This window comes from Momordica charantia (assembly GCF_013281855.1).
Source record: "Momordica charantia cultivar OHB3-1 chromosome 9 unlocalized genomic scaffold, Mcharantia_2.0 BLBB01000009.1, whole genome shotgun sequence".
NCBI lineage: Eukaryota > Viridiplantae > Streptophyta > Magnoliopsida > Cucurbitales > Cucurbitaceae > Momordica > Momordica charantia.
The window spans coordinates 23,786,464-23,857,995 of record NW_028275167.1 but is presented as its reverse complement, the minus strand read 5'-3'; the positions used below and the strand labels follow the sequence as shown (position 1 = coordinate 23,857,995).

At 31.7% G+C, this 71,532-nt stretch overlaps 6 protein-coding genes across 13 annotated transcripts in view; 2 read left to right on the top strand and 4 right to left on the bottom strand.

Moving 5' to 3' along the window:
• The window catches only part of LOC111015924 (Nucleotidylyl transferase superfamily protein), a 10,617-nt gene extending 1,750 nt beyond the window's left edge, over window positions 1–8,867 (top strand). The window contains exons 6-12 of the mRNA XM_022291117.2: window positions 766–852; window positions 988–1,080; window positions 1,544–1,624; window positions 5,357–5,428; window positions 7,186–7,254; window positions 7,372–7,482; window positions 8,531–8,867. Of these exons, the coding sequence (XP_022146809.1) occupies window positions 766–852; window positions 988–1,080; window positions 1,544–1,624; window positions 5,357–5,428; window positions 7,186–7,254; window positions 7,372–7,482; window positions 8,531–8,581 (564 nt within the window). The 3' untranslated portion in view covers window positions 8,582–8,867. The remainder of the gene's footprint in view (window positions 1–765; window positions 853–987; window positions 1,081–1,543; window positions 1,625–5,356; window positions 5,429–7,185; window positions 7,255–7,371; window positions 7,483–8,530) is intronic.
• Window positions 8,868–17,011: 8,144 nt separating this feature from the next.
• On the bottom strand, window positions 17,012–18,781 carry LOC111015879 (U-box domain-containing protein 21). The gene is made up of 2 exons (XM_022291055.2): window positions 18,102–18,781; window positions 17,012–17,988 (listed from the first exon to the last, which is right to left on the bottom strand). Exons 1-2 carry the CDS (start codon window positions 18,583–18,585, stop codon window positions 17,156–17,158), a joined length of 1,317 nt encoding a protein of 438 aa, XP_022146747.1. The 5' UTR covers window positions 18,586–18,781; the 3' UTR covers window positions 17,012–17,155.
• A 7,352-nt stretch (window positions 18,782–26,133) lies between these two features.
• On the bottom strand, window positions 26,134–30,617 carry LOC111015950 (semialdehyde dehydrogenase family protein). 2 transcript variants are annotated; one of them, XM_022291158.2, is made up of 8 exons: window positions 29,777–30,617; window positions 29,282–29,368; window positions 29,106–29,150; window positions 28,916–29,011; window positions 28,685–28,786; window positions 26,575–26,729; window positions 26,373–26,480; window positions 26,134–26,258 (listed from the first exon to the last, which is right to left on the bottom strand). In XM_022291158.2, the coding sequence occupies exons 1-7, from the start codon at window positions 30,332–30,334 to the stop codon at window positions 26,399–26,401; spliced, it is 1,125 nt and encodes a 374-aa protein (XP_022146850.1). In that variant the 5' UTR covers window positions 30,335–30,617; the 3' UTR covers window positions 26,134–26,258; window positions 26,373–26,398. The 2 variants fall into 2 exon arrangements, with proteins under 2 accessions (XP_022146850.1, XP_022146849.1); XM_022291157.2 differs by having other exon boundaries at window positions 26,134–26,480; window positions 29,777–30,605.
• Window positions 30,618–31,545: 928 nt separating this feature from the next.
• On the bottom strand, window positions 31,546–36,113 carry LOC111015932 (SEC14 cytosolic factor). 4 transcript variants are annotated; one of them, XM_088117307.1, is made up of 7 exons: window positions 35,937–36,113; window positions 35,657–35,769; window positions 35,335–35,587; window positions 34,102–34,138; window positions 33,749–33,866; window positions 32,905–33,015; window positions 31,546–31,956 (listed from the first exon to the last, which is right to left on the bottom strand). In XM_088117307.1, exons 2-7 carry the CDS (start codon window positions 35,726–35,728, stop codon window positions 31,819–31,821), a joined length of 729 nt encoding a protein of 242 aa, XP_087973433.1. In that variant the 5' UTR covers window positions 35,729–35,769; window positions 35,937–36,113; the 3' UTR covers window positions 31,546–31,818. The 4 variants fall into 4 exon arrangements, with proteins under 4 accessions (XP_087973433.1, XP_022146819.1, XP_022146820.1 ...); XM_022291127.2 differs by having other exon boundaries at window positions 35,335–35,590; window positions 35,657–35,834; window positions 35,937–36,111; XM_022291128.2 differs by having other exon boundaries at window positions 35,335–35,590; window positions 35,937–36,111.
• A 5,112-nt stretch (window positions 36,114–41,225) lies between these two features.
• Window positions 41,226–46,033, bottom strand: LOC111015872 (SEC14 cytosolic factor). Of its 4 annotated transcripts, none has more exons than XM_088118146.1 (6): window positions 45,819–46,033; window positions 45,487–45,699; window positions 44,512–44,548; window positions 43,589–43,706; window positions 42,383–42,493; window positions 41,226–41,568 (listed from the first exon to the last, which is right to left on the bottom strand). In XM_088118146.1, exons 1-6 carry the CDS (start codon window positions 45,874–45,876, stop codon window positions 41,431–41,433), a joined length of 675 nt encoding a protein of 224 aa, XP_087974272.1. In that variant the 5' UTR covers window positions 45,877–46,033; the 3' UTR covers window positions 41,226–41,430. The 4 variants fall into 4 exon arrangements, with proteins under 4 accessions (XP_087974272.1, XP_087974269.1, XP_087974271.1 ...); XM_088118143.1 differs by having other exon boundaries at window positions 45,441–45,699; window positions 45,805–46,032; XM_088118145.1 differs by having other exon boundaries at window positions 45,483–45,699; window positions 45,805–46,032.
• Window positions 46,034–58,000: 11,967 nt separating this feature from the next.
• LOC111015943 (uncharacterized) lies at window positions 58,001–59,745 on the top strand. The gene is made up of 2 exons (XM_022291143.2): window positions 58,001–58,387; window positions 59,435–59,745. The coding sequence occupies exons 1-2, from the start codon at window positions 58,058–58,060 to the stop codon at window positions 59,603–59,605; spliced, it is 501 nt and encodes a 166-aa protein (XP_022146835.1). The 5' UTR covers window positions 58,001–58,057; the 3' UTR covers window positions 59,606–59,745.
• The last annotated feature ends 11,787 nt before the right edge of the window (window positions 59,746–71,532 follow it).

The following is a 71,532-nucleotide window of genomic DNA, read 5'->3' as shown; positions in this document are numbered from 1 at the left end:
GTATATCATTAACTTCTAAAAATGAAACTTTTCTGTCTTGTTCCCGCAAACCACATTCTATGCAAATCGACTTCAAGCTAACTAGTCTCTCTTCTTAGGAAGAAACAACCTGTTATTAAAAACAAAGAAGTATTAAAATGGAGAGTCGAGAGGCAAAGAAGATTATGTAAAGTACTCCATTTAGCTAGATCATAAGTATATTACAAAGTGTTCCAATGATGGTATGCCAAGTTGAAGTTATGAATCCCACAAAGTCAAACAACTCGCCAAAGCTCTCTATAGAGATCCTTAAAAATTCTTTTATACCTCTCCTTATATACTCCTATAAAACTATCGTGTTTACATTTTTCAAAAGGATCTTAGCTTTCCTTTTTGACATACCATCAAGGATTTCAATAAGAAAATCTTTCATCAAGTTACATTACATTCAAGCTGAATGGACTTGAACCTTACTCCAACAGGCAAAAGTGCATTGAATTAAAAGATTTATTCTAGTCTTCCCTTTCTTTTTACACATGGCATACAATTTTGGGACAGAAGCATATTGAGAGAATATCCTTCTCACCAGTTTCAGATTTCATGCATTTGTTGATTATTCTCTCTAATATTGCTGTCATAGATGAATATTTCCCCTTTAATATAGTTTCATGATTTTTCTCTTACTCTGTATGTCTATGACAGCATTACTACTTCATTGTCTAAATTATTCGCAGGAATAATAAACTTTTTTTTTTGTTTTTTCATCATCATCCCCCTCTAATGCAGGCAGTTCCTTCATTTCCGAGTTCATTCCCACATCTTTTCTCTGGCAAGGATGATCTTCGATGCTTAATACCTTGTGCAATTGATCAAGTACTTTTTATGATTTCTCCTAGCAATGGTTTTTGTTCACCTTATTGAGAAGCATATACCAGTTTTGGTATAATCATATAGTCTGGGTTTGATATTTCTTTCTGATTATGTGAATTTTGTTTATTGATTCTCCAGGATCCTTATTTTCGGATGACAAGAGATGTAGCTCCTCGTTTAGGATATCATAAACCTGCATTGATCGAATCTTCTTTCTTTCCTGCTCTGCAGGTAACATCACAATTATTATGTTCTGTGATTTTTTTATCATGTTAAAGTTACCACTTAAGACTGATAAATTTATAAAATCCTTTAAGAACATAAAGATTGTTATAAACATAGTGCTTACTTGCTAGCTCGAACACTCACAGATATCAAAAAAAAAAAAATAGTGCTTACTTTACTTGCCGGAATGCATGGGCTTGGTTTTAGACTTGTGAATGATGTTTATGATTGGATGACTTTTATGTTTGAGTTATCATGTCTATAGTTCTTAAAAAATATTGTTTTATCTTTTTCATTTTCTACCTATTGATTTCTCCTTGATTTTGTTCCGTACTAAACATTTTTCTCTTTAGTTTATATAATTATGGTTCCAGCGATTTTGTGTGATTAAAAGATCCCTGATGGTTCTTGTTTTCATTAATTTGTGTGTCACAATTGCGTTCTTATTATCTCAATGTCTTATCTGCAGGGGGAGAATGGAAAGATGTCTGCTAGTGATCCAAATTCTGCCATATATGTGACTGATTCTGCAAAAGACATAAAAAATAAGGTTTCAGTTCTTTCTCTAATAATTTGTTTTCTATGAAGACTTTATTGTGCTGAAATATATGTGTTCTTGTTGAGTGAGTATTAAAAATTTAAATCCCTTGTCCATTCTCCTGCCGACTTGAAGTTTTCCTAGATGCATAGGAGTTCTCACTCATTTTCCTGGTTAGAGAAATGCAGCATTAAAGTCTCTCTGGAAGCGTCTAGGTTCTGTAACAATGTTCAGAGGGAGAAAGAACTGCATGGTTCATGCAAGCCAGGAATTAGGCTATTGGTGGAAGGGTTTTGTTCATTAGTTGGATAACTCTTGTGTAAAGGTTCTATTTGATGACTGAGGAAAAGGTAGTGAATTGGTTGTATCCTTGAGGTCATTTGTGAACGTTGTTGTGAGAGAAATATTTTGAAAAAGAAACCATACTATGTTTCACACAAAGTGAATTGGATCAAGTTAGGAAATCTCATATTTGGGTGGAATAGACTTCAAAATTGCATGGAACAGGCATCAGGCAAGTCTGTTATAGTGGTGACCAAGTTAAAAACTAGTGAGAGGGGAGTGAGTAGGTGTGAGAGTTGATCAAATATAACTTGCGTGTGTTTGAGATGAGAAGAGTAGTTCAAGGAACTGAAAATGTAAAACATGGAGGCAAACGCCATTGGTAATAGGAACTTATGCTAAATGGATTAGGCAAGGTGGCACATACAACTAGGTAAGAAGCATCAATATTGATGGTGTAGTTTTTGCAAGAGGGGTAAAAGTAGGGCTAAAGCTTGGGCTTCCATCTATGATCGAATGAGGGAGCAAGCAAGGAGATTGGGCTTCCATCTCATGGGCATTATGCAGGTGGGCTGAAACTTCATGAAGAAGTTGGGGGTGGACATTCAAGATTCCTCTCTATCAAGCCATTAATTTCTTGGGAGCGACAGCCCATTCAAGGGCTAAAATATTTGGAAGGGTAGTAAGGCTCACTCTTGTAGATTACATCTTGATCTTGGTGGTGTAAAGAGCTCAACCCAAATGGAAAATGACCTAACACCTAGGAAGCGCGGACACTCCATTTTAAGTGGAGTGTCCGTATCGGACGCGTATTGGACACCGATACGGCCGGACACGTCCCGAACACTTGTCCGACACGCCACGTGGCGTGTCCAATTTTTTATTTTTATTTTTTTTTATTTCAGACACTCCTCGGACACGCGGGGACACGGGGGGACACGCTGGGAGGGACACAGGACACGGCCCAAATGGCTTGGGCCCAACTATTTTGAATTAAAAAAAAAGAGAAAACTTAATAAAACAGAAACCCTCGTGTTCTATTTTGTGTTCTCCTTCTCCCTTCCACAGTCAACAAAACCCTAAACCCTACACTAAAGTCCAAAACAACAAAACCCTACCCACCATCGACCATCGTCGCCACCATTACCAGCGATTTCTGCCGCCGTCATCTCCGGCCACTTCTGCTGCCGTCTCCGACCACTTCTTTTTAAATTTAATGTAGGTTGGATAATGGATTTTGTGATGTTAAGTATATTTTGATTTGTTTTTGTTCAATTTGTGTGGTTAATTTATGCAAAAGTATTATATAATCAATTCATATGTATATAGTATCTTAAAAAAATAATAATAACGTATTCCCAACGTGTCTGTGTCCGTGTCTTATATTTTTAGAAATTGGCGTATCGCCGTGTCGTGTCCGTGTCCGGTGTCTGTGTCTGTGTCCGTGCTTCTTAGCCTAACACATTACTCTCTCTTCAGACTCGTATGATCTTTGTCTCCTTAGTTTGGAGCCAACCTTGATACCATAGGTAGGGTAGTAGTCTGTCCACACTAGCAGACATCACTAATGGTAAGTGCTGATCATCGGGAAATTAGTTGTAGGAATTTGAGATCAAAGCTCGGTGGCCTTAATGGTGGGATTCATGAATCAGACTTACCAACACTTGATCAGGATGTCTGGCACTGGATATGATGATGCCATGAAGGACAGGTGCATTTCAATTTAGGGGAGGGGAGTGGGCTACTCTATGTTTCCAGATGGTTGCTGCATGTGTTATAATAAGGAAGCTAGATGGACTACTTACAGTTGAGGATTTTTTTTCAAAAAAGGTTTCCAACTCATAGCACAAGGCAAATAAAATGGTTCGAAGATGAATATCAGTTGTTTTATGAAGTTGAAGGTATTAAGGCCTTTTACACTTTAGTATCCGGGTGGGTATTGAAGGTGGGATTTGGTTCTTGGATGATTGTCCCATAACCATGGCCTTTGTACGTTCTCAAAACAGGCATCTATAGCTCAAGGGCACACTACTATACTTGGAAATTTCAAATTACTAGCCGTGAATTAGGAAGGCAATTGTGTCATTCTAGCTCAATTGCCTGATCAGGGTCTTGAGGATAAGGTGTTAGAGATATTGTTATGAGTGTATTATTAGTACTATTTGCTGGGAAATGGTGGTTATAAATTGTGAGGGTCAGGGGAGCTAGAGGCTAGGGCATGGTATGGTGGGCTTGAGCTTCCTCGAGGAGGAAACTGGGTTCCTCAAATTACTTGAGATTATCTCATTGTATTTTCTTGTTCTTTGAAGTTCTCAATAAAACCTAGGAAGCGCGGACACTCCATTTTAGGTGGAGTGTCCGTATCGGACGCGTATCGGACACCGATACGGCCGGACATGTCCCGGATACGTGTCCGACACGCCACATGGTGTGTCCAATTTTTTATTTTTATTTTTTTTATTTCAGACACTCCTCGGACACGCGAGGACACAGGGGGACACGACCCAAATGGCTTGGGCCCAACCTATTTTGAATTAAAAAAAAAAAGAGAAAACTTAATAAAACAGAAACCCTCGTGTTCTATTTTGTGTTCTCCTTCTCCCGTCCACAGTCAACAAAACCCTAAACCCTACACCAAAGTCCAAAACAACAAAACCCTACCCACCATCCACCACCATCGACCATCGTCGCCACCATTACCGGCGACTTTTGCTGCCGTCATCTCTGGCCACTTTTGCTGCCGTCTCCGACCACTTCTTTTTAAATTTAATGTAGGTTGGATAATGGATTTTGTGATGTTAAGTATATTTTGATTTGTTTTTGTTCAATTTGTGTGGTTAATTTATGCAAAAGTATTATATAATCAATTCATATGTATATATTATCTTAAAAAAAAAAATAATAATAACGTATCCCCAACGTGTCTGTGTCCTATATTTTTAGAAATTGGCGTATCGCCGTGTCCGTGTCGTGTCGTGTCCGTGCTTCTTAGAATAAAACATCCAAGTCACTAGGTTAGGTGCTCCCCCTTCCCCCGGTTTTATGCCTACAATGACTAATTCCTCTTTCTACTACTATTCCCCCGAGGAAGTAGAAATGTTAAATTATCTCACCCTCTCTAACAAGATCACATAATATGGAGCTTACATGACAGTTTTGCCTTTCAGATTTTCATGAAGTTGCTAATTTACTTTTAACCATGGAGGAGCTTTATTGTTTGTGATGACTGATAACAGTGACATGTATGTCAGTATGATTACTTGTCTAGTTACGAGTAGTAGTGTATGTCAGTGTGATTACTTGTCTAGTTACGAGTAGTAGTGATTCGTAGATTAGATGTTCTGCTTGCTAATCGATTAATTGTTTCTTAACTGGAAAAGTATGTACATTTCATCCAATACTCTTACAATGGCATTAATTTGTCTTTTCCTTTTGAATTGGGATTATGTTTATTTTCTACAGATAAACAAATATGCATTCTCTGGTGGCCAAGATTCCATAGAGAAGCACAGATTATATGGTGCAAATCTCGAGGTATAAGTTATTTTCATTTATTGCTTTGCTATAAAGTTGAAACTTTTCTAAAATGTCAAGCTATTTTAGACTTTACTTATAATATATGACTTAAAAGTAATACAAAAAGGGAAATAGAAAGGTTTAGTTCTGTCTTTAGTCTTTTTATCCATTCTAAGCTTAATAATATGAGTCCTAAATTAAGAAGCATTGTTGACATCTAGACCCAGATACAACATGCTATAGACAGATAGACTTCACAACACATTTTACTATTATCATAAGAAAAAGCAAACACATTTTAGTATCTGTTTTCAAGTGTATTTGTATACTGCTCTATATTTTAAAATCATAAGTTCATTTCCAGAAAGTGTGGTATGAAGAGTAAGAAATCAGCTAGTACTATAGCCTGCGGGTTGAAAGTGAGATTCTGGAATGATGTGGTCAGCAGATGGCCCTTTGGGAATGATGTGGTGAGATTCTAAAGCAACAAGCGAGAAAGTTGCCCCTTTTTCAATAACAAAAAAGGAAAGAGGGGCCCACTATTAGATAGTAAAGGCGCCTTAGCCTATCTCTCGATATAGGAAGGGGCCTTTTCTTGCTCGTTAGCGCCCCCTTACCCCTAAACTCAAAGGTTTTTCATAAAGGTAGCTTGTCTACGCCTTTTGAAAACCTTACTCTTACTACTAATAATAATGAAGGGGCTTCTTTCTTCAAATATCCCATAAAAAAAGTTGGGGCTTCAAAGCTTTTAGTTTAGGGGTGCGCAGGTTTGGAACCCTATACAAACAAGAGGCTAGCGCGCAATGGCTTTCTCTGATAGGGGCTCGCTTCTTCAAGCTCCGCTTGCTGCTTTTCATTTACATGTTAGCTAATAGCAAAGACCTTACAACGAAGTATTGTTGGAGCTGTATGAAAACAGTCGGAGTCTTCAGTATTTATAGAAATATAATGATTGGTGTGGTGGTGGACCAGATGAAACTGGTTGATGCCTGTGAAATCTTTTTTAACTTTTTGTTTGTTAGCTTGTACTCCCTAAGTCGACACAAGATTTGATGTTCTCTCTCTTTGATGGTATCCTGAAAAAGGAAACTGAAGTCCTTTGGCTTCATTTTTCAGAGATGTTTTTTAACATTTACTTGCAATTAGATCCTAAGGAGCAGCTCAGTTGGCAAGGGCTTGTGGTCTCTTGGTCATACTGACTTTTAGATGTCTCAGCTTCGAACCCTCTAGCAAGCTCAATACAAAAAACCCTTGATGTCTCTTGGGTCCGGGTCTTTAGGCTGGCGCGGGTGCCCTTGGGTCTAGGGGAGCCAGAGCAAAGCTCAACTCCCCGTTAAAAAAAAAAGGAAAACATTTTCTTGCAATTTTTTAAAAGCTTTGTTGAGAGGTAGAGTTTTATGGGATACTATCCTGTGGTGTGGGTAGCTTCTTTATGGAGCTATCGCTGAAAGGAGTTCTATAATTATTTATCCTCTTTTGTCTATTCAAATTGGAATGCCTTTTTTAGCTCTTGAAATTTTAGATATATTTAATTTTTTTTCTAATGAAATCTTAGTTTCTTATTATTGAAAGTACTTAAAAAGGTGTAATGTTGTTAAAAATTCAAAATTCATTATCATTATTATTTTTGTTTGTGCGCACTATGCATTGCCACATTCACATTATTTCCCCCTGCCTCCAAGAATCCAGTCAATATTCTAGTCAGGTGTCTGACAAGAAAATTTAGAAATTTCTAATGTGTAATTGCTGTCAACTTTTTTTTATAAACTATACAGGTAGATATACCCATTAAATACCTGAACTTCTTCCTGGACGACGATGTCGAACTTGAACACATAACAAAGGTGAGATTGCTTGTTCTGTGGAGTTGATATTCTGATGGCCCGTTTTTTCATCTTTACAATGTTTTGGCATGACTAGAGCCTATAAGAAACATAACTTTAATCCATTATTTGTTTTAGGAGTATGGTGCTGGACGCATGCTGACAGGTGAGGTGAAGCAGCGGCTTATACAAGTATTAACTGAAATGGTAGAAAGACATCGTAGAGCTCGGGCTGCTGTGACAGACGAGGTAAGTTTGTTGCATTCTTTATGTGAGGCATATTTATCCTCAAGTAGTTCGTCTAAATCTGGTATCATAGCATTTCATCTTCTGATCATGACGATACTATTTGTTATTATCTCTTTCATGTCTGGTGTGGCTATAATAATTAATGGTACCATAGTTCTATTTCTTGTTAAATAAACGTTAATTTTTTACTTTGGTTAAAGTTTAATTTCATTAACTTGAATCTTAGTGGTGAAATTAATAACCTTTTGTTGAGTTCTCATTTTTGTCTTTAAGATTTGTGACTTGTTGGAGTGTTTCTAATATATAGTTGAACAAGGCCATTTACTACAAGGCTATTTTTGTGGGTTATTGGTTTTTGGCTATGATGGATGTCCCGTTGCTGGATTTTGATATTTTGGTTTTAAGTTAAGTTCTTTTTTTTTTTTTTTTAATAAAAAAGTCAGATTTTAGTTCTTTTATGTGGGGAAAAATGAAAATTTCCCTTATTTTGAATAGCAAGCGTTCCTTCTAAGACTTGAAGAATACAAATACTTGGACAATTTTATTGTAGACAAGCACTAAAAAGTGAGGCTTGGGTTAAAGCAATATTAGTAGGCCCAACTCTTCTATTAAAACTACTTTGCTGCTATTGAGAATCAAAACTGTAAGAACGACCAAAAATAGTGCTGCTGTCCTTTGTTTCATATGAAGAATTTTACTGATAATAGAAATGTTAGACAGCCATAGCCTCGCTACAATGCATGAGAAAAGTTCTGTAATTTTTTCTTTTAATTCAACCGTGCGGGGTGAGGATTTGAACATATATGACCTTTTAAGACAAATGTATTATGTCTTAGTCAGTGGAACCATGGTGGCCATCTACCTTAGATTTAATATCTTACGAGTACTTTGACAACTAAATATAGTAGGGTTAGATAGCTATCTTGTGAAATTTGTCGAGGTATGTGAAAGCTGGCTTGAACAATCACGGATGTTTAGAAAAAATTGAATTTTTTTGGTTATTTTAAGTGCAAGATTTGGCTGACATGACCTACTTTGTTCTTCTCAGATGGTGGATGCGTTTATGGCAGTGAGGCCTCTCCCTAATATGTTCGCTTGAAAGAAGTCATTTTTCAAACCACTATTTATGATTTAATTCAAGGGCGACCTGCAATCGATGCGACGGGTTGGGGGCTCGTGTTTCGACCCTCGTCAAATTTATCATTTAATCCAACGAAATGTGTCTTTAATCATTTATAAACTTGAGGACTTTTTATTTTCTAACTTCAAGTTACTATAACTTGTACTATCCAAATTTTGTATTATTAGGGAAGCTATTGTTACACACTGCTGTTTGCATTTTCCATTGTTAGACTTGTAGAAAATGAAATTTGATTTTGTTGGTAGATTTACATGTTTGATCGAACTTTATCCAATAAAATTATAATTTTGTTTTGCATTTCTGAAGTTTAGGTGTTTTTTTAATATATTATTTTAATTTTTCTAATGTTTTAAATAAAGAGATTCATTTGTGAAAAATTTCTCGGTTGCTCTACCATTTGAGGGTGGTCTAAATGAAATGATTTGTAGTATTTGGTGATATTTGATTCTTTTATGTTTTTATTTGATTTATTTTTGGTTCGTTTTCAACTTTTTTAATTAAAATATAAGATGCTTGAAATAGAGCTAACGTTTTGAGTTAACTTTTTACGTCTTACAATAATTTTATATCATTTTCAATGAGTAAGAAGTCATCTATATAAAAAGACGAGGAAAGTCACTAGGCTTGTTATCATTCGTGGTTACATTTAAAATTATTGTTTATTAGAATTCAAACCTAATATTTCAATATCAATATCTAGTCTACTTCAATTTATAAAAGATAAGTTGCAATTTTTTTTTTCTTTTGATCTTGGACAATGAATCGTTCCAAATTCATTCTTCTATTTGATTAAATTATGTAGATGTTTTCTTAAATTACCATTTAGAAAGATGATTTATAGCATTAATTTAACATATCTCATACACAACAATACATTAGAAAATAATTATATATTTTAATCAGCAAGTGATGTAACCATTTTTCATCTACATTTTTTTGTTGAGTCGACCTATGTTTCAACTAGATTTAGTATACATAGACTTCACTTTTAAATTATTGACTTTGACTGATTAGTATTGCGTTTCGTATTGCTTCTTTGAACGTCCATTGAGGCTCCAATGTTGTCATCTATCATGACAATCTACGCTACGCTTCAATTAAACTCATACAACGATCAATTTGTCTCACAACACTCTCGTTATGACGAAGGTTACTTATTTACCTCGACAGGGATCTATTTGACTACTAAAAAATTATTGTTAACATATCAACAAATTCACTACAACCAACCCTAAATTACGATTGAATAATTTAAAGAAACAAATACGGTTGTACACGCATTAAAATAACTATCTACAACTTTCTAAAACCAACATTGAAACGGTTCTACACAATCCTACCAAAAAATCCCCTCCCAAAAATGATTATAAAGTAAAAAAAAAAGAAAAAAAAAGAAAAAAGAAAAGAAAAAAGAAGAACAATGAGAGAGAGTTGAGTACTTGGGTAAAAGATTTTGTAAACAGAAAAGTCTAAAAGTAATCGGTGCCGTTAAAAAGCAAAACAAAGACTTGATTGGTGAGATGGTAGCCGTTGTTGATTTTTTTTTTTTTTTTTAATGGTCAAAATTATGCCTCCAACTGCCTCAATGTGACCCATTAGCCCATAATTATTGACCATAACCTCTCTCTCTCGTGAATAATGTGTTTCTTTTTCTTTCTTTAAAATTTATTATTTCTCACTCTTTTTAATTAAGGTTTCATTTTATTTTTATTTATCAAATTTTACACTTATCAACTTTAGTTGTAATTTATTTAATCGTTTATTTTTGTTGCTATACTTTCAACTTTTGTCTTTTGGTCCCTATCCCTTTTAAAAATAACTATTTTGGTCATTTATTTTCATTTTTATCTCATTTATTTCAATTAAAATTCTAGCATGACATTTTAGTGACTAATTTTTCTTCTTGAAATATAGCCAATATAGAGACTAGAAAATGAACCAAAATTACCAAAAATATTATTTAAACATTTTATTATTAGGGTAAATTTTTGTTTGACTAAAATTTAACTCGATATAATAGTATGATATATATTGTTTATTACACAAGTTTGCCTAACATATATCACATAATCTTATGCATTATAAAGGTTTAAATAACAAGGACTGAACTGTGATCATAACCTTTTAAAATTGTTTTAAGTTGTTTTTTTCTTTTTAATTTGAAAACAAAACATTATTTAAAAATCTCATTTTCAATCCAATCCAACCCAACGAATACGTCGCTCGATTTATCATATCATATTTTTGTCCACGCCATTTTCGACAAACTAATTTAAATAATCATTTGAAACCATTTTAAAATCTAGGGATGTATATTTTAAAAGTTATTTTTAAAAACCGTCTTATTGAAAATTTCTTATATTTTAAAATAGTTGATTGTGTAACAATCACATTTTAAACTACATACATGAATCATTGATCTACCTATAAAGAACTAAAAGAAAAAAAAAAAGGTGTTATTCTCGAATGGAAAAGTTTTGATAGCCTAATATGAAAAACACCCCTTTTCTTTTCATATTCTATATAATATAAGGGCAAGGCTATGGGCCTAATATTGAAAAAAAAAAAAAAAACTAAAAGAATTTTTCTTCTGAACTTTTTTTTTTCTAACTTTTCAATAAAGGATTAAAATTCAATAAATATGAATGTGGAATTGGACTAGGCATAGTTGTTATATATACAGTAAGCTGTTGTTTTTAATTAAAATTTTGGTTTAAATTTCATTTTTTTCCTAAACTTTTAAGTTTATTTAGTCATGGTCCTTAAATTTTTTAATATATATTTTACTTTCGTCGAGATTACTGCCTTAGCCCTGTCCTATCATCTGTATAATGGGGTTCGTCATTTATTGACGGATTTTTCTTTCGACATCAGATATCCAGCAATCGAAGAATGAGTCAAAGAGCCTTCTTCTAACTAGTTGATGGAGTCTTCTTCAAAGAGTTTTTTTTTTGCATTTGGGCAGCGACAGCCCTCCACCTGCCTACGTAGGCACTGAAACTTTCATCACCTTTCTGACTTAGAGTTATATTGCCGCGAACGGTGCGCTAATCCTTTGAATCCGGTACCAACGGGTATCATCCCTCCTAGAACAACGTTCTCATAGTCTCTAAATTTTACAAAATTTTGATCACGGACTTTCAAATGTCTATTTTAGTTCATGATCGGCGGCCAACTTGAGCATGACTCAACTAATTAAACTATATATCTCCCTGATTGAAAGTCGTACACATATTCAAAGCCACATTATTCATTTGATAAACAACAAAAATGGTTATTTCTTAAAAAAGTTATAGAATTAATATAGACAATTTTAAAGTTAAAAAACCAAAATTGAATAGTTTCGAACTAAAATGGATAGTTTGAGAGTGAAGCGAGTTAGGTGAAATAATCTAAAAAATTAAAGTACCAAAATAAAATTTAAACTTAAATCGGTGGTAGAAAAGGGAAAGAATTTGAAAGTTGGAGAGAGAGAGAGAGGTTATAAATTAATTTAAGAAGTAAAAAGAAAGGCAAGCTGAATAAATATTGCATTCAAACTAAAAGACTTGGACTGAGGAGTTTGAATTAAAAACAATAGAAAAAGACCTTCTACATATTTTAGTCATAACTATTAAAACTATAATTGAACAATAAAATAAAACCATGGAATTTTGTATGCTAGCCCCTAATATATATTTGAAATCTCAAGTGGGTCCATCTGATGTTTCCATAGAAAAAAAAATTATATATATATATATATATATATTAGTAATTCAAATGATTATTTATATGGTCTACTCATTTGAAATTAATTTTCATAATTGGTTGTTGTTATTTTTCTTTTCTAACTATGATATATATACGTTGTATGTTTGTCTGCTTTAGCTATGTTGTTGTCTTTATTATTCGGACGTGTTCCTGTAATATTTTTAGTAGGTCTCTTTGTTTCTTTTGTGTCCCTTGATCTCACGTTTTGAAATCCATATTTTTTCTTGCGATATACTCGGAGGAAATTTAACTTTATGTTTTTAGAGTCTGAAAACCCATTAAATTAGGGTTCGTTTGGTAACGTTCCCCGTTTCTTGTTTATGTTTCTTTATTTTTAATAAAAAAAAATAGAAGTGTATAGCTCTAACACCCATGAATTCAAGAATGATCGAATAATTTTATATTTATGTATTGTAACAAATTGGAAACACAAACAAGAAACCAGAAACTTGTTTTGATTGTTTCTAAAATTTCTATACAATTTTGAGAATGTTCCAAAAAAAAAAAAACAAATGAAAACAAGAAATATATTTGTTTGCAAAATGCTTAAGTTTCTTAATAAAATTTGAAAACGAAAACAAGAAACAAGAACGTTACCAAACGGACCCTTAGTCCCTCAAATTTCTAATTTTATTTTCGAAAGAATTACAAGTTTGTGTGATAATTAATGGGAACTAATTAGGGATGATTATTTATTCCTCAAGTTGAAAGTGAATGGTGTAGAGATCAATCTTCGTTTTAATATAAATTGACAACAAATGCCTATTTTTAAAAAGGTAATGTGGACTTTATGTGGTTAGGTTTTCTAAAACACAACACAATATTTTCTATGTGGTTAGGTTTTCTAACCACACCGGATTCGAAAACTCGAGAAGACAATCATTCTATCTAAAGGTTAATATAGCTACAATCAATATTGACTTATGCACAAATATAAACGAACTCTATCTTTTCAAATTATGATGTAATAGTTGATTATTTAACTCTTACGTCGAATTTTTATACGCAACCTCCCCTCTTTGATATTTTTTCACTGCTTTTTTAACTCTGTTCAAGTTTGAATGGTATAATATTAAAGAAATCTCTCGTAAAGAAATTATTTTTAAAATAACGCTGAATGAGATGCTTAGAGAGTAATTATACAAAACTTGTCTAAAACTAGAGAGTTCGAGGGTTGGACATAAATTTAATTAGTTATCATTAAAAGGAGAAGAAAACGAAAATTAGAATTTTGTAGTCTTTATATACGAGATTTTTTTTAGTACACCGTATAAAAGTAAAGTGGAGATGTCTGAGTTGAGTTATGCTTCAGTTATCGTTTTTACCTACGAGATTGTTGACTATTGCAAACTCTTGCAAAAATAGTTTTTGTTTGAACTATCTCCTTCATATGTCATTGTGCCTTTTTTCTATGCTCAAAGGTATTGGGATTCACAAGTTTAACTTTTTTTTTTAGGTCGTTCTACTTATTTTTAATTATTTTATATTTTTTTCTTAGACCATAACTTTATTTTTGGAAAACAAAACAAGATTCAAGAAATATAAACGTTGCTAATGACCTGTTTGATAACGTTTCCAATTTTTCTTTTTTGAGAAACATAAGCGTTTGGTAACGGTTCATGTTTTTCATTTGTCATTTTTAAGAAACGTACACAAAATTTTGGAAACAACAAAATGAAATTTTTTTTATTCTCGTTCCCCGTTTTCAGCTTTTTTTTCTTCCAAAACATTATTTTATCATTCTTAACTTATAAAATATAGAATAAATATCATATAAAAATTTAAATATTTAATTAAAAATATCATCATATGCCACACTTTTGTTTTTCAACAATTGTTTATGTTTGTCCTTCGGGATCGCGTAATAGCAAATATATGAGGTCTTGTGGTATCACTTATCTTGAAGTCTTGTGTTCGAGCTTTGGTCACAGTATTGTTTAGTCCAAACAACGAACCTCCTTATTAAAGATCCACTCGTGTAAGCCACCACGACATTTCAATTCCGAGAAATAAAAAAAAATCATTGTTTTCTTTCTTTTTCAATAAAAAAGAAAATTCAAGAATCAGTTACCAAACACAATTACGTTTTCATTTATTAAATAAGAAAAGAAAACGAAAAACAAGAAACAAACCAAAGTTTTACTGGGCCCGACATTTTCCAATTCCATCCCAGCTATACACAAAAATCACATGGGTAAATTTGGACTTGGGGAGAAGGTGTGGTCATTTTCCATCAAGATATGAAGATAAACAAAACCTACCTTTGTTGAAAAAATAAAAAATGGTGACCTTCCCACCTTGTTTTCAGTTCAAATTTCACATCCAATCACACTTTTCCATTATTCAACACTCTCAATATGCCCATTAATTGTCCATGTTCACAAATAGTTGCAATAATGAGACACTTTTTGTTTTTGTTGGCTCTCACATAAATAATGCTACAACTTATTTATTTATTTTGTTGGGTACAATATTCTGGGGCTGGGGTTTGAACTTATGACTAGAAAATCGGAGATAGATGTCTTAACCATTTGAGCTATGCTCGGTTTGATAATGTTAGAACTTATAAATTCATATATTTCTTCCATTTCAATTCATCAACTAAATGATTAGCTCATCAACCCATGTTTCTTCAAGAAGCTTATAATTATTATTACCTCTCACGAAGTTTTAATCGTCTAAAATGTTATCAATATATAGTATGGTATTTGTCAAACAACTTCGTGACAATCAAATTGAGTATTTTAAATTAATTGGTATCAAAACAATCATAAATTATGAGTATATACAGCATCACACACTTCTACTATATATGCATGTATTATGTTAATTGAATATATCAAATATAATTTTACGGGTTGATGCTTGTTGAGAACATATAAATGACTCGTTTGAGTTTTTTTAGAACATAAATTACTTCCACGATTGTAACAATCATTACATATTAAGTTAACCAGAAGTACTCTATTTTAATATGCTATTGTATGCATCTAATTTTACATTTACGATACAATCTATCATTTCATCTAATCATAAATCAAGTTCCTCGAGTTAATGAGAGCGTAGGGTGCTCGATTATTCAAGTCTTTGCTTAAACAGTTAAAAAATTACTCATCTACTTTCCTAAATGTAAAAAAGAAGTGAACTTTATCTATTTAGTCATATTTTCAAAAGAGCAGACTTATGGAACAAACTATTTAAGTCACTCTTACTCATATAAGTCAAAAGATATGACCTCATAGGTAGAAAGAAGGTTCATAATTTACTAGTACTATTTAGATAAAGATTGAGTTGTGGGCATATATCTCATCCAATGATATCTCTCTCTTTTTTATAATGAATTTATAAATAAAAGACAAATGTGTCATCCTAGAGCTAGGTAAAATTTACCTTCATACTCTCGCTTGCCTTCACATGAATAATCAAAATCGAACCATCTATAATTTGTACTTTCGGAACGCAACATACAACACTCTTCATTATACTGCGCTCTCCAAGTCATGTGTTTGTTCCTCCCTTCTTCCCTTCCTACGACAAAGTCTTTATAGGTCGTATCAACACACTATTATAAAAGATGACATTATCATTTTTCATATATAATGAGGCCTCTTTAGGGTTACTTAGAGCTTAATTGTTTGATAACGTTTCTATTTATTGTTTCTGTTTCAGCTTCATTTTTAATAAAGAAAAATGAATTGCATGGCTCCAACATCCATGAATTCAAGTGTGACAAAACAATCTTTTTATTTATATTTTGGAACAAATTAAAAATGTGAACAATAAAGAAGAAACTTGTTTTGGTTGTTTTCAAAATTTCTATAGAATTTTGAGAATGTTCCAAAAGAAAAGGAGAAACAACCAACGTAGTCAAAATACTTAGATTTCTTAAGAAATTTAGGAACGAGAAATGAGAAACGACAACGTTACTAAACGAGCCCTTAATCCTAGGTTTAATAGTCTTTTTTTTTTTGGTTAGTTTCTTCACTAAAACAAGTAATCTTATCACTTGTCTCATTAAAATTCCAACTATGTTCCAATTTTCCTTGGATATTTCTCACTTGATGATCATGATAAAGAAGACTCAAGTGAGAAAAGCATACAAAATGGAAACAAATATATCTTTGGTATACATATTTTATGTTCATCATGAAAAAATCATATATATATATATATATATATATATATATATATATATATATATATGCAAGTTGGCACAGCGCTTTCGCTTTAAATCAATCTCGCTCATCTGGTCTGCCCGGTCAAATCAGCTCTCCTGCCTTTGTATCCCATGCCCGGTGCCGTTGTCCCATTGAACTTGCCCGCTCCTAATTCGGCTTCAGAGAGTGGGGAACCCAGTCCTATCCCAATGTTACTCAACTATATCCTATGAATTTCATTTCGCACCGGAAACTATTCTAGGAGAAGTTCGAATCCGTTTCGTTCGGATATTGATCGGTCTTGGTTTGACATGGTTTACGCGTTACTGGTTCCCGGAAGAGTTAATATCTCCATTAGCTAAACCCTTTCTTACCCTGCCTTTGGACTCGTATTTTGTTTGTACACAATCAACGGAGGCCTTCCCGACATATGTTGCAATGTCTTCAATAGCATGCTCTTACTTCTATATAAAATTAAATAGAAACAAAACATCATCATACCTATAATATTTATTCTTACTTTTCTTTGTACAACAATAGAATTTTGTAAACACAAAGAAGAAAGAGAGGAAAAGACCACAAAACCCTCATACAAACACTCAAATAATTTCTCCATTTTTCTCAATCAAAAGGGCCTTTTGAGGTCCTTAAAATCCAAAGATTCAATACATTCTAACCTATCCCTATGAAGACCATTCAACAGTTTCAACAACTCAGTTGCTTTCTCCTTTGTCCATTCACTACAACCAACTTGCAACAATAGCAAAAGCTTCTGAAACGCTCCCACTTGAAGTGCTTCTACTTTAACTCCTCCATCTTCCCTACTCTCATGCTTTACAAGCTTCCAAACAATGGCCACCGATATCTCGGTCGCCACATCCGAAACCCTAAGTATCTTCTTCACTATCACGGGCATCGTCAGCGCGTGCCCGTACACCTCTTCTCTTCCTTCTTTGCTCTCACAAATGCCATCGAAGGCTCCCAACGCCCTCTCGCACACGCTTCTCTCCGCATCGACGAGCGTCTCGAGAAGCAAGGAGACGAACCCCATTTGCAAAAGGGCCTTTGTGAACCTCTCTGGATTGGAGGAAGAGGCTATGGCGTGATATGTTATGAGAAGTGAGGCTTTTCTTGAAGATGGGCAAATGGGCTCCTTTATTAGCTTCACAAAACCCTCTAAGGCTCCTTGGATTTCAGCCAACTCGGTTACTTTTTCTGGGTATGATGAAATGATCTCTTTCAATACCAAAACTGAGCTTCTTCTTCCTGATAAGTCTCCTCCTTTCAAAAACCAAACAAGGGATTGCAATGAAGCTTCGGATTTGAGGTGTTTAATGGCTTCTTCTTGTAGGGGGAAGACGGTGGCGATCGCGGATAACACTTCTGCCAAAACCTCGTTGCTCTTCTCGAACGTTTCCGGTCTTGAAAATACTTCGAATGCAGATGCCAACACGTGGCCTGCGTAAAAAATATGAATAAAAGATTAAATATAATTTACTCGAACTTGAAATAGCTTCATTTCCTCCCTATTTAATATCGACAGTTTGAGGTTGATGGTTTATTCTACCAACCTGTTCCATTGGCGATAATGCATTTCTTGTTGCGCTCGCTTTCCTTCCCCAGCCTCTTGATCCTCTCCACCAAGGATTGGCATTCCTCCGCATCCCCCCGCCGCGTCGCGGCCGTGATCTTCGAGAGAATCTCGAGCAGCTGGACCGAGCTGAGGGGAACTCTCGGCGTGGGAATCCTCTCAATCCCATAAGCCCTATTGTCAACGCACCAATCTTGGATCATCTTCCTAATGTTGTGATTGGGAATGGGGTCAAGACTCACCAACGGCTGGTTGGTGATGGGGCAGCTGAAGTTGCCCCCTTCAATCCAAGTCTCAATGCTGGCTCGATCGTACGTGATCCCGGTCGACAAAGTCACCGGATCCTTCATCAAGTCGAGCGATATCGGGCACCGGAAGTGGGTCGGGATCGTCAGCTCCACCGCCCCCCGGCCCTCAACCTCCCTCTGCCGAGTCGCCCTCCGTCGTCTCCAGGAAGAAATCATATCAGCCGAGAACAATTCCTATAGATAGATAGATAGATCGAGAGCGGAGTGAAGAGAGCGAGGGAAGATAGTATATATATTATATGTTATATGTGAAAGGGTGTGTGGGAGCACGCGTTTGAAAGGTAGGGATTAAGAAAATGGTAGGTTGAAGATGGAAGAAGGAAAAGAAGAAGAGGGAGATTTTGAACGTTGACCAAAAAAGAAAATAAAAAAAATAAAAGGGATCCAAGTTTGAATTTGAAATGGTAAAATGGGAATTTGATTTTGTTTTATAATTAAGAGAGAGAGAGAAGAATGGATCAAAGACTAATTTGGGTTCGAAAAAATCAAAGTTTTTGACGTAAAGGAGATGGCCGTCAACACAATGCCTGGTCGGTGAGTCTCCTACTGACTCACTCTCCAAATTTTGCCCAAACTCCTGTCCCATATCCTATGTATGCATGTGTGTGTATATATATATATATATTATATGTGTGATTAAATTACAAAAATACCCTTTCATCTTTACAAAGGTTTCAAAAATACCCTTCATTTAGTATTTTGAACACAAAGTTGATGTGGTAGAATCTGAAACGATGTGGTAATTAACATTGAATATTCTAACCTTTAATTGAATATTCAATCTAACTAAAAAAATTGAATATTCGATCAAACAATCTAACTAAATATAAGAAAATACAAGACATTGACTAAAAGAGAAAATTTACATACCGAAAGAGAAAAGAAATTCAAGTTTTGATGAAGAAAATGTTGGGAGAAAGAGTAAGAAAAAACTCTTTATATATTTGTAGAAAATAAGAAGTTACGAAAATTTTATAGTTGAAAGACAAAATTACCCTCAAAATATCTATGAGAATGTTGAAATTAAAAGGGCAAAATAAAGAGAAAAAGTTTCTTCCTATAGTCCCTTTTATATATACTATAGATATATTTAGTACAACATGGGAGTCGACATCAAACTCATAATCTCTTAACCTCTTAATTATTTCCGACGAAGACTTTTTGGTAATACATATATAGTTGATTAACTAGGATCATAATAACAATCAATGATAATTATAGTCACCTACATCAACTGGAAATAATTATGTACCTAATTAACATATACGTGTTCTAATTTTTTCCATATTTGCAAAAATATAGATAAATAAAAATTTTGCCTGCGCAATTTTTATATAAATTATATGGTAGATTTGCAGTTATCTCAAATTGAAACTCTTTCTTAAAACATGAATGATTTAAAAAATTTGAGTAAACTTCAAATGATAAATGATGTAAAATTTTTCAAAAATCACCGCTAAACTACAAAAGTCGTTCTAGTCACATCATCAATTTTTTTTTTTTTTTTTTTTTTTTTTTGGGATGGAACACATTATCAAATTTTTAATGGAGTAAATTACCTTTTAAAGTTACAGAACTGTTGTAACTAGACACTAATTTTATTATTTCACCAGTGATCGAGTTTTTTTTTTCTTTATATATATATATTACATCAGAAGAGGGGTGATCACACACCACAACCACGAAGGAAAATAATTATCCTCATTCAATGACGTCGGGAGAGAATCCTCAACTAATTGAGGGATCTTGTCAATTATGACACCTCTTTTTAGAATTGGAAGTGAAATAATTGCCTGCAAAATTGTATTAATATTCTCCACCATGACAGGTAACGAAGGATTAGAAAAATTCGTCGAATCATGCTGGTGATTCTCAATACAATAATATAGATTGATAGCCTCAACAAATTCTAAAATGGTGTTTGGGTCAATCGTTGTCGCACCTGCGTCGTCGCCCACCTTTTGCTCCGTCATTATTCCCTCTAGACCATGGAAGTTTTTTTAACAAGGATGCAACAAAGATTAAGAGTCACCCCAATAAATCACAAGTGGTTGTCCTCTCCAATTTTGAGTCTCACAACTCTTCAAAATACCCTGATGATGAAGCCACGAACCATACATAACAATGTTGTCTTTAATTTTGTCGGCCTCAACAACACTGTTAGCATCAAACGGGAAGATTCCCGACACCCGACCACCATTCACCATCACATAAACCAGTAGAAAATAAGGATTCTCCCCATAAATTGACTCCACAACAATAAGAGAGGTCATTTATTATATCTGGATCTATGCTACTTACTTCTTGAAAAAAACCTCAGAAGAACTAGAACAAAGCAAAGAGGAACATCTCCTAAGAACTCAGTCAACCTTTCACGGAGAGGAAAGGAGTTGACCACTGACCACTCCCCTCCCCCACTTTTTTCCATCTTATTAGGCACAACTTTAAAAGTTTAGAAATTGAAACTATAATTTTATTGATGATCGAGCTTAGTTGCAACAATTTCAATGGCGTGAAGAAACATAATTGCAACAACCTCATAGATTATGGTGGATTTAAGATTCAAGATTTATGGTTCCTAGTTATTATCAATAGATCATGTTTGGCAAATTAGAAAATTGATCTTAGGAAGGCTTAAAATCACTTTAAACTTATTTTCAAAAAATCAATTATTTTTAAATCTCTTTTTTCAAAGTCATCCATTTTACCATCACTCCAAAACACACCCTAAACTACTTATATAACAAGGGTAATGTGGCTCATTTTTCATAAGACGGCATCATATGCTAAATTGTACGACTAAATTTCTATGATAGGAAATTTGCATCATATGCCACACTATTGTAGAATGGTTATTTCTCATATTCTAATAAAGGTTTTAAATGTTTTTTTTTTCTTTTTTAATATTGGGTGGAATTAGGCTTCACAATTTTTTTTAGTGGGATATATACTTTAACAAGTTCAACTGCGTTGACACAAAGGTTTTACATCAATTAATGTTTTTCTAAAAATTAAAAAAAGGAAGAAATTCATTAAAAAAATCTTAAATTAATAAATAATGATTTTTATCATTTTTTAATTAGTCAAAATTTCTTATTATTAATATCAAGGTATTTTTGTTGACATTTTTTTTTATATTTTTGTTTGGTAGGATGGAAATATCAACACACTGCTGTCTTTTTACGTATAAAAGTGGTTAAGACATTTATGTTATAATCTAATGTTTTAACTCTCCGCATATTTTTAACCCGAACATAATTCTACAAGTTAAAGGTACTATCTCCAATCAGAAGGTCGTTAGTTCGAATCTCCACCTCACATATTGTACTAAAAAAATTAAAGTACTTTTAAGTGTTGCATAAATATAATAATTAGATCTTTGAATTATTAAATTTTTGATTGGTAAATAATCCAGTTATATTTTTACAAAGGACAAAAATGTGTGAAATATGGACAAAATGAAGCAAAGAATCAAAAATAAAAATCACTCCCTTATTTGGTAGGTAATCCGAATTTTATTTCTTGTTTTCAAATTTAGTGAATCAAATAAATTTTTAGTATTTTTAGATTTTAAATAAAAAAAAACCTTGATAAATATATTATTGTAGGTTATAAACTCATTATATTTTTCTTAAAATTAAAATAACAAAAAGTAATATATTATAAATTATATAATGTTATAAAATAATAATTATACAAAATTTATAACATTATATTTTAATAAGTTAATTATAATATTTTAAATTCAACTAAATATTTTAGATTGTTACAAACTAAAAAGACTATTCCAAGTGTTAAGTAATATATTATATTTTAATTTTGACATAAATGAAGTAAGTTTATGATAAATAGTATATTTATCACAATCTTTTATTTCTTAATGTAATATTACACAATGAAATTTCAAATTCAAAATCTGAAAAATTAAAAAGATAAAAAATGTTGTTTTTAGAATATTCATGAATTCGATCTTAGAGTTTTCATAAATAAATTTAAAAATAAGATAGAAATACACCTGGTTTATTTCCAACCAAATTTTACTGAAGCACAATAGTTCATTAATAAGTTTTTTTTTATGCTAAAGCGATTATAGCGGGGCGATAATGGAATATATCGCAAATAAATAATGATAATTTTTTTATTTTATTTTGGATGAAAATAGTTTATTTAAGAATTTTATATTTGAAAATTTGAATGTTGGGTTAAGAAAAGGAAAGATTGGGGAACGCGCAGTAGACGCGCAATCTGAATCCGCGGCTTTAAACGCGTGCCCAAATTCGGTATTTCAGTTTTCTTTTGCTTTTGCCAAATACAAATCCGTCACGCATTTTATCCCTTTCTCACGCGCAAATCTATCATATAATTTTTAATTTATTTTAACGCTTAAATTTCATTTTGGATTTATTTCATTTTGGTCTTTTCAACTTTATAGAACGAACATTTTGGTCTTTGTTAATATTTGGTCATTAATTTTTGAAAAAAATTTCTAGTGCTATCGAAAGTACAGTACTTATTCTCTTAGTTTACACCATAATTTTTATCTGTAGGAGTGATTCTTTAATGTCATTGGGTCTCACATTATTTTTAAACGATGTTAGTGTCTTTATAATGAATGAGAATAGTGTCTATATTTGGAGAAAAGATTCGAACTCACGATTCTTTGGTCGGAAATAATTTTTATTTTATTTTATACAACATGTTGGGGTAGGGAATCGAATTTACAATCTCTTGGTTAAAAATATATGTCAATTACTGTTGAGCTATGTTCGCTTTGGCCGAAAAGAGATGTTTTAACCAGTTCAGCTATGCTCAAATTAGTTAGTGTCCAACTCTCGTAGTATTGGAAATTTTTCCTAATTTTTGTCTAATGCAATACATTAGTACATATATTTGAAATTATATCGTTTTAAAAGACTGTCGGGAGAATAACAATGACCAAAATTATTTTATTTCTAAATTCTTGGAGCTAAAATAGACATTAAATTTAATAGTTAGCTTCCATAATATTTCTACATTTAATCCAATGCTTTTGAATTTCCATGTGCGATTGAGAAAATATTTTACCTTGAAAGGGTCAAGAGAATGGTACACTTTCATTGGAAATTTCAATTATTTTTTTCTTCGAGGCAGAAGTTTCAATTAAATTTACTGAGATTAAAAGTGGGAAATAATTTTCATTATATAATTTTTACTTCTTTTTTTACTCGTATACCTACAATATTTGGAGTCATACCATCTATTTGTTCATCAATTCACAATAATAACTGAAAATAATTATTTTCTAAAGACATTTTAAAAGTTTAGAGGTCGAAAGTAGAATAAAATGAAAATTTATTGTTTAAAATAGAATTATATATTTTTAGAAAATAATAATAGTTTCTTTTTCACAATATTTCTAACTTTTGAATTTCCCAGAGGATTGAGAAGTTATTGTACCTTGAAAGAGTCAAGATAGGGTAAAACAAAATTTCATTGAAATTTCTATTGTGTATATTATAACTTAAGCGAAATTGACTAAAAAGGTATCTTAAACTTGGGTTTTAAAAAATAAAAACAAAGAAAAATACAAAAAAAAAAAAAAAGGATTATTCAACCAGAAATCCAATGTTTAAATCAAGTGATCGATGGCAAATGGACGCAAGAAAACTGCCATATAATTGCGTTAATTCACATCTCATAGAGGTCTTGAGAGACTTTTTGGAGTAAATTGAATATTTACATGTGTTCGTTGGTTCCACCTAAAATTTTGACGATTCTACCTTTTTGAAAAATAGAAAAAAAAATTATATCTTCTTCTACATTTCTCTCTCCTACTTGTCAAAACTTTAATGGTACGGTTAGCAAAAGATGAATGTTGAACTTTGATTCGACAACAAGAGTCGGTAATAGAATAGCGTTTTTATTAGTTTTCTCGTTCCGAAAGATTTTATGGCTAGTTAAGCTTTGTAGCAAACATGCCTTACTAATTGGGACGATATGTAATACATTGTCACACGCTTGCCTTTAGTTAGCAACTCGATGCCTTGTACCCTATCAATGAATAATTAAGTTACGACATGCTCGTCACACTAGATTAACTCATTCTTTCTTGTCTCCAACGATTAACCTAGTATGTTGATTAGCCTCTCTTGCATCCAAATATCGCGTTCATTTCTCATTCATATAGAACTCTTTGTCGTGTGAGGAAGAGTTACATCTAGTGTAAGTGTAGGAGAAATTTCAGTACTACAGAAATATCATACTCTATGTTCACACTATAGTTTTGTCTTTATAAATAATTTTTTAATATTGGTGGACTCCACATCATTCTTAATACGATGCTGACGTGACAAACAATGAATGGAAGGAGTATCCATATATATAACTCTCGTACTACCAAAAATTTGACCCACAAATGTCATAATAAAGATGAAATTATGAGTTTATGATGAACAAGAACATGTGTAGATAGATTCATTGGTTGAGAAGGAACTTTATTGAATGTTGAGGATGAACAAGCAAAGTTATTTGTCCAAATCTATTAGAGCGAGCTCTTTTGAGTGTGCTACCATATCCAAGTGAGGTAGTTCTATTGACACAAATTCATATGACCAAGTTACTAATGGCAAAATAATTGTTATTCAAAACGAGAAATAGGAGGAATTGTCCTGCTCTTTTCAGTCGTAAGAAAAACTAAAACAACGTTTGATAACTATTTTATTTTTAATTTTCTGTTTTTTAAAATTATACTTTATTTCTCACAATTTATTGATGTGTTTTTCAAAGTGACTAAAATTCTTAACCAGGTTTCAAAAATAAATAAATATAAACTTTTTCAAAGAAACACATACAAAATAGTTATCAAGCACTTTCTAATCTATACTTGCTCCCACCGTTGTTTCTATATATTTTTTATAACTATTTTATTTTTAATTTTCTGTTTTTTAAAATTATACTTTATTTCTCACAATTTATTGGTGCGCTTTTCACATTTCTTAAAAACACATTTAAATTCTTATATATATCTATATCTATAGATAGTATACACACTTTTTCAAAGAATTGATCCTAACAAAACATGTAAACATGAGTAGAAGTAGCCTAAGATTTTGAAGTTTTCTTTCGTTACTATACTTGCTCCAGCCCCGCCCTTATTTCTATCTATTTTAATAATCATGTCAAGTATATGGATTAAACAAACCCATTAACGTTTAACATTAATAGGTATAATTTAAGACATACTTCTAATTAGAGTTTAAAAGTTCGAATCCTCACGCCTACATTTGTTCACTAAAAAATTAAAAAAAAAAAGTGTTATAGAACTGCATCCCTACTCAAAGTATTTTGAAAATAAAATTTCAAACAAAACTAAAACTTTATATCTAAAAAATTACAGAATTTAAAGGGAAAAAAAAATCTCCCATTCAATTTTCATACAAAAATAATCAGAATTTAAAAAGAAATGCATTCTGCCCTTGACTTCAAACCTGATTAGTTGATCTATAAATCAAATTGAATCATATTTTCCCTAAATGTAAAACATTCTTCAAAGTCTAATTTTTGGTCAATTCATTCATTGAAATAGCTACAAAAACTAGAGAGAAACATTTAATACCCAAAACTTAAGATTAGTTGAACAAAACTCCCTAAAATTAGGCATATTGCTCTCTCACCTAATGAACAGCTAAATTAAATGGAATTTGCATCCATGTTTAACACAAACTATTACCAACAAATTCAAAACAAAGCATCAAACTGGCTCATTGTAAATAACTTACAGCATCATTTCCAAAATTTTCCTTCAAGCAAGAGATCTAAATGCAAACTCATAAGCTTAATAACCGATTGTCCTGCAAAATTTGATCTAAGTTATGGATACCATGATCGAGAGAGGAATTTTCGCCTCAAGAGACATCCTATGATATCATGAATGGTAACAACAAAGACTTCGTCTTGCAACATACCGATTGTCTGCAATGGATGGGATGGACTACAGTAACAACTCGGCGATCTGAACAGCATTAAGTGCAGCACCCTTGCGAATTTGATCGCCACAGACAAAGATATCCAACCTGCATGCATAAAAAGAACCCCATTGGTTTCATTTTTATTCTTCGAACAGGAAATAAACAAAGAACTATGGATAGACAAGTCAGTCTTACGTACCCTTTATTTCCTTCTAGTGAGACATCCCGTCGAATCCTCCCAACTGCAATGTCATCCTTGTTTGATACTTTCAGTGGCGTCGGAAACTGGTTGGCAGCCCGGTCGTCGATAATGACCACTCCAGGAGCATTTTTCAGGATCTCCCTGGCTGCGTCCTGCATAAAACAGAAGAGACAGCTTGAGCACAGTTCGTAAATGATATTTTTATAACTAGAATCACTGATTACTAACATATCAAATGGTTAAAAGATTTTACTAATGCAAATTACAACTTCTATAGAGAAGGATTCATGTAATCAAAGTGGAATTCAGAGATTTTAAGTGATCATAATCGTTTCTTATCAAAGAGAAAAAGGAATGATATTTTAAGTAATAATACAGAACTTCTGATTTGTATTTTGAAGGAATGATATCTTTACGTGAAAAGTAAATTTTTCGATTAATTTTAAGAACCGGATACATTTCATGCTGGACTGAAGATGATCTTGAATTCAACGGCAATTTGTGGGGTCATAGAACCAATAATGAGAACAAATTCCAAGGATAGAGAACAACAAATATCAGATTTAAAGAATCTGGCCATGAGCATAACCAGTAACAAAAGAAAAGAATGAAATTTCCCAAACAGACAATTTATTTTAAAACTTTATCATCACCATAAAGTCTACTTGTGCAAGAGAAATGCCGATAGTTTTCAACTTGGAACATTATCTAAAATTACCAGTTCTTTTAGCATCTAAAATTGAGGGTATCGGAAGCTAATCGATTCACAAGTGGAACGCTAAGCAGGGGTGGGAAGGCTGCGAGCTCAAAACTGGCAGGGAAGAGAGTGAGCACAAAATTATTATACTATTCGAGACGTCTAAGTCTCTATTGCGCCAGTTACAACTTCAATGACTTCTACCCCTTCAGAATATCCTTCCCAACCAGCCAACCGACCAGCTAACTAGCTACTCAAGCTAACGCATTTCAAATGACGAGATTAAGTATGCATCTAAATCCAACTCAAAAACACCAAAATTTCTAAATTATTAAACTTCTCCCTTGAAGATTGAACCCAGACCCTTAAAGGGCATCTCCAAATATTCCATACCCTTAGGCCTTGTCAACAGAGCTACCTCTTGGGGTTTTAAGATGCTATTTTCACAACTGAAGTAGTGTTGTATTCCTCATTCAAAAGTATGCCAGTATTTTCAAAGCACACCCTATTCTTATCACCCCACAGCAATAGTCAACAAAAATAGCAAGAGTCAACAAAAAGGTGTTGCTTGAGTGAAGCAAGACGAAATTAATAAAATACTAAATAAATATTATATATAACTATAATAGGTAAAAATAAATAAATACTCAACTTTTAAAACATGAAAACCAACCAAACTATTTAATATTTAAATAAAAATTAACTGACATAATTAAAAAAAAGGATATATTCAGAAAAAAGGTAGAGAGATCTTTTTTTTTAAATATTATAAATAACTATGCTATGAACCTATGCCTAAAAATTTAAACAAGATTTAAATAATGCCATTTGTTAGTCACACTAACTAGACCTATGTTTATTGGAAGAGAAAGGTTGTCATCTGTAAATCATGGAGGAGACATACAGCATGCAGCATGCTGCTAGCAGCCTTTAGTGCTTTGACGTTACTCCTTCTCCGCTTCTGTCTTTTCTTCCCATTCTCCTTATACTTTTTCTTTTTTATCCTAATCTTTGGACTCTACTAATTCTTCTTCTTCATATTATTATTTTTCACCGTTCTTCTTTTTATTCTTTTCCAGTTATCCTCCTCAATCTCTTCTTCTTCTTCTTTTTATTTTTCTTCTTAATCTTCTTCTCATGATTATTTTTCTCCTTCGACATTTTCTTTGTTGCCTATGTTATAGGCGCTCACCTCGCCTTATGGCAATTGCGCTAAATGGCAAGAAATGGTGCACCCTGGCGAGCACCATGTTGAAGGCACTCGCCTGGAAAATGCTTTTCGAAATCATCTCATTCTTAACGTAGAATAAGAAAAAGGCCAAAAGGAAATCTGTAGGCCTAGCAATTAATAGATATTCTCAAGCACAATACACTAGAACTGATCAAAATAATACCAGAATTAAATCTTACCTCATCAAGGGGATTCTCAAATTGAAGATTTACACTCTCAGCATGTGCACGCATGACGGGAACTCGTATACAAGTCGCAGTAACCTTAACATTTGGATCACTCTTGAGAGACGTAAAACAAGTCAGTTAGTGCAAGACAGGATTCCATTAACCAATTTCCAAGCAAAAATGATCCACAAAAATTGTGTAAATGAAAGGTCAGAACGTATGCGGCATCCGTATTTCACTCACCCATATTTTGCGAGTCTCTTTTACTAATTTCATTTCCTCTTCATTGTATCCATTTGAAAGAACAGATGCATTGTGGGAGAACAAATTGAAAGCATACTGCACCAAGTAGAAGAAACTGAGAAAATTGCAATAGAAACTTGGCCCTCAAAGAAAGAAACATGAAGATAAGAGCCCTGTACAAGAGACTGACCTGATCCCTAAATATATTACAAGTTGGTGGCTTTCCTTCCAGGACCTTGAGAAAAGGGAAGAGAAGAGAAACATTTTAGAACAGCCATTGAAATAGACTATTAGACCATCCAAAACATAAGATGACAAGCAAATGCAATCCATTCCAGATTATGAGATACAATAAACGGAAGAAACCTCACGAGTTTGCTGCACAAGCTCTTCCATTGCTGCAGCACCAGCACCACTGGCTGCTTGATATGTACTAACAACCATGCGCACCACCTGCCATTTTCAACACCCATTGATCCAACTAATCAAATTAGGTTCCATAGTTTTAGCACATTAAAAACACTTTTCAAAGTTTGAAATGATTTTGAAAATATTAAAACCACTGAAAAGCCACTTAAAAAGGCTCGTAAGACAAGCACTGAACAGTACTTCAAATTTCAAAAGTGATTTCTATCAAAAGCACTTTTTCACCCCAAGAAGGAAATGGCTGCTGCTGTCTTCGAACACTCTTTTTAGCAGAAAAACACAAAATAATGTAATAGCAAAAGGCAGGCAAATTTTGTAAGTTAAAAACAATTTGTGTGCCATTTGCACAAAAGCTTAAACCTAGATTCAAATTGTGTACCATTCCCAGAAGTGGAGACATAAACAAGAAAATGAAATGAAAATCGACTTCGAAACCTTAGAGTGACGATGCAGAGGAGTGACAGCCATCAAGCAGATGATGGTGGAGCAATTAGGGTTAGCAATCAACGCGCCCTTGCCCATCCCAACCTTAATCCCCTTCATAGCTTCGGGATTAACCTCGGGAATCACAAGAGGCACCTCCTCGTCCATCCGAAATGCGGAGCTATTGTCGACCACAATCGTCCCCTTCTTGACGGCGAGAGGTCCGAACTGCTTGCTGATGGATCCTCCAGCGCTGAAGAGAGCAATGTCCACGCCGTCGAAGCTATCCGCGGTGAGCTCCTCAACAATATGCTCTTCCCCATGAAACAGAACGGATTTTCCAGCTGAGCGCTTCGAGGCCAGCATCTTAATGGAGCGATAGGGGAATCCGCGATCGGAGAGGACGGAGAGAAATTCCTGACCGACAGCGCCGGTGACGCCGACGACGGCGAGAGAGGGCGCGTTCTCCTGATACGCCATACGAACAACTCTGGAGATGCGAGCTGGTTTAGGGTGAGGAGAGGCGGCGGAGAAGAAGAAGGTGGTTCGGCAGGGAGCTAGAGCCGCCATTGTTGAGAGAGTGAGAGAGCTTTCAATGGGTGTCGGAGGCGGCCGCTGTACCCACTGAATATCACAGGAAACTGGAACACTGCTTTAGGATTTGCAACATTTTCATTTTATTTATATTTGTATTTCTTTTCTACGAGACATCTCAAACCAGGATCTCTTGGTGCCAAGCTAAGGTGGTATTTATAAATTTTTTTTAGTATTTCTCTTTTCGCCAACTTAATTTAATTGGACAATTAATATATTGTTTTAAATACTATTTTTTATTCTCTTAATTTTGATTGGGTACTCTCGAAACACGTTTATTGTATTTTCAATGCCAATTTTGATCTCTGCATTTTTTAAAGCAACCAATTTGATATTTATTTGTAAAATTTTAACACAACTTTTATACCATAGACATCCTTTTAACACATATTTATGGATTTATTTTAAAAAATATATTGAATGAAGTTCCATGTTAAAATTATGATTGAAAAAGTGAGATAGAAATAAAAATGAAGACATCAAAGTAATTAATATAAATCAAAGTTAAAAATACTCGAACCAAAATAATATTTAAATCTAATATGTTAATGTAAATTGTTTTGTAACGTAGTAAAATAAAGTGCTTGATATGAGATGTTTTTTTCTTTTTGGCCCCTCGTTTTTGGCAAGTTGTTTTTTGCCAGAGTTGGCAATCCAATGTGTGTTTTGAATGTAGTTTTTAAAAATCTTGGACATAATATTTCTAGAATTGTATTTTGAAGTGAACTTATAGGTTAGAGATTTTAATTGATTTGTCAAAGCTGAGTATTTACTTCCAACCAAGAGGTTGTGAGTTCGAATCCTCCTCCCAACATGTTGTACTAAAAAAAAAGAAAAAAAAACTTCTGTATGAAAAATTGTTGAAATCTCTCACTATCTAAGTTAAAAAATTTGCTGGAAAAATAGCTTGAGCGCTCACACAAGGAATAACTTGTATGAGAGAGGCAAACTCTCCGATGCTAGGCATCATATTGTTCGTGTAGGTTTCTACAAAAAGACCCCTTAATTTTGACAAACAAATCAAAATTACAAGTACCTAGGAGCACACCGATAGAATGATCGAAATACAAACAGTAAACATAATATGGTTATAGCTCTTAAGTTGTAATAATATCATGTCCACGAAACATCAAACATGGAAAGTGCCAAACATTGCGAACTAATCAAGGAAGAGTTAAGAACGTAAATAAGAAGCAAAAATCACTTAGATAGAGGAATGGATTGTAATTCATCCTATATTCTCCATATCAACTAGACGACTTACTAAGGGAAAGACGAAGTAGCATTAAATTAGAATTTTCCAATTAGAGATTAAAAGCTATGCTAATTGCTAACTTTAGGTACTGAATTAGCTCAAACAATTTCATTGGAGCTCATATGTGTGTACATATATAGTTTGATACAGTGACACGTGGCATTTAAGGCTGACACAACAGTTAATTAAAATTTCCCCAACATAATTAAGCATCCAAGTGAGGAAGGACAACATCTTGAAGAGCAATAAGCTTTGCCCTTCCACCATACTCAACTGGCAACACTTCTTCTCCAATTTCCTCTATAATACTTCTCCTTTCTTCTTCACAGCTCACAATCACAATCTGAGAATCATTATTTTCAGTCGATCACAATCCACAAGTCATCAAAATACATACCCTCTCTAACATTAAATAATTCAAAAAAGGTTCCTGTTCGAACTTCCCTTTGTGTGCTACCTTCACGTGGAGGAATACTGCTAAAATTTGAACGTTTGAAATGTCTTGACCAATTGAATTTTGCTCAGGTTGGTGGTCATCATATCAATATTCATTTTTCAATCATGTCATTAATTTTACATAAATCATCTAAGAAACTTGGGAAGAAGTGTGTTTTTCTAATCATATATATATATTTTTTTTTAATAACGAGCTTTGATCCCCTATATCTAAGGACACTTGTGCCCGCCCCAACGCCCAAATCCAGGAGACATCAAAGATTTTTTATATTAAACTCATCAGAAGGTTCGAACTTGAAACCTCTAAGCTAGTATGACTAAGAGACCTAGTATGACTAAGAGACCCGAAGTATTTGTCAACTAGGTGTTTTGCTCATCATATTGCTTAACTAAGAAAAAGTTAATTCACTAAATATCAAGGTTGCCAATCACAATCAACTAAAAGATACAACGGAAAAGAAAGGTGAGATAAAATTTTCAATAAATTTACTCTAAGCATAGGTACAGACATAAGACATGGTGATATGGTACGTCGTTTTTTAAAAATATAGGTCAGGACAGAGACAAGACAAGGATTATTAAATATACATTTCTTAAGAAATATACATCATTTTATACCATTTAAAATTTTTAAGTCAATAAACTTATACGTTTATGTCCCTAATAAGTGTTTGAATCTTGGACTCATTCTATTTGTATTGGTGTTTGATGCACATTTATTGTGCAAACCAGTATCTGACACGTTCGTGTCTGTACTTCTTGGGATTTACTAGTTAGCACACATAGTTAAATCATGACGTGGTTTTGCTGGAACATTGTCATAGAGATCACATACCTTTTCAAGAGTTGCCTTCTCGAGGAACCGAGAAACCATCCTCCACACACTAACAAAAAACCGCGGCATGTGTAAGAAGTAACACTTTGCCAGGCGTTCAGGATAATAAGCCTGCATTAGAGAAGACAAAACAATCAAAACTTGTCATGCTTATGAGGGAAAAAAGAAGAAAAGGAAATGAACTTCAGGGCAGTTTTGGAGCTCGACAATCATCTAGCCATGACTCGAAGCAATAAGATTAGATTAAATGATTAAATTTAATCTAATCTAATAGCTTGAGTTTTTAGGTTTAGTAATATGGTTTGATATGGTACACTGAAGTAGACCCTAAGTTCACTATTTGTAAGTTATTTCCATCACTTATTTCACATTAATAATATATGTATTGACCTACCTTAATCAAATAATTATCCAAACTCACATGCGAGTGTAGATTAAACGATTAAATTTAACCACATTTGCCTCTGTCTCCGAGACACAGATAAACATCAATCATAAACTTTCAACTGTCAAAACGATTTCCGGTTTGGTTTGGAAAAGAAAGCAGGTAATTGAGTAATTTCAAACAGCAAACAAGAAGAATCATCTAATATATTGCTTATGCTTACTCTAGTGGTACAATGATTTTGGTTTTCTTTTACAAAGAACGATATCCTGTGCCAGTCCACAAAAAATTCATAGGCAATAACCAGAGAAATTTTCTCACGTGGCTTTACAGGAACAAAATTTTTGTCCTTACAAGTTCAAAGCTATAGACATAAAGGAAAAATAAAATCTCTGTACCATGTCGACAAACTACATTCCAAGGCTATCGATTATTATCCAATAAGAATGTAGAACTCACCTGCAAAGACTGAAAGCCCGTGATCAATCCACGTGGATCGATGTTCTTGTATGAAAGTTGCTGCAGATCTAGAATGGCAATCAACTTCTCATTCCCAATTTCTCTTCCTTGGAAAGCACTGTAACAGGCAGCACAAACACCAAACAAGCTCTCACTTGACTTCCCAAGATAGAATTGATCTTGATTTTGCAGCAAGAGTAAGTTATGGAATCATATTCTTCACATGAGAGGAAAATAAGAGGAACAAAGCAGGCATATGGCATTTAATATAGGGTCAAAATAGTAACTAATTCCAAAGTTAGATAATTTGCAAAAGTTCTGAACACATGGAGTTAGTACAGATTGAGTGGAACCTTGCAATTATCTTGTCCAAGGAATAAGCCACATACTCTGCATAAAGATAAGAAATGAAAATAAGTGAATTAGATAATATCAATTACCTGATGCCTACATATATCATTGACCAAAAAAGGTCGGAGGTTCGAATCCTACTCTCACATGTTGAACTAAAAAAACAAAAGTTACCTAATGCCTTTTACTTGTCTTTTTTCATTTTATAACTACGATTTATATATACCTCAACTGATTTTACGGGATAACCTTCTAACTTCTATAACATTTGGCATAAAAAGAAACCTTTTGCTTTATGTTACAAGCTTGCATTTATTGTTTGATGAAATTTTAAGAATGTTTCCTTTCAGGTGAAAGGCAAGTATGTCCAAGTTTTCATTGAATTAAATGCACAAACGTACACTGTTGAAGAAAAAAAAATCTCAAAATGCAATTAAACCCTCAAAAAATGGAAATCATATTGACATGGAGAGCTGGAAGAGAAAGCCACAAAAGAGGCAGGCATGGTCCACATTCGCGTGGTTTTCTTGGAGTTTTGGAGTTTTACTTTGGAAAGTAATTTTTCAAGAAGTGTTCTGATAATTGTGTTTGTATGATTGAAATAACTATTCATAATCTCAATCTGGAAGGAGTAACAATTTTCACTTTTAAAAAATTAAAGTCACTTACAAATAACATACTAAAAAAAGAAAAAACAATTTCAAAAACAGTCATCCAAACAATATTTTAGGAAAACAGTCTCCAAACAAATTTAGAAAAATGATTCTTAAACTAACATATCCCTCAGAACTTCATTCCAAAGATGTGCAGTGAAGCCTCATCTTCAAGAGGAAATTTAGCCATTATTTTATAATTATGCGTTTTCAAGAAGTAGAATGGTATAGTTTAAGCTATTCTTGAAGTTATGTCAGATAGAAAGCGAGTTGGAACCTTTTTCTTATTTTTATATATATATAAAGTTTAATTAATAAAAGAAACAAACCCAAATTCAAGAATATTTTTCCTTCTGTTAGAGAAACAGAGAGTCAAAACATGGTGGAACTGTTCAAGGCCCCAAGAGAATCTCATTTTGGAAATCTATCTAAACATTTTCTAGGGCGGGCTAACAAATTCAAAACAGAACCCAAAAGAAAAATTCCAATCAGAAGCAAGAAAACTTCATACCAAACCAAATTGATCAATTTCAAGATTCACAAAATCAGTTCAAACGAGTGAAAATTTAAGGACCAACTCACTTTTGAATTGAACTTGATCCTTGGCAGGATAATGCTTGTTCCCTTTGACGATCATCACAGAGTGCCCATTCTTCGACAAACCCTGCAAATAAATCTTCCTCGCTTCCAGTTCATCTTTAATCTCCGATTCATCAATACGCCCATTGGGAACCGTCGTATCCCTCCATTTCTGCCATTGCACAAACATCTTAGCTGCTTTCTCCGGGTCCATCGACCTCGCGATCAAAAACCTCATCATCGTCGGCTCTCCATACTTCTGCAAACAAAGATTCCATCACTCACTCCATCAACACTCCAATCTCAAAAAACAAAGAACCCTTACTTCTGTAGGAACCCCATGCTCCTCCACTAATCTCCTCATCTGAGCCACTACAATCTGCTGAGTATTCTCCATTTCCGCTCGATTATCAGAAAAAACAAGACGATCGGCCTCAACTACAACCGAATCAACACGAACTTATTCTATCAATCTCTAACTACCGATAGAATACAGCGACAAACTTCACCAAAAACAAAAATTACGCAACAGAAATAGAGAAATTAGAGAGAGAAAGAGGGGGATTTTGAACAGTAGACGCAGAGAAATGGGAAAGGGGTATCACCAGTGGCGAAATTTGGCGGATTGAGTGGACTTTGTTGCGGTGAAACTAGTGAGCGGCCATGAACTATTTGGAATTTTCTTCGCCAATATTCCAAATCGATTGCTTGGGTCTTTGACGCTTACTCAATCGGTCTTTCACGCCATTTTCTTCTCAAATATTCCAAATTACTGTGTGTGTGTATATAGAAGACAAACTGGTGAGTATTTATCTCTCACGGAGATTTCGGAAATTGGGATTTTTGACCCATTCCAATAATTACTTTGTATTTTTGGCTCCCTTTTGATTTTTATCTATTTATATCCCTCCACAAATGTCTGACCCTCCCCTTATTTTGCTTGGTAAATTTTACCCTCAATTTAAAAAAAGAAATCAAACTCAGCCATCCCCTCCTTTCCCTCCCTGTCTCGGTCCTTCCCCTCCCTCATTCACTATCTCGTTGTCCATCACAGTTTTCATCTCGGTCTCTCCCTCACAACCAGAAAGTTCATCTTCGTCGTTTCTTCTTCGTCTCCCTCACTTCGTCTCTATCAGAGCTTTCCCCCTTCCCTAATTGAGGTAATTTTTCTTTTGAACTCGCGATCTTATTGTGAATGATTTTCTACCTTTTTTTTCTTCGTTCTTTGCGTGGGTGTGAATGATTTCAACCTTCGGCTCTATCTGAAGTAGCCAAGGTTATTATGAAGTTTGATTTATTGTTGCTTCCATTGTTTTGTTTTAATTTTTGACTTTCAGGGTTCCATCTCGGCTTTAAGCCCGGTGGATTTAGGATCGGGATGAAACCCTAAAAGTCCATTCCAGAAGGATGGACTTTCTGGATTCCATCTCGGGCCTCATCCCGGTTCGAAATAGACCGGGATGAAGACCGAGATGGTATCCAGAAAGACCATCCTCCTGGAATCCATCTTGGGACTCATCCCGGTTCAAAACATATGTGTTTTATAATTCTTTTCATTCTTATTTCTCATTTTTTTAGAAATGTTCCCAAAATTAGGTAAAAACTTTGAAAACAACAAAATCAAGTTTCTTTTTTATCACTTTAATTTTTTTATTGACAATTTTAGAGGATAAGAAATAGGATAATTGTAGTGGGTAGCAAAAATAATTCATATATTTCAAAAAATGTCATCAGCTTTTCAAAATTTCAAAATTTCAAATATAGCAAAATATTTGAATTTTTATTTTTGAAATTTTTATTATTCTGATTTTACCCTTATGATATCTGATATATATTCAATGTATATTTGTATATGATATAAATCGAATATATATCTGTATTTGATATTAATCCAATGTATATTTGTATCTGATATACATCTGATGTACCTTTGATGTACTTCCAATATACATTCGATGTACTCCTGATATACATTATCAGGTGTACCCATGATATACATTATCAGATGTATGTATTATATATCTATCTATCTATCTGATGTACCTCTAATTTATGATATCTTAAATATATTTGCAACTTATATATTAAATATAAGGTATATCAAATGTTTAATTTTTAGTGGTATATCAGTTATTTAAATTCTAATTCTAGTTTATCATTGCAATTTGTTGATTGACATACTAATATCATCAATAACGTTGATTAGTGTATTACTACTATTTATTCTATATTAATATTAATTAGATATTAAATATAAGAGATATAATTGTTTAAATTTATAAAGTATATTAGATTTCTAACTTTTTTTTTGACGTGCATGATCCACATGAACCTTTTATACAATAACTTTATGTTTAACTTGAAAAAAAAATGGATATAATAGTATTATAATCAACACACATGTATCATAATTATATTAGTAGATATCATGGTTATATCTGAGGTATATCAGTGGTAAATTAGAAACATATTAAGTATATATCAAATATATATCAATGTTATATTAGTAATAAATCATATAATCATATATAAGAAGCTATATCAGTGGTATATCATTTGTATATCAATGATAAATTAGAGACATATCAAGTATATATCACAGATAAAATGTTGTATCAACATGGTAAATTAATGGTTATCATACGCATATCGGTGATAAGTCATATTAGAAGTTCAGTACATATCATAGATATATCATAAGTAAATCAATTGTATATAATTATTATATCAGTGGTATATCATAGGCATATATCAATAGTCAGATATATTGAGATGTATATCATATATATTGCAGGGTAAAGTTGTAATTTTAAAATTGGATCACAGTTTTTGTTTAAAAAAATGCTATATTTGAAATAATTAAATGTAGTTGCTATTCTACTTATTTTACTAAATATTTTTACTATATTTGCGACTACCTACAAAATAAACAATAGTTGTCAAAGATGTTTTCCAATTTTTCAATAAAAAAGAAAAAATAAAGAAACGATAAATAATTATCCTTATTAAAAAATATAAAACGAGAAACGAGAAAAAAAAATATATATATATATAAAACGGTTAAAAAAGTCAACTTTAGAATTAAATGAAGTTATTGATTTGACAAGAAACTTTGAAACAAATTAATGAACCCTAATTTATAGAGGGGAAGAATAAATTGTATACGAAGTGATTCTTAAGGTTCAAAATCAAAACTCATTTGAAATTATGGATAGTTAATAGTTTCAAGATAAATTTTTAGGCAATTTCGTAAAGAACAAACCAACTTTTAATCTTAGATGGTAAAATTAATATTAAATGAATAGAGGTAGACTTTTTAATTGGAAAATTAATTTTTTAAAAAAAATCTATATGATAATTTTTTTAACTTAAAAAAATTCACTTAATATATTTCTACAGGTCCTGTTACATTATGTAATTAAAGTTATATTAAATTTGACATCAACCAAATTCGAGCTTAATTGATTGATTTTGACATGACTAAAATTTTATGGTCCATAAATTTGTGTTCTTATCTGGCGTGTTTTCTTGAATTTAACGATTTTGACTCATAGTTCTCGAAAAGTTTGTCTCGTATAAGTATTATTAGCGAGACTATATGTTAAGATGAATTAATGAATTAAAGTGTAGATATAACGGTTATATCTACAGCGTTTTGATGAGGAGGTCCCTTATGTATGGCCTCGTGTCCTTCCCATTTTCCATTATAGTTTACTTTAAAGCAAAATGTTGTTTACCGAGATGAAGTTATATAGCTATTCCAATTTTAAAGTTAATATACTATTCTGGTCTTATTTTGACTTTTATATTTTTAAAACGTTCATTTTTATTTCTATATTTTTCAACAATGGTCTATTTTAGGCCATGTACTTTCGATTTTGGTCATTTTAATCTTTGTACTTTCAAAATGTTTATTTTGGTCATTTATTTTAAAAAGTGATAATTTCCATCCCTTTATTTTCTTTAATCAAAATTTCAGCACAACACTGCAATTAATAAATTTCATGAAATGTAATCATAACTTTGTATTGAAAGGTATCTATTATGTATAGAATTTGTGTTAGAACTTTGTAAACATAGATCAAAACAGTAACTTTTTGAAAGTATAGAAACCAAAACATACGTTTTGAAACTATATGAACCAAAATAAACAAAAAGTTGAAAGTATGAAAGTATAAGAACTAAAACAAAAGATTTGGATCCGATCAAAGCTAACTAACACTCAAAAAATAGGGACAAAATCGTATTTCAACCTTATTTTAACTTGGACTACAACAATGATGCTGGATGATATTATGAAAGTGTGAAGGATGTTTCTCATACTATATATCGACAATTTGATATGTATCATTAAAAAGATTGGCTTATTTAAAACTTTTTCATTCTTTATTTCAATAAGTAAAAGTAAAAGCATATTTCTAATGATAAATGGTCGATATTATTTCAAATTTCGATAAATTCAGTACGAATCATCGGATATACCTAAGAACAATATTTAGATACTTACCGGTCAGCAGCTATTTCTTACTGCACCTTTAAATTTTTTATAAATAGGAGAGAGGAATAAAAAAAAGATATCTTTTGTATTTATTTTAAATAAAGAGTTGTAAAATTTGCAGTGACCAACAAGAAGATTTGTGCTGAACGGTAAGCACCTAAAATCACATTTGATATATACTAGAATTTTTTCTTAATTAAATAGATGCTATTTTTTTTTATATATTTTTAAAAGAAATTTCCAACAATGTTTTTTTTTCTCAATGTTAGGAAAAATTTTCTTTATTAGGTAGGCTAGAAAACCTTCTTTCTTCCAAGTTTGTGTGGTTGGTTTTTCAACCCATGTGGAAGTCCCATATCTCTAAGGCCCATTAAGACTTGAGGGAAAAAAAAAAAAGAAAAGGTGAAAATATTAATATCTACAATTATGCATGACATCACATTTATAGAGATAGAGATTGAGTTCCAACAAGATTCTATGCATTATTTCTACGATAATGTAATATTGACCGCTTTGACTTTGCTTTTTTGTTACATCGAGAAGGTCTTATCACATGGCAAATTCATATTTTTGTCGTTGAACTCCCTACGAGTGACGCTTTCCATTTCACTGCTTAATATTTCGTTGGAATAGTTTGCAGAATCCAACAATCTGTTCATCAATTATATTACCCCAATCGTTTGTTGAAAATGCATATCTTGTAGTATGTTTATATATCGTGGATCTTTCCTTATCTAACTAATGTTGGACTCTGATCACATTTTCGGTATTTTCCACGCAAAGCTAGCTAGTTAGACTTTTAAGTTGATAATCAACCAACTTTACTAGCTCGTTGTGTTTAATGCTCCTTAAATTGTGATCTTTGTTTAAGTTTGTTGTTCTTTGTTTGGTACATTTGGCAGTATGTATGGACAAGAAAGCTTGAAAGAAAACTCCTAAAAACTTCTATCTTTAATAGTTTGAACCAACACCTGACCCCATCCAACGACTTTTAGCATGAAAATCTCGCACATTCTTATTCTCTCGACCCCTTTTTTCACGTCTATTTTTGCAGAATCTTCTTGAACATATTTTTGCAGGGTGGAGTTAGGGATGCTTTCTCCATCCTTGTTCTCGAGAATTGTAGTTCCAAGAATTGTAATCCCCATCTATAATTCTCGAGAAATTTGGGAGAACTTTTCATTTCAAATTAGAAATGCTTCAAAGTACAACAAAAAATTAAGAACTCTAGGAACAATACTTATAAGTACTTACCGATCGATCAACACTTATTTTTCTGCTGACTACCACTAAAAGTTTAACATCTCTTTATTTTTTAAAAATAGAAAATATATCATCTTGCTCTACTCTCCTATTTGTAAAAAACATTAATGGTACTTAGTAAAAAAAAAAAGAATACCGAACGATAAACACCTAAATATTATTCAAACATCGAACCTATTTTTGCTATGGAGTTGGGTCAGTGATCAAGTTTGATTATTGAAGGTTGCAATTCACAATGACCATTTTGAAGAGATAGAAACAAATTTTACAACATAAAAACATCCATGAGAGAGACAGAGAGAGAGAGGAGCTAATTTAATTTCCCTAACATTAAATTATTAAGCATCCAAGTGAGGAATTATGATAGCATCTTGAAGAGCAATAAGCTTTGCCTTTCCACCATACTCGACAGGCAATACTTCTCCAACTTCCTCTATCATAATTCTTCTTTCTTCTTCATTGCTCACAATTAGAATCTGAAAATCAGTGTTTATGCGCATATAAATCATGCATACATACACTAAATATATAATTGAATTGGAAAAGTAGATTTAAATACTATTTTAGTCTTTATACTTTTCAGTTTCAATCATAAACAGATGTATTAGAATTATAATAATTAAATTAGAATATATGAAAGTTGAGAGTACGATAACTAAAATGAATAAAAATTGAGATTACAGAAACTAAAGCTGAAATTTTGGTATTTGTTTGCAAAGTTTATACACAAATACTATACACTTAAAAAATTCTTTAATAAAAATTTATGGCTAGTGATATCATACTGAAATTTGTGTTGAAAAAATGAGATAAAAAATAAAATGAAAAGACTAAAATGACAATGTTTCAAAAGTTCTAAAGATCAAAATAAGATGTTTTGAAAGTATACGGATTAAAATAGACAAAAAAATAAAATTAAAAAATTGAAAGTAGGTGAACTAAAATAGGAGTTCTAAAAGTACTCGAACGAAAATTAACCAAAGTCAAAATAATGGAACCAAAATAATATTTAAATTTGAAAATAAATAGAATTTTTTAAAAATTTTATTCCTATTTTCTAAAATAATATTCAAAGATGATAATAAATATATTAACTTTTATTAAACTTTAAAATGGTAAATGAAAGGGAGAGTCACACAATAAAATGAAGTTCAAATTATAGACTAAATCAAGATTTTTAAATGAGACCAAATTAAAACAAAATAAGCATAACAACATTGTGTAATTTAACTAAATAGAACGGTTAATTGAAAGAAAAGTAAATGAGATGAAATAATAGGAACGGCTTACGTTTTTCAACGTTGCACTATCGACGAACCGAGAAACCATTCTCCAAATGCTAACAAAAAACCATGGCATGTTTAAAATGAAGCACTTCCCTAAACGCTCCGGATAATAGTTCTGCAACATATTTAAAATATATTACATATAAAATGTTAACAACTATTAAATGTAAAATTAATGTTAATTTGAATATAACTCTCACCCTAAAAAAGAAAATTACATACATATCCTATCGAATTCTTACCTTGGTAAAACTTGAAAAAGGAAAAAAAAAATTATTTTTCGGAGAATAAATACTTATTGAGGAAAAAAATTTACCACACTTATCTAAGTCTAAGATTTAGTGGAGTGAAATCAAACGTTTAGGTAAAAAGTTGGTTTTTCCTTAAATATAAACATCGAAACTAAAAAATACAGCTGAAATTGAAAGAACTTTTAAAATTTATAGTTTATTTTCTTTCTTTCTTTCTTTGTTTTTTTTTTAAAGAATATTATGTTACAAGTATAAAGTAGAGAAATAGAGGTATGTTAGTAAAAATTTTAAAATTATATAAAGAAAATTATATGATAAATTATTTTTTTGGTCTTGAGATTTGGAGGATGGTTCTATTTAATCCCTAAGTTTTTAAAAGTGCGTTTGATTGATGATCAAAAAATAAAAAATCTAAAAACAAGAGATTTAATAGAAAAACATTATTGTATTCTTTATCTTAGTATTTTTAGATAAATTGAATCTCAATTTAAAAAATTATCCAGCGTTTGTTTAACAATATATTTGTAAACAAGTAGAAATTACAAAGTAAATATTTAGTTTAATATAAAATAATATTTATTAATTTATTAACATTTATGTTATAAATTTTGGATAATTATTGTTTTATAATATTATATAATTTATAATATATTATATTTTCATGTTTTAATTTTAAAACGAATAAATGAGTTTATAAAATAAAATGATATCTTAACCAACGTTTTTGTATTGTTTTTAATATAATTTTACATTTTTTAGTATCAAATTCAAAATCATAAACATAAAAATATTATTTCAGAATTTTCATTATTTTGATCATCCGAAAACAATTTGAAAAAAATATTCAGTAAATCAGAAAACAAAAGAAACAGAATCGAATGGTCAACAGACAGGTCTTAATTGACCCAAACGTATAAATGTAATATTTTGGAAAATAAAAAATAAAAATTAGCGGATACCTGTAAAAATTGAAACCCTGTGATGAGGCCACGTGGATCAACATTCTTATATGAGATTTGATGCAGATCAACAATGGCAATCCACTTTTCATTCCCAATTTCTCTTCCTTTGCAACCGCTGTCCATATATAAAAATCTTTACTTTTATTTTTCTCCTCTTAAAAATTTCATTTCCATTTTTAAAAATAAATGTTTTTGAATTTTTTACTTAATTTTCAATAGCGGTTACTATTATTGTTATTATTATTTTTAAGGTTACTATTGAAAAACATTTCGATAACATTATTTAGAAATTAAAAAAAAAACAGAAAATTTTATTGGAAACCATTTTGTCTTGTCCCACATGTTCTTTTTTCAAAGCTAATTTATTTTATGTGTAATATATAGTTTAATACAATTTAAAAATTATAGCAAAATATAAAAAAGTAAAAGAAAAGAGTAGTGTTAAAAAAATATGATCCTGTTTTTATAACTTAGATTCAAAATTTATTTAAAAAAAAAACAAATAAAAAAACTAAAAATAAAAGTATTTTTTTTAATAAATATTGATAAAAGACAAACAAAATGGTTGTAAAATAGTAGTTTTCAATTAACCCATGAAATTATCAGAGAAAATTAAAGCATAGAAATAAAAATAAGGTCTTCATTTATAGCAATATATTTTCAGATTTATAGAAAAAGGGTAAGGAATTGAAATTGAAGGTAGCATCTTATCTGACATGTTTAAAAAACTATATAATAAATCGTTTTCAGAAATGTAAAAAAATAATGATAATTTAGAAATACATTATGACTATATATATATATATATATATATATATATAAAAGATTGAGATTATTCATAATAAGAATCAATAACGGGATACAGGATAATAATTTAAAATTCTAATTTTGTTAATTATGATTGAGATTATGTAGGTCACCTTGCAATGACCTTATCCAAGAGATGAACCACAAACTCTGCATAGAAGAGAGAGAGAGGAGATTAAATCAGATGAACAAACTATAAAATCCTACCTATCAAAAATGAAAAATAAACGAAATTTATTTATAGACGACTATAAAATATGTGACTATTAATTAACCACTCTCATACTTTCTTAAATAATATTATTTTTAAAAGGTAGGTTAAATTATATAAAATGCTCGGCAAATTTTATGTATTTCAAAATATATTATCTAGTTTTAAAATTTTTAAATATAGTAAAAATATTCACTTATATTAATAGTATATGAGATATTAAAATCAATAAATCAATAATTATATATAAGTAGTATATCAAACACTCATATAAATAGTACATTAGATATATATCACATACATATTGCACAGACACATATATCAATAATATATTAGATGTATATCATATACATATTGCAATATATCATATGTATATCACATATATATATTAGTAATCAGATATATTAAAGATGTATACTATTTTAGATAAAGTTGTCATTTTAAAATTGGATCTGCTACTTTGCTAATTTTACTAATTTTTTTTTTTTTTGTCATATTTGCAACTTACGCATTGTTTTAACCCTTCAATTTCTAAAAGTTTTTCAATCTTCTTTGTACCGATATGACTCAAAATGACCAGAAATATATTTTACATCTTAAATTTTCATTATTTTGGTTTAGCAATTGTAGGTTGGAATTGAATCATTAAAATGGAAACCACTCCAACAGTTAAAATGGAAAAAGGAAAGAAAGAGAGAGAAGAAAAGAAAAGAAGTGAGAATTTTAATTTGGAAAACAGAAAACGAAACAGCGGAAAAATTTTCACGCATTGGAAGTTGGAACTGAAAAGAAAAGAAAAGAAAAGAAGATGAAATGATGAGAAAACAAAACTACTCTTGAACTGGAGTTGATCCTTGGAAGGAAAATGCCTACTGGCCTTCACAATCACCACGGCCAGTCCCTTCTTCGACGATCCCTGCAAGAAAATCTTCCTCGCTTCCAACTCCTCCGCAACCTCCGATTCGCACACGGATCCCTCCGGAACCATCGCCTCCCTCCACTTCCTCCACTGCACGAACATCTTCGCTCCCTTCGCCGGCTCCATCGATCGCGCGATCAAGAATCTCATCATCGTCGCGTCGCCGTACGCCTGCAAACACACAGAAAATAAATCCACAATCGGTTACCACATCCAACGAGCAGAGCAGAGCAGAGAAGAGCAGAGCGATTAGGTTTTTTTTTTGTTTCCGGTTACTTCTGTGGAAAAACCTAATTTCTCGACCGATTTCCTCATCTGGAACAACGCATTGGCGCGAGACTCCTCCATCTGGAATCCGTCGAATCGCCGGAGAAATATCGGTGAGGATTATGAATTGGAAGGAATTGATTTGTTGGATGGGCTATGGAGATGAAATGGAGATGGAGAGGGAAAAAGAAAGTTTGCAGAGGAATTGAATTGAATGAGAGAGAGAGAGGAGTTTCTACTTTCTGTTGTAGTTGTAGTGTAGTAGCTGTGTAGGTATGTGGGCCCCACGTAATGTAATTTATTGAAATTGTCTTTTCGTGCAAATTGCATTTTTCAACTCGAAAAAAAAGTATAATAAGACAAGGTTTACTTAACCGCAATCGTAAGGAAATAAATCGTAATAAAAATCAATCGTAATGAAATCAATCGGAATCGTAATGTTATTTCATTGATGTTGTTTGTCTGGAATTGAAATTAAATAATTATTAATATACCTCTTTCTCCTTTTTAGCCAATTACAAATATATTATTGTGCTAATCTTTTTTAAATTACAATAATAATACATTTTAATTTAATTTATAACTATATTATTGATGGCAATATTTCTAACAATTTATCTAATATTGATACATAATGAATAATTAAAATAAAATTACTTTAAATAAAATATTTTTTATTAGAACAACCAAATTTTAATAAAACATATTATTAAGTTTTATTATTCTAATATTTAAAAGTAATAATATCTATTTAAAAAATTTATTGATACTAATTGATATTAATATTATATAATAAAATCACATCAACTAATAAAAACTGGAGTATAAATGGAGAAGAAATTATAAAAGTATAAAAAAAACTAATTAAAAATTATATTAATTTAAGACAGAGAGAAAGGTAAAAGTGGTATATTAATTATAATATATATGTGGGGTCCACGAAATAAGGAATGAGAATGAGATTGATGGGATTGGAAGAGTGTAATGAGATTACACCTTTTCATGTAATGGGATTACAAAGTTTGAGGTGAGTTCCACCATTTGATTACATTCCTACAATTTGGTAAAAACCATCAAAGCGAATCAAAATTTTCATTACGATTCAACAGGGCCTAAGTTCGTATTGGTTTCAAATTGTAACTTTAGTTCTCGAAACTTTAATTGTTGTATCTATTTTAGTCCCAAAAGATTAAAATTTGAATTATGTAATAATTTCTATTTGGTTGGATTTGAGCATTTTGTTGTTGAGTTTAAGGGTCTTTTTGTTTCTTAATTTTGTGGTCGAATTCGAGTATTATTTTCGCAGTTGAGTTTAGGCATTTCTTTAAAAAGCTATCATTTGATTTGATTTTGACTTGAGTGAACTTTGAAGTATATTCTATTATTGGCTCAATAATTTATTGAAAGTTAACAAATTAACCCTTTAGCCTAGTGGTCCCCTCTTTTCAAGTTCGAGTCTCATTGGTATAAAGTTCTAGGGATCCGCCACTAATGAATTTTAACTATTTAATTATATCAACACTAAATTTAATTTAGAAAAAGTAAATATAAGAAATAAAGAATTTAATAATTAAACCCCTACCTCACTTATATATGAGAGTAAATTAAAAATAATAGTATATTTATTTTTTTGGTGGAAAAACAAATTTGGTCCCGGTACTTTTTCATTAAAGTAACAATTTAGTCCTTGAACTTTAGTTTGTAAAAATTTAGTCCATGTACTTTCACTAAAATAATAATTTAGTCCCTGAATTTTAACTTATAACGATTTAGTCCCTGTAGTTTAAAATTTGTAACATTTTAATCCTTACTCTAAGAAATTTTATTAAAATTAAGCGTCAAATTTTATTGTATAACAATTTAATCTTTCTAATTGATAAACATATTTGGTCGCTCAGTAGTTTATCAATCTATATATATAAGAAACTTAACAAAAAAAAAATCATGATAAGGACTAAATCGTTACCAACTTTAAGTCACAAGACTAAATTGTTACATATTAAAGTTCAGGAATAAATTGTTACCAACTTAAAAGTACGAGGACTAAATCGTTATAAATTAAAGTTTAGGGACTAAATTGTTACTTTAGCGAAAGTACATGGAAAAAAAGTGTTTTTTAACCTTTTTTTTTTTTTTATAATGAAAACCAAAATTTTATGATTAGAGGTCCCCATTGTAAGAGTCGGTATGTATCTTAGTTAGCCTCTCGAGCTCATCTTCTCTTACTCGAGATAATTCAATTTAATTCTCACTAATAATTTGTTCAAGTATAGTATTTAAAGATATTTATTACTATAATTTAAAAATAATTGTTTTTGTTGATATGGTATAAAAAAAAATGCACAACTATCACACTTAATTCTTCCTCATCTTCTCCAACAAAGATGGTTTGAGTTTGACTAGAGATACCATACCATCACTAATTTCCTTTCCAAAAAGTGTCAATGTGATTTAATTGAAATTTCAATGCAAACTTATCATCATTAAATGTTATGTTGAAGAAAATGTATCTTGCAAATGGACGATAATTATTAGTAGGTTAAAAAATATTTTTGGTCGTTGTATTTTCGTTAAAATAACGATTTAGTTTCTAAACTTACGATTTAGTCCCTAAATTTTTAGTTTGTAACAATTTAGTCCATGTATTTTCAAATTGGTAACAATAGTCACCGAACTTTCACATGTAATAATTTGGTTCTTGTAATTTGAAGTTTGTAAAAATTTAGTCCTTATCGTGAAATTTTTTTGTTAAGTTTTTTTTTTATATATAGATTGATAAACTGATGAGATATCAAATATGTTTATAAATTACAAAAATTAAATTGTTATATGATAAAACTTAACACTTAATTTTGATAAGATTTTTTACGATAGAGATTAAACTGTGATAGATTTTAAATTAGAGGACTAAATTGTTACAAATTAAAGTTCAAAGGACTAAATTATTACCTAGTTAAGTTGCAATGAGAATTATTTACAGAAGCCTTGGGTCAGAAATATACATATGAAGGAACATAATTTTACATTATGATTTTTCTTTTTATAAAAATATTATAACTTTTCATAAGAATAATCTTCCCATTTTGAAATTTTAAAGAAAGTAAATTTGAGAGAAATTTTTAAATTTTTATCTTTTTATATAATTTTTATTAATATAAGATGCGGGGATGATCGTTCATATCCTTTCTTTTCTTTTACTCTATTCACGGTGATTTTTTTTAGTACAACAAATTTTAGGGTACGAAAATTTTAATTGGATATTGACCTACATTCTTTGAGTTGAGTTTAATTTAATCTGATTGTCAAAGTCCTAATTTATTTAGGAGAACTGGTGAAAAGTAGTAAAAGATAATTTTTCGTTTTTAGTCTAGGATAAATATATGTTTTAGTCCTTAAATGTTAGAGATTTTTTGTTTTAATTTAACTTTTACTAATTGTGAAGGACTAAATTTAAAAATATTAAAATATTAGAGACTAAATTTAACCTTATTATGAAATAATAAAGACTAAATTAAAAAAAAAAGCCCAAACATTTAGCTAGTAAAACATGTATTTAGCCTTTAATATATAAAATTAAAAAATGAGTAACCTATATTTAAAATATAAGAGATATGTTGAGTATAAACAAAATTGACTCAACAAGTATGAAATTTTTAAAAGGCTGGAGGTTCTGAATCTTCCTATACTCATGTTGTAATATTTTAAAAAGAAAGGTATAATACACATTCATTAAGTAATGAATTTTAGTTAAAATTCCATACAAATAAAATATTGACATACTCATAAACCAAATACTTAAAAGATGTTCAATTTATTAAAACCTAAAACAATTTGGGGCTTGTTTAGTAAAATATTTCAAATTATTTTTCATTTTTCATTTTTATTTTCATAAAAATATTTAATCATTAAATTAAGTGGATGGAAGATCCCTCTACGAGGACGCATGTCAAGTTGAAGTTAGTACATGAAGTACATTTCTCATAGAATGAATAATACGAGAAACAATGACATTTTTTAATTGTTACGAAAAATAGAAACAATGACATTTTTTAGTTGTTACGAAAAATTCTAATCTGTAAGGCTAGCAAGTAAAGTTGACGATAGTGTACTCGGGGGAGGGTCAAGCTGTACAAGAATAATGTCCCAAACAATTACTAAATAATTGTTCCACAAGCAAACTAATTATTCTGAAGACCTCTGTGAAGAAGCATCAAACACTAATAGAAACTATCTTCCCATTAGCAACAAGATCTCTTGAAAATTTATTGTACCACGGGAGGTATCATACTTCTTTTATTCATTGCTCGTCACGTCAATACTGTATTAAAAATAATATAGAGTCCATCCGTTCTATTTATTATGTAAACAAAAGAGAGTATGGTAATCTCGTAGGACTGAACTTTTTCCCTTCTCCAACTTCGTTCCTTTGTTTATTTGCAAAATGATAGTTCTTTTTATAGAAAAAATATTAAATTTTTGTTGTGAAAATTAAGAGCCCGTTTGGTAATGTTCATGTTTCTTGTATCTATTTCTTCATTAATTTTTAATAAAGAAAAATGAATTACATGACTCCAACATTCATGAATTCAAATACGACAAAACAAGCTTTTTATTTATGTTTTGGAACAAATTAGAAATGAGAACAAGAAAGAAAAACTTGTTTTTGGTTGTTTTCAAAATTTTTGTATAATTTAAAAAAAAAAAAACAAGAAACATAATTAGTAGTAAAATACTTAGATGTCTTAAGAAATTTAGAAACGAATAACAAGAACGTTACCCAGCGATCCTAAATTTTGGCGATAGTTGTATACAATGCTTCATCACATAACCACCTATAAATTAATGCTTCAATTGATAACAATTAATTGCTATTAAATGAAGTGGACGGACGGGGGTTGGGGTGGGTGTGGTTCAACTTGACACATTTACTTCTCCTAATATAAACTATTGAATTCTATATTTTTTATTCCATTTTTTTATCCTTTACTTAAATATTAAATTTCCCTTATTAGTCAATTCTCAACTAGTTTTTTTTTTTAAATAGAATTCTGCTCTTTCAAAATTTTGGGTTAAAATAATAATTTGGTTCCGCTAATTTGTTTAGTTCATTCTTTTTAGTACAACATGTGGGATGAGAGATCGAACTCACAACATCTTGGTTGGAGATATATATCAATTACCGTTGAGCTATACTCGCGTTTTGACTTCTTTGATTCATTTTGGTCATTGTACTTTCAAAACATTTATTTTAGTCAATGTATTTTCAATATTGGTTCATTTTAGTTCTTATATTATTGCAACGTCTGTTTTGGTCTTTCTACTTTTAAAAAGTGAGTAATTTGTTCCATATTTGCAAAATTTTAACACAAAATTTCTACATAATGGAAACCCTTTAATACAAATTTATGACTACATTATTTCAAAAAAATTTAGTGATGAGTAAAGTGTCTTGCTAAAGTTATGACCAAAAGAAATGAGAAAATAAATGAGATAAACATAAAAATGAAAGAACAAAAATGGTCACTTTTTAAAAGTATAAGGATCAAAATGGACATTTGAAAAATACAGGAACTAAAATGAACAAAAATTAAAGTAAATGGACCAAAATAGACGTTTGAAATTACAAGGACCAAAATGTACTAAAGCCGAAAGTACAGAAACAATAATATATTTAAACCAAAAATTTATAAGTAAACAATGAGATATTTTTTTCTTTTAGTAAAATATTTGATGGTGAGGGATCGAACTCACAAGCTTTTAATTTGAGATATATGACAATTACCATTAAGTTATGTTGACCTAAGAAACATCTGTAATCTAAGATTTAACATAATGTCAATGTCTCTCTCATCCTTTATGTACATGATTTTTGGTTTTGTTGAGAAAATTAATTCTCCAATAATTAAAACTATTTTGCATCTTAATTTTTAGCTAAATGTAAAAGAGAATTAAAAGGTCATCGGATGCGACTTCATTCTATTTTTCTTGTTTTAAAGCAATAGTCATATACGTTAAGAATTTATTTGTTTTTGTAATCTACCTATTAAAAATAGTTTTAAGATCCAGCTGAATTTAAAAAGTTAAAAAGATATAGGGCTCGTTTGATAACATACCTATTTTCTGTTTTTGTTTCTTCATTTTTAATAAAGAAAAATAGGATTACATGTCCCCAATACCCATGAATTCAAATATGGCCAAACACCATTTATATGCATATTTGTAACAAATGGGAAACAGAAACAAAAATCCAGAAACTTGTTTTGATTGTTTCCAGAACTTTTAAATGAGAAACAAGAAAGCAAAATGCTTAGCTTTCTTAATGAAATTTGGAAACGAGAACGTTACCTAACATTGGTTAAGTAAAAACATACCTTGAGTGATTTTTCTTGTCGAAATTGTGTGATTGATATTTTTCGGAGGTGTCGGTTCAACTACAAAGACTATGTCAAATAAATAGATAAAGATGTGCCCATACAATTTTCCTCACCCTTGTGTACCACGTTCTTAATTATCATATCTCCATATAGTAAGAAGTATTTGAGACACGTTTCGAGAACTTATTGGCCAATACCTTCTGAAATTTCTTTAAAGTTATGTATAAAATTATTGCATATAGCAATCAATGCATCATTTATTAAACTTTTTGTACTTAGCATCTTGGATTTCATCAAATTCATTTTTACCTCGAAGGGAGTTTTTACGGTTTAAATTTCTTCAAATTATTGTTTGTGTGTTGCATTTTTTTTTTCTATTTGATCCTAAAAAGTTTGAAGAATGTAAAAATATGGATTGAAGAATGAAAAACATATCAATATGGCACATTTGATAACAATTTTTTTTTTATATTTTGAAAATTATGTTTATTTACTACGTGTTTTCTTTGTTTTCTAATCTTTTAAACCCATAATTTAATTTTAAAAGTTAAAACCAGATGTTTTTAAACTTTGTTTCCAGTTTTTTAAATTTTGGCTAAGATTTTAAATGTGAAGAAGGTGCTTGTATATATGACAGAACAGGTCCAATTAATTGAAAATATGCAACAACAATTCTGCAATTATGTTAGCAAAAAGAAAAAGAAACACCAAATCAAACTCTACTTAAAGAAAATACTAAAATAGCTTTGAAACGCTGATATGAATCATTAGTGACAGATTATAACACTGATGGATAGATTAATAGACGTAGAGAGTGATATTACTGGATAAAAATACCTAAAAAATTACTGAGTGGAATTTTTTAAAAAGTTGATATAGTTGTAAAATCCTGATCTTACTGTATTTACAAAAATGGCAAGGTAAATTTTTATCTATTAAAAATTTTCTCGCAAAAAAATATATGTATATACCATGTTTATTAAACCTAATTAAAAATAAATAAAATTTTTATTTCAGCATGAAGAATAAATAATGAACACCAAAGAGGTTAAAGTTGGATAGTCAAATTCAACGTAATAGTCAAGTTATCGAATTGTAGGAGTTTCATCACATATGGTGCCTCACACTCATCAGATGAAAAAAAAAAGAAGGTCGATTTTGTTAGATTATATTATTAGACTATATTATTTGAATTAGATTTATTTTCTATTTGAATTATGATTTGAGATTAGGTAGTGATAAAGGGAGAATTTCACTTAAAAGACACGTCATCATCGGTTCGACAAGAAGCCATGTGTACAAGCTCGGAAGCTGGTTTGGAGAGCTTATACAGTAGAATTATCGAACTTGATTATTCATATTACTGGAATTTCCAAACTCGATCCCAACGTTCGAATGGATAACTTTGCAACAACATTTCACCTTTAATGCGTAATTCATGCCTATAATCTTGGTGGTGAACGTGTATTTGAGTTCTTAATGCCAACGCCCTTTATAAATACCCTTAAATACCCTTAATAAATACCCTTAAATCAAAAGGGAAAGGTATGCAAACTTTTGATAACTCCTTTTTGGAGGATCTTTTATCTTTTAGTGTTCTTGGAGATCTTATTGCTTTAGTTGGAATTTTTCGATTAAAACAGCTAGATTAATATTTTGATTATATTTTATTAGTATAAATAGGTTATTATCAGATTGAATGTTCTTTTAAGAGTCTCTTCAAATAAAAGACGTAAATCAGATTGAGTTCGTGAGTCATTTGTGTGGTCCACAAAAGTTTATTTTATTTTATTTTTGAATGTCCCAGGTTTATTAATCAAAACATGAATGAATTATTCTGGGTGGCATGAATGCCATTCAAAATATGGTATTTTATTTTTAAGAGAAATTTTATGTATTTAAGGAATTTAATAAACTCCAAAAAGAGAACACTACTCAATCTCCTATTTGTTTTTTAGAAAAATTGTGAGTGGTTTTTGAAATGTATTTTAAGTGTTTTATGATAAATTATTTTTAATTATTAAAATTTATTTTAATGGGAAATTTATGTATTTATGAACTTAAAAAAAATCCACAATGCTAATTTTAAAATTATTGATTGTTATTGTTGGTAAAGTAGTTGACTTTTTGGAACTTTGTAAAATTATATTTTGGGAGAGATTTCATGTATTTATGAGATTTTAAGAAAACCTATGAGGAGAATACTACTAATTAAATATTTATTTTTTTCAATTTATTTGAAAATTATAGGGGAAAAAATTGTACTTGATTAATTTTCTATTTTTTTATTTTGACATTTTATGTTTAGATACATGGAGAATATAAAAAAATATATAATAATAAATTGCATAACATCATGATTTTAATTCCTATAAAATAATAATTAACAAGAAAATAAATTAGATCTTTCATGTTATTTAATAATAAAAAATTTAAGTGAAACTAACAGAACAATTAGTTCAATTGATACATATTATAAGATAGAAAAGATAGATGTCAGCAAATTAACTAATATGTGAAATTAAAACAAAATATATTCCACAAAATAACACTAACAAAATAAACAGTGCAACAAAATTGCATTCCCCCTATTCTAATTTAAAATAATAATAATTAAATAAAGAAAATGAAAGGAAATTTCAAACGTTTCCTGTGGATTAGAGACTAGCAACTAAAAGGAGGAAGAGATTTTCAAAAGAATACCTTCTGTATTTTTTTGTGGGGATAAAGAGAGAGATTTGCCTCCGTAAAAAAATTGGAGATTTTTGTACGGAATATTTCCAAATTGACCCCAAGATATTTTGGAGAGAATTCCCTTTAGATTTCAATATTCCACCAGAAATTGACAGAGACCTCCCTATATTTTTCTTCTTATGGACATACACACTTACCAGAAAAAAGAAAAAAGAAAAAAGAGAGAATGTGGGAGAATTTTGATGGGAGAAAAAGATGAGAATGGGAAAATGTAGCCAAGGGAAAATGTGAAGAACAGAACCGACGGAGGAAGAAAATTTGTTGGGAAGAGGGAGAATGTGAGAGGGAAGAAGATATTGTTTGGGAGAGAGAATTTTACGAGAAAGTGGGGGAGAGAGAAAGAGGGAAAAAATGGGAGTGGGAGAAAATTAGGGAATACAGGTATAGAGAGGATTATTTTTAAAAGATATTTTATATTTTATATTTAATTTTTAATACCAAAATCAAATTTTATAATCAGTTTTTTAGTGCCGTTTTTCTATTTTATATATATATATATATTTTTTTTTTCTTAATTTCAAAATATCTATTTTACAAAAATTCCATTTTAATCCTTGTATTTTTAGAAAATGAACGTTTTGATCTATGTTATCCACAATAAACACACTTTGCTACAAAAGCTATATATGATAATATTTCAGGAAATTTACTAAGCGTAATGTTTTTTTTTTTAGATTGTAATCGAGAAAACTGAGATTAAAAAAATAACGAGAAACAAAAATCACTCTTTAAAAATATATTGACCAAAATAAATGTTTTGAAAATATAACAATTAAAATATAATATTTTTCATAACTTTTTTTCTTTAAAATTTCATCTTTTATAACTTTTCTTTCTCCTCGTAGTCTATTTTTTTCTGGTAAAATTATATTTTATTTTCTCGTTCAATTTTCTTTCACTGTAACTTTTATTTATCTTTGTATTTATTTATTTTCTTCAAAATTTATATTTTAAATCTTGTTATTATCTACAAAATTTGTTTCAACTATAATTTTTCTCTTTCTTTATAATTTCTTTTTTTTTTTCCTTTAACATATTTTTTCCTCTCGACTTTATTTTTTTTCTACAATTTTTCTCCTTTTGTCTTTAACTTTTCTTTCGCTATTTTTTCTAAAACTTTTTATTTATCTCTGTAAAATTTATTTATTTACATCTTTTTAAACTTGTATTTTCATGTCTCTACATTAGGGGAAGATAAAAATTTTCGTAGGGTCAGGTCCCAAAAATAGGAAATGCATGTCCCGACCCCATCCCCATCCCCGATTCCATTTTTAAAATAATTAATATATATTTATTACATATTTTTTATACTTAAATTCTAAAAGTAATTAAAAAAATATAAAACCGATAATTTTTCTCGAGAACAACTCTTAGACTCAAGAACGAGGTGGAGACAGAGACTAAAAATTTTCACGAGCATGAGAATAGAGGAGAGCATCCTCGCTCATACCCACACCATTGTTATCTCTACTCTACATAAAATTTTCTCTCTCTAATATGTATTTTCAATTTTCTAACTTTTTAAAAACAAAAGACAAAAAATGTTACCAAACATGTTTTGGTTTTTTGTTTTTTTAAAACAAAAAATAAAAAATGGTTATCAAACATATTTGATTTTTGTTTTTTAAAAACAGAAAACCAAAAACAAAAAACTAAGGGCCCGTTTGATAACCATTTTAGTTTTTGGTTTTTGGTTTTCTTGTTTTTAGTTTTTGGTTTTCTGTTTTTAAAAAACAAAAACTATATATGTTTGATAATCATTTTTTGTTTTTTGTTTTTAAAAACCAGAAAACCAAAACATGTTTCGTAATCATTTTTAGTTTTTTGTTTTTAAAAAGTTAGAAAATTGAAAATACATATTAGAGAGAGAAAATTTTATGTAGAGTAGAGATGACAATGGTCTGGGTGCGAGTGAGGATGCTCTCCCCCATTCTCGTACTCATGAAAATTTTTAGTCTCCGTTTCCACCTCGTTCTTGCGTCCGAGAGATGTTCTTAAGAAAAATTATCGGTTTTATAATTGTTTTTAAGTATTTTTAGAATTAAGTATAAAAAAAGTATAATAAATATATATTAATTATTTAAAAAATGGAATCGGGTACGGGGACGGTGTCAGGACATGCATTTCCTATTTATTGGACCCGACCCTACGGTAATTATTGTCTTCCCCTAATGTAAAGACATGAAAATACAAGTTTAGAGAGATGTAAATAAACTTTTGAAAGATAAATTTTAGAGAGATAAATAAAAAAATTTACAAAAAAATCGTGAAAGAAAAATTAAAGACAAAAAAAGGAAAATTGTAGAGGAAAAAAATAAAGTTGAGAGGAAAAGATATGTTAAAGAAAAAAAAATTATATAGAAAGAGAAAAATTATAGTGGAAACAAATTTAGAGATAATAACAAGATTCAAAACATAACTTTTAGAGAAAATAAATAAATACAATGATAAATAAAAGTTACAGTGATATAAAATTGAAAAAGAAAATAAAATATAATTTTCAGAGGAAAAAGAAAAATTATAAAATATGAAATTTTAGAGAAAAAAAAGTGAGGAAAATTATTAAATTTTTAGAGAGAGAAATGAAACTAGTGTGTTAGAAAAAAAATACATAAAAATTTGGAGAGAGACAAATAATAATAAATATTCAAAATATAAAAATTTTAGAGAGAAAAAAAGAAAGTTTGTAGAGGGAAATTTAGAAATAAAAAAATTTTAGAGTGAGAAATAAATTTTTTAGAAATAAATACGAGAAAGAAAAAAAAAGTTGAGTATTAGAAGAAAAAATGAGATTTTGATAAACAAAAACCTGTTTTTGAAAACTACTTTTTTTTTTTTATTTTTGAAATTTCAAAAACTACTTTGTTTTGAAATTTAAAAATAATTTTTGAGAAAAAAAACAAAAAATTGAATTGGTTATCAAATAACCTAGGTTATCGACATAGATTCGATCGAACTGGATCAATTAAACTACAAACACAAAATTTAAAATAATAACAAAAATAAATAAAAGAATAAAAAAAAGGTGTGCCACGTGTCTCTCGTATCTCAAAAACGCAGAATCCCTAATCCAAAACTTCTTCGAATTTCCTTCAGTTCAATTATTCCTAGAAAAACAAAAAACAAAACAGAAAATGGCGAATCTCCTCCGAAAATCCCTAATCCAGTGCTCCGATTCTCTCCCGCCATTTTCCGGCAATCCAAACACAAACACGTCTCTCGCCGGAATCTGTCTCTCTTCCGCCGTCGGCCAATCTCTGAATCTGAGAGCTCAGCGCCTCCGCCGCCGTTATGATTGCCCGGCGAGGCGCAGAGTTCGATTCGAAGACGAGGGCGAAGACGAGGATTACGGCCACAACGAACAGGTGGCGCGGCTGGAATCTTACACTCAGGCCGCCGTCGGCGAGGCGCTCATCGTTCACGCGGCGGTCGGCGGCGAGAATGTTGAAGTGCTCATCTTCAAGGTTATCTCTTCTTCCATTTGTTTCTGTGGTTATTTTTAATTAGATTAAGAATTTGGTATTTATGGTTTGAGGTTAATTTTAGGTTAAATTGGAAGTTTGGTCTAATAATTTTATTAAATTTTAATTTTGTCTCTAATAAAAATTTTGAACTAAAAATGTCTATAGATTTTCTTTTCTCGTTTCCTCTTTTTTAATAAATAATAATAGGCTTCGTCCTTTTAATAAAGAAAAACAAGTCCATTAAAATGGAACCGTTAGTAACTATTTCATGTTTTTAGTTTTCTAAAATTTTTAATTAAAACAAAGTAAATTTGTATATTAAAATTAATTTTTTTCAAATTAAATATTTAATTTTTATTCATATTTTTGAAAAAGAAAAATAGAAATTAGAAAAAAAAATAAGAAAACTTGATTTTGTTTTCTTCTACCATTCTGATTTAGAATGAGAAACGAGAAATATGAACAATTTTTAAAATAAAAAGCATGAAGTTATCAATTGAGTCCTTAGGAATCTATTACCTATTAAATACAACCTTAACAGTTTAGGAACCAATTTATAATTTAACTTTGATCCCTATAACTTGAAAGAGTTTTGACTTAATTTCAATTAAGTCCTTATGATTTTTAAATTTTCAGTTTGGTCGCTCACCTTGATTAAATCTCACAAATTATCTCTAGATCATAGTTTACCCACTAAAAAAAATATGCTTTTCTTTTACTAGTGATATGATCAACTAAACCGTCAACCAAATAAAAAATATGTGGTCATTATGATAAAAAAAGAAAAAGGCACAACATTTAATATGATATGGGTAAAGAAAATTCATCGACCAAATTGAAACCTTAAAAATTATGAAAAATAAATTGGAACTCAGTTGATGTCAAAATTGACTAAATTGAAATTTCTACGATTATAGGAATCAAAATTGAAACTATACTCGAATTACAAAAATTAAGCTCATAGTCTTGACATTACTTTTTTTTCGAGAATCAGAGTTTTCTTTTCTATGAGAAAATTTGAAAATAGAGATGGAAATGACATTATAGGGATTCTCGTCTTGCTTGAGCTACGCAACTTCGCCAGATCCATCGAGAAGCGTTCTTCCGGCGAGGGCGGTGATAAAATCCATAGATAGAATCAAAGGCCCCTTTGATCCTTCCAATATTGAATACCTTGAGAAGGGCATCACTTGGGAATCCTTCAACTTCCCCAAATAGTTCAAGTTCATATCGTTGCTTAATATACCTCTTACGTAATTGAGTAGCATTTTTCAATGTACTAAAAAAAGAAAAAAAAATCGAGTCGCATTTTGTCTATTATTACATTTTAGATTTAAATATTTTTTTTGGTCCCTGTACTTTTGATTTTTTTGCTTTTAAAAGTAATTAATTTAGTCTATATTTATAAAATTTTAACATAAATTTTATAGGCAATACAAATTCTTTAAAAAAATTTATAGCTGAAATATAATGAGCCGTACACTTCTGATCGAAATAAATGAAATTAAAAAAAAAAACGATTGAACCAAAATTGTCACTTTTTTCTTTTTAAGTATAGAGACCAAAACGAATGTTTCAGAAGTATATAGACTAAAATGAAAAACAGCTGAAGTATAGAAACTAAAATGGACCTTAGACTAAAATGAATCAAAATTGAAAGTACAGGATAAAAACTATTTAAATTTACTTTTTTTTTTATAAATATAGAAACATGGATTTGAAATGTCTCACCTATGAAATTAATAATTCTTAGCTAGCTCAGCTACCTACAAGTCCTCCTAAACATTTTCTTCTTAGTTGAAATGGGAGGAAAAATCACATTATATAATTTTTTTTTTCTTTTTTAACAATTATTCACATTGATTGGGCACAACTTCAATTGTGTAGGGACCAAATTGATATGAATACTTGGAAAATCCTATTGTTGTAATGGGAGTCTAATAACTATTTATGTAAAAGTAAAATCTTAGTGGTAAATGGTAAATATTTAGACATCGTACTTTTAGATTTAAATAATATTTTGGTCCAGTGATTTATTCTAGTTTCTAGTTTTGATTTCTTTACTTTCAATTTTTGTTTTGGTCTGGGTCTTTATGTTTTTCAAAGCGACAGTTTTTGTCTCTTTCTTTTATTTTTTAGCTCATTTTTCTTGATCACAATTTTAACATGATACTTACAAATTTTTTTGAAATGTAGTTATAAATTTGTATTAAAGGATTTCCATTATGTATAAAATTTATGTTAAAATTTTGCAACTAGAGATTCTTTTTAATTTATGGATCACTTGAAAGTATAGGGACTATAATGAAAAAAAAACTAAAAATACAGGAACAAAAATTAATCAAAACGGAAACATCGAAAGAGTATTTAAACCAAAATTTTATTTAGAAAAGTAGTTATTATTATTATTATTATTTTTTTTTATCTTTCTAATCGTATTCTACAACTCAATTTAGCAATATCTTGAAGTGTTTAGGTTACCAAGTTTGGAGCTAAGTCATTTATTGTGATTTTTGAATTTATAACAAAATTTGTTGCAGCATTATTATAGTGTAGTAAATAGTCTATTCGAGCAGAAAAAGATGACAACATTTCCTCCGAATGGCAGAGAAAGGAAAATTTTCCACGTAGCCCGCCCTTCTTTTACGAGTAATAAATAGAAAGAATACAGTATTCCTGGACCATCGGAGGACACAGTACCTCTCAATTTTTAGTGTTACCACACTACGATAGCGTTTCTTAAGTCGAGTGACACGTCGACGTGTAAGTCGATCAGAAGAGAATTTTATTTTTCCCTACCTATCGACCTAAATCACATTTTTTTTGTTTGGATTTTGAATTTTCTAACTTTTACTTACTTTTCTTCTCAAATTAAATGTGTATCATTTCCAACCCTATTTCTAAAATCACTTGTCAAAATTTTTTTTCCAATCAAATTTATAAGACTTCCAAAACTATTTTTCAATCACTTAAATTATTATTTTTTTAAAATTTTATTATTCTTTACAAAATATAAATATCCATTTACTTTTACTTCATATCCACAACTCAATCTCAAATTTTCAATAATCTCTCTTTTACCTTCAAATTCTTCATATGTATATACATACATGGCATTTTTATATAGTAAAATTTTATATTTCAAATTTTCTACCATGATTTTGTCTTATATATATGTATTTCATATATTGTTCAATTCTGTAAGTAAAGACTGGAGCTAATATAATGATTATTAGAAATTATTAATAAAATAAAGCTATCATTGAATTTTAATTTACCAATTTAAATAATTTATAACCATTTTCATCATCTTATTCTAGCATTTTCATTACAATCGACATTTTCATAAGTATATTACTATATTTTCAGATATGATGCTTAAAAGTGATTAATTATAGCCTAGTTAAGCTACAATTAAAGTATTATTTACTAACTCAAACAAATTTTAATAAAATTGAGACCTCCACATTTCGAACTTTGTACTACCTATATTCCTTTCTCATTTTAATACATCATTAAGTATATATTATTTTATTTAATGCACGTCATACTTTTATGAAAATACTCAGAAATTTTCCTCTTTTTTTTTCCTTTTGTTTTGTTTTAGTTTTTGTTTTTTGTTTTTTATTTTTTGTTTTTTGTTTTTTTGTTGTTGTGTGGATGGAACGTTTATTTAAATTGAAAAGGAGAAAAAATATTTTGGTTGAAATATTGGGGCAAAAGAGGAACTAGAAGATAATAGAAAATGGATGGTCTCGTAATCTCTCATCGCATCAGCCTAAGTCTTGAAGGAAGACCTGTTTTGGTCAGAGCAAGCTATTCCGGAGTGAGCTCTTCAGAGAGACCTGCAAAAACAAGTAGAGCACTCCGACGCTAAAGTTAGTTTAGAATCCAAGCTTAGACAGATTAGCTTCAGATAGATGTATTTATAGGGATTTGAGGAGTAGTTACCCATCCCATCGGGGTATTTCACCGTTCTATGGTCAAGTGACCTACTATGGACCGTTGGTCCGTGTTGGTCTTTGAATTTATCGCTGCCTTTGAGCATAATACTTGGAAGGTTCTCATCCGCATCTAAGTAACCAGACCCGACCTCTGAGGTCAGCCTATGATCCTTCGAGAATAGCTTGGCCTTCGACAGTTTGCCCTCCAATATTGAACTGTTAATGGAACCGCATGACGTCAAAGCTTGTCCCTTAGGAGCTCGGTCGTGGATAAGCTTAAGTACTCTTCCTATATGAGCTTAGGAGCTATTCTGTAGATGAGCTTAAGAGCTCTTCCTAGATGTACTTAGGATCTTCCATAGATGAGCTTAGGAGCTCTTCCGTAGATGAGTTTTGGAGCTCTTCCGATAGATGAACTTATGAACTCTTCCGTAGATGAGCTTAGGAGTTTTTCCTAGATGTACTTAAGAGTTCATTCGTAGATGAGCTTATGAGGTTAGCCGTATATGATCTCGCCATGTGGTAGGTCATATTTTTGCCCCCAACATTTGCCCCTACTTTGATAAGTTTGGAATCTAACTTGTCAAATGACTATTTCGTAGGTCATGCCACCAAGTTGCGAGATAGGTGTTTAGTTTAGGCTTCAATATGCCCTTCGTTGGATCCTTGTGAACGTCGTTCTGAGGAGTTTTCCCTTAGACCCTTGTGAAGGTAATCTTTTTAGAAGATATCGAACGTTGATGAAGATCTCTTTGAGGAGCTTGACCTCGAACCTTGGTGAAGTGTTTCTTTGAGGAGTTTTACCTTGGACCTTGGTGAAGGTCTTTCTTTTAGGAGTTACCTCGAACCTTGGTGAAGACCTTTATTTGAGAAGCTACCTCTGACTTTGGTGTAGGTCTTTCTCGTTCTAAGGTTTGACCGTCGGGACTTGTGCCAATTTAGATAAGTTTGGTCAAGGTCATAGGTTTGCGCAGCTTATTATTTATGTAGATCGACTCCTTAAGCTGTGATTCACGAAGGTTGCTTCATGGATGTTTGCCTTTTTAAGTTGGCGACTCATCTTTGAGGGAGGGCTTAGCTTACTAATGGGGTCCCTTCCTTTGGACTTTGATAACCTATCTTGTGGGAGCTCACCGTCAAGACTGGTATTGAGGCTAACATGAGCTATTTGGTAAGAACTCGTGATTGGGGTCATTTTGAGCTGTCTGGTGAGAGCTCATCGTTGAGATTGAAGTGAGCTATATGGTGGGAGCTCTTTATTGTGATCATTGTGAGCTATCCATTGGGAACTCATCATTGAAGCTATTGTGAGTTGTTTGGTGAAAGCTCATTCTTGGGAGTTCGTCATTGAGGTTGCTGGGAGCTCATGCTTAAGCTTGAGTTAAGCTATTTTATGAGAGCTCATTTGTGAAGTTGTCATGAGTTATAAGGTGAAAGCTCGTCCTAGATGTCGATGGAAACTCGCCTTGGAAATTGAGGTGAGCAATGCGATGTGAGCTCGTCCTTGAGGCTGAGGTGTCTTCTCACGTGAGAGCTCAACCTTTGAGCCGATTGAAGCTCATCATTGATGTTGATGGAAGCTCATCTTTGAAGTCGAGGTGAGCTAAATAATGTGAGCTCATCCTTGAGGTTGAGATAACCTCTCCCGTGTGAGCTCATCCTTTGAGTCGATGGAAGTTCATCATTGATGCTGATGGAAGCTCATCCTTGAAGTCAATGAAAACTATATGATGTGAGCTCATCCTTGGAGTCGATGTGAGCTATCTGAGTAAGTCATCTTAAATTTGAGATGACGTCTTGTGGAAGCTCATCTTTTAGTTGATGTAAGTTCATTGCATGAAGAAGTGAATTATATCTTATAGGTCATCCTCGAAGTCGAGATGACCTATTTTGTGGGAGCTCATCTTTTGGTCGATGTAAGCTCATGCCTAAGGAAGTGAACTATCTCATAAGTCATCTTTGAGGTCGAGATGACTTGTTTTGTGGGAGCTCATCTTTTGGTCGATGTAAGCTCATGCCTAAGGAAGTGAACTGTCTCATAGGTCATCCTTGAGGTCGAGATGACCTGTTTTGTGGGAGCTCATCTTTTGGTCGATGTGAGCTCATGTCTGAGGAAGTGAGCTATCTTGTAGAGGCTCACCATTGAGGCCGATGCGAGTTATCTGATAGCTTATGCATGTTTGAGGTTGAGATGGGCTCTCTCTTCGCGAGCCTTCCTTAAGGTAGAGTAGAGCTGTGTAACAGAAGCTCTTCTGATGAGCTTAACTGGAAGTTCTCCTTGCTTGAATGAGCTCAGATGAAAGCTCTCCCTTCACGTGAGAATGAGCTATCTGACGGAAACTCTCTTGATGATGATGAGCTCAAACGAAGCTCTCCCTTTATATGAGATGATCTATCTAATGGAACCTTTTATGATGAGCTCAGTTGGAAGCTTTCCCTTTATGCGGGAACTAGCTACTAGACGGAAGCTCTCCCATTGGTATGTGGTGAGCTATATAACTGCAGCTCTTCCTCTTGATGGTGATGAGCTTAAATGGAAGCTCTCCCTTTAGGTGGGGATGAGCTCTGTCTCTCCACAAGCTATCGCCTTTGGGTATGTTCACTATCCGGCCTTAGGAGAAATTCATCTTAATGACATGTTGCCTAAGTTAGGAGCTTTGAGAAGCTCGGCTAAGCTTAATGCTTAAGAATAATTGATGACATGTTGTTCAAGGTCGGCGCTTTAAGAAGCTTGACTTAAGCTTGTCATGATGATTATGTTTGATGCTTGGAGAAGCTCAACTTAAGTTGGGCGCTTAAGTGTTTGAGCTCGCGCTTGGAGAAGCTTGGTTCAAGTTGTGTGTTTAAGAGTTTGAGCTTGAAGCTTGGATGAGCTTGGCCTAAGCTAGGCCGTTAGGAGTTTGAAGTTGGAGCTTGGAGTAGCTCGGCCTAGGCTTGGCGCTTAGGAATTTGAAGTTGAGCTTGGAGCAGTTCAACCTAAGCTGGGCGCTTAGGCGTTTGATGATACGCATACTTTATATTTTGGTGCCCCCATTGAATGTAGGTTGGCTGTCGTGCTTACTCGAATACGATTAAATGATGAGAGTTCATCCTTGATTATGAGGTCTTCCTCTTAGAGTAGGTTTCCCTTGAGAGATTCGTTATTGAAAGGAAGGTCATCCTTGAGAGAGTCATTGACGAGGGGAAGGTCATCCTCGATTATGAGGTCTTCTTCTTGGAGTTGTCTTCTTTGAGAGAAAATCGTTGTCGAGGGTAAAGGGATTGGATCCCGCAGCGAAAGCGCGCAAACGCGTGTGCTTCGATCTTGTTTTAGAATTACAACAAAGAAAAGACATAAGAATGAAAAAAAAGGAAGTTAGTGATACATACCTTTGAAGACACCTCTTCAATGTAGACACCAACGCCACCACAAAGTCTTCCTCGCTATCCTCTGGATATTAAGAACTTGGTTTGTGGGAACCGTCTTATAATTGAAAGGAAATTGGAGAAATCGAGAGAGAGATTTTCTCATTAAAATTTCGGAAACTCTATCAATCGACACTCGGGCGAAAAGTAATGGGAAAACCTCCCATTTATAGGGAAGGAGGAGTGAGGGGACACTTCCCACCATTAAAAGTGGGAAGTGGGAGGTTTTTCTCCTATTTTCTTTTTTTTTTTTTTTTTTTTTTTTATTTTAATTAAAACAATTTTAATTAAAATAATAATTAATTACATCTAATTTAATTAATTAAAAAAAGAATTATTAATTTAATTTAATTAAATCTAATTAATTTAACCAAATTAATATATCACATTAATTTAATTTAATCATATTTAATTAAAGTAAACTTAAATTAATCAACTATATTAAAATCAAATTCTAATATTTATCTCTCTCATGATTTTGAATCCAATTCAAACTTTATATTATAATGTATCAATATACATGATATCAATTAACCTTATTCCCTTTAATGAAATTGAACAATTCAAATTCTTCTTAAGATTAAATGTTCTAATTATTCTTTACGAGTTAGCAAAGAGACCTAACAGACCTACAAATCAGAAGCTCCAACGGTACGAGATTAATTGATTAAACTCATTAACCAAATTAATCATCATTTGTTAACTGTCGGTCACTCCACTAAAGACCCACAATTGCACTCTTCTCACTGTAGAATATTTTGCGTTCACGGATTTTGACCATTGACGGTAAGTTAATCCTTAACGAGTGTTCGTAACCACAGCTGGGTCAAATTACCGTTTTACCCCTATGTTACATCTTGTACCTTAAGTACCGCTGATCTTCTAATGAACAACCCGGTTATGGTCCAACTAATAATCGGAAGTCTCTCTCGGCCCATTGAGAGGTGAGGCCCCTTGTCCAAGTCTTGGAGTCAGCACTTAAGAGAACACTCATCTACTTACCCTAAAGTTGGGAAGGAGTGAATTCCATCTTGTGTAGTTATGTTTCCAACTCCCCACTCGGTCTCGTCCCCAGAATGGTAAGAATATTGAGTCAGTGACTCAAGCCACTCTCACCCATACAAATCAAAGGATGAGTCCTAATAGGCAGGAGTCCATAACTCACTCAGGCTTGAGATCGAGTTACCTGATCATCCTATCGAAATATTAATCTGTTAGCTAACGGTGTTAAACTAATGATTAATTATTTCATTGTCGGTCTTATACAAACTCATTATATAGGATACCCCCACTCATATGTCTCCACACGAACGACCTGTATCAAGTCATTTGTAACTTTTACAAAGTAGGCGTATCCATAGTATTACCAAGATAAGGTACACAATCTTATCCATATACTCTAGACCCTTTAGGTTACTACTGGAATATTATCCACCTGTATATCGAATATATACTGTATATATATACACTGTATATCAAACATATATGTTGTATATTAAATATATACTCTATATCTGTTACATACTGTTCCAGTTACATGACATAACCTCGGATGTTAGTTTATTGGATTTGGGTTAATGCAATTCTAATAGAAACATTAATAACAACTTTATTGAATGAATATTTGTTTTATGTTTACAAACCACGAGTTTAGGGCATAAAACCCAACAGAGGGGAAGGTCATCCTCGATCATGAGGTATTCCTCTTGGAGTAGGTCTCCTTTGGGAGACTTGTCATCGTTGAAGGGAAGGTCATCCTCGATTATGAGGTCTTCTTATTGGAGTAGGTCTCCTTTGGGAAAGTTGTCGTTGAAGGAAAAGTTATCCTCGACTATGAGGTCTTCCTCTTACAATAGGTCTCCTTTGAGAGAGTTGTCGTCGAGGGAAGGTCATCCTTGACTATGAGGTCTTCCTCTCACAATAGGTTTTCCTCTTAAAAAACCAAGTGGGAAATTTTCTTTTTACTGAAATTGATTCATATTTTGTTGTGTTGGATTCCCCTGAATTCCTCCCTAATTGATATTAGGATGTTGCCTCCACCCTAGATTATAAGTATTATCATAGGGGTTGTTTCTATTTTCATTAGGATTCCCTAAATAGAAAATTGAGGTCAGGTTTCCTGGACAAGAATTAAACTGATGCTCACCTTCACAGTAAGAGCATGAAATAACATGTACAATGTTAGCAGGTGTTGTCTAACGAACTATGCTATCCATTCTTCTATGTGCAAGTATACACAATCGTCGTAGCAAGTAATAAAAAGTTCGAATCCACAAAGACTAAATGCCCAAACACCCAATATTCACTTAAGAAATTAATGCTATAAACTAAGTAATATTTCTTTTGAAGAGTGACTAAAATGCATCGAAATAAAAGTTGGTTAAAACATATATTATATCAACCACGCGTAAAGTTCTCGCTAGAGTTAACAAACATCCACACTCGCTAAGTAAGTTCTTACGAAAATAAGGGCGCAAGAGGGAGAGGACGTCAACTCTTTCTAGACCACCTTAACTATGCTGCAGCATTAATGAAGTGAATGCAGTGGTCAAACAGACAGGATGTTCTTCCAAACACCCCAGATTTTTTACCATTAAAGTTCATAGACAAACAATAACAGCAAACATGCACAGTTTTTCATGACTAAGCTAGGTGGTGCTTATCCTAAGTTACCACACTTCAAACTCAAGTAGACTCTAGCTCGAGATGAAGTTTTTTCGCTCCTTAATACATTTTTCCAAAGGTTATCATAGAGATATTGCAACATGGTGATCAAGCACATCGAAAGTAGAGGATACATTAACTTCAACTCATAATATACTATCATTAATGCAGAACAACAAGATTACAGCCCAGAAAATGAGTTCACAGCATCTCCCCTTTACATAAAGTGTTTAGCTGGACAAAGCCATAAGGAGGGTCAAAAAATTGTAGGAATAAAAACAATACAAAGATGCTAAAAATGAAGAGAGGGAGCTGAAGATCAACTCCCAGTAAGAGTTCTCGGCCTTTTCTCAGCTGCTGATAACTGTCATGTTCTCCTCTTTACTTTCTCTAACAGTTGGAGAGGTTTTCTTGGAGTGAGGGTTGATTCCTTCAAAAATGGACAATGGAATTGTCTTGGTGTCCGGAGGCTTCTCCTCTTGTTGGCATTTATATCTCCTTCCGATTTTTGGGCAACAAAACAAGCCCTGTGAGATCCAACTTTCACTCCCAGGCGAAACCTCCAGTTACTGCGGTAACTGACGTTGAGAAGACTTTTCACTGGTAGCTTGCTGTTTTTTGTCTCTTTCTAGAATCGATGCTATAACATCATTAAAGCTGTAGCAAAATGCTCAAAATCATATCATTTATACAAGTGCTATCATTACATATGAGAACATTTATTTATCTTCTAAAATAGGCACAACTCATTGAATATTAGGGGCTAGATGAGGCTATCTTTAGCCATTTTATGCAACTTTTAGACACAATTAAATCTCTTGAGGAGAGTTATCAGCAGGTAATGCTCCAGCAACAACCATGTTAGTCAAATTGGAAATCTGGGCAGTAATATAAGATGTCAGTACATGATTCTCATGTATTCCTTTCAAATTCTTTCTAGCTGAAGCTTTTGAATTTGACCATTAATGATTGTTGGAAGAAATTATCTCAAGAATATCAAACACCTCATTGTATGATTTAGCTAACAAAGCTCTATTTGCTGATGCATCTACTACCAATCTTGTAGCCTCATTAAGCCTATTATAAAAAGTTTCAATATGAATGCACCTAAGCAAGCCATGATGTGGACACCTTCTTAGCAGCTTTTTGAACCTCCCCAAGATTCACTCACAGATTCTCTTGGCCTCTATTGAAAATTATTGATTTCTCCCCTATACTTAGGCAGTCTTACTTGAGGGAAAATACTTCATTAAGAACTTTTCAGCGAGCTCATTCCAAGATGTGATAGACTCAACCGACATAGAGTTCAACCAATTTCTAGCTCCATCTATCAGTGAGTAAGGAAACAGCTTCAACTTTAATGCTTCCTTAGATACCCCTTGCATCTTAAATGAGTCACTTACTTATAAGAAATACCTTAAGTGCAGATGAGGGTCCTCAGTTGCATGCCCATGAAATTGTCCTACAGTTTGGAGCATTTGGAATATAATAGGTTTCAACTCAAGCCTTTCGGCCTCTATTTCTGGTTCAGCTATAACTGGATGAAAATCATGAAATGTAGGAGCAGCATAGACTTTGATAGCCCTATCTCCATTATCAGCCAACATAATGGCATTAAGAGGAGGAACAACTACTGATATAGCCACCTCTCCTCTATTAATTCCTTCAACTTCTAGATTTTGAACCTCTAGGTTATGATTTCTCTATAGTTGATCCATTTGCTCAGCCTCTACTTGATGTCTATGTTGTGCTCTTCTTTTTTGATGGAAGGTGTGTTCTATCTCGTTGTGAAGTAGATATTTCAATCCTTGTAGATCATGCATTCACCTTCAAGATTCACCAAACAGTAGTTAAAAGAAACCTTTATAGCACCAGTTTTCTTAAGCAAAAATATAAAGTGTAAAGTTGAATCAATTCCCGACAACGGTGCCAAAAACTTGTTGGTACGGTTTAGAACCCTTTGTGCAAGTGTACACATCCGTTATAGCAAGTGATAAAAAGATCGTCTCCACAGGAATTGATAACTAAACACTTCAACAATTACTTAAGAAAATAAACAAATTAACAAAATATGTTTTGATCAAGAAAAACTAAAGGAACTCAAACAAAATAGTGCATAGATGATTTGTTGAGTAGAAACAAGTAAGAACCAAGCAGAACCAAGCAGAACCAAACTGATTAAAGGAAAGTGTGCAAATAAGAGATTAAATACTGATGTTTAAAAGGGTAAGGGGGGAAGAGTTTATGTGACTTTTTCTGAGCATACGCAAACAATGCTACAGTATCGACCATGTAATATACTGGCTAAACAGAAACGAAATCTTCTCAGATTTCCCAGATTTTCTACTATTCATGTTTTTAGACAAACCTAACGGCATATATACTCAGTTTATAACCTTGCTAGGTGAGCCTTATTCCTAAGTACCCACACTCTAACTAAAGTAGAATCTAGTACGAGTTGAAGCCAAACACTTTCTATTACAATTTTCCAAGACTTAATAAGAAGATATTCCAATATGTTGGCCAAGCACGTTGAAAATAAAATGTTAAGAACAACTTCAACTCAGTACATATATATCATCATCAAGTCAAAGCAAAGTTTACAGCCCAAGAACAAGTTCACAACATCTTCTCCCTTAAAAATAAACTTAGCTACGCAATGTTATACAATAAAAGAGAAGAAGAAAATACAAAACTCGTGTACTAAAGAGTACAGAAGAAGAAGAAAAGGAGGAAAAACAGCAGTCCTTCACTCCCTTTGTTGTCTTTTTTGGGTTCCTCTCCAAGTGTCTTCCTTCTTCTCTTGTCTTGTTCTCTTTAGGTTTTTTTTTTTTTCAAGAATGAATGAATGGAGGCAACTTTGAAATGAAAGCATTTATACCCCTCCTCAATTTTAGGGCAACCAAATGGATAAAACGGAGCCTGGAACAATTTAATGGTGAATTTACATTTTACTGCAGTAAATTTTCGGGTAAAAATTTGTCACTGTCAGCTCTGTTTTTTCTACATTTTTTATTCCGATGCTGCAGCATCAACAATGCTGTTTATAGATGCTTTCATTATTCCCAATAATATGGCTCAGTAACAAATCGCTTCTAGATGTTAATGAATGTAAATCATTATTTGCATAAA

Bases quoted from the DNA above. Each gene is read 5' to 3' on its own strand.
- LOC111015932 (XM_022291127.2), bottom strand. From the start codon at position 35,728: ATGGAGAATACTCAGCAGATTGTAGTGGCTCAGATGAGGAGATTAGTG. The intron at 33,867-34,101 runs GTTCCACTCAAT...TGCCTGTTACAG, and splicing joins TTGGACAAGATAATTGCAAG to TGCTTTCCAAGGAAGAGAAA. The intron at 33,016-33,748 runs GTGAGTTCTACA...TCTCTAATGCAG, and splicing joins CGGGCTTTCAGTCTTTGCAG to GCTTATTATCCTGAACGCCT.
- LOC111015943 (XM_022291143.2), top strand. From the start codon at position 58,058: ATGGCGAATCTCCTCCGAAAATCCCTAATCCAGTGCTCCGATTCTCTC. The intron at 58,388-59,434 runs GTTATCTCTTCT...ATGACATTATAG, and splicing joins TTGAAGTGCTCATCTTCAAG to GGATTCTCGTCTTGCTTGAG.
- LOC111015950 (XM_022291158.2), bottom strand. From the start codon at position 30,334: ATGGCGGCTCTAGCTCCCTGCCGAACCACCTTCTTCTTCTCCGCCGCC. The intron at 29,369-29,776 runs GTTTCGAAGTCG...TGAAAATGGCAG, and splicing joins CTCTGCATCGTCACTCTAAG to GTGGTGCGCATGGTTGTTAG. The intron at 29,151-29,281 runs GTTTCTTCCGTT...CCTTTTCTCAAG, and splicing joins TTGTGCAGCAAACTCGTGAG to GTCCTGGAAGGAAAGCCACC.
- LOC111015879 (XM_022291055.2), bottom strand. From the start codon at position 18,585: ATGATTTCTTCCTGGAGACGACGGAGGGCGACTCGGCAGAGGGAGGTT. The intron at 17,989-18,101 runs GTTGGTAGAATA...TTTTTTACGCAG, and splicing joins CATTATCGCCAATGGAACAG to GCCACGTGTTGGCATCTGCA.
- LOC111015872 (XM_088118143.1), bottom strand. From the start codon at position 45,876: ATGGAGGAGTCTCGCGCCAATGCGTTGTTCCAGATGAGGAAATCGGTC. The intron at 45,700-45,804 runs GTAACCGGAAAC...GTGTGTTTGCAG, and splicing joins AATTAGGTTTTTCCACAGAA to GCGTACGGCGACGCGACGAT. The intron at 42,494-43,588 runs GTATCCGCTAAT...AATATGTTGCAG, and splicing joins CAGGGTTTCAATTTTTACAG to AACTATTATCCGGAGCGTTT.